The following is a 72089-nucleotide window of genomic DNA, read 5'->3' on the forward strand; positions in this document are numbered from 1 at the left end:
TTTGAAGCTAACCACGATGAACTCGATGACATCCAGAAGGAGTGAAGAAGGACTGCCTGTTCAACTGGTCCTACTACTTATCAACATGGGCATGCTGCTTCTAGGCTGTTATAAGTTCGATTTTGCAAAGATGGAGTATAGTGGGGATTGGCTTTCAGCATTACACCCATGGCAATTTTTTCGTGAACTCCTGTGGCCACTTTCGTTAGCTTAGTTGCTTTGTGTTTTTTGTTATAGATAAGCAAGATTTGATGAATTCAGATCTTAGAGGAAATATTATAAGCATGAAACTTGCCAAAAACGCAGTGTGCTAGCTTAATTAGATTAGAATCAAAGTGATATGAAAAGGAGGTTATATAAATGCTGGCAATATTATTACAAAGTGAAGAAATAAAGCCTGAGATGTGGAAAGAATTTCACCAATTCCTCCCATAAGACTCTGATCAAAGCTTCTTCTTTTTTATATGTTATAACAGCATAGAAGCAGCGTGCCCATGTTGATGAGGAGTAGGATCAGTCAAAGAGGCAGTTGTTTCTTCACTCCTTCTGGGCGTTGTCGAGCTCATCGTTGTTAGCTTTAACAGATGAGAAAGAAAAGCGATAGAGAGAGAGACAAAAACTTAGGGGATCTCACATTCCGAATTTTGGGCCTAGAAGTACTGAAATTAGCCTGAAATGAACAAGCTACCAGACCCTTTTTAGCAAAGGTCCTAGAGATTTCCTGGAAGGATAGTAGGATCCCCAAGGACTAAATCGCAAGGGAAAGTTTTCTAGGACTTAAGAAAGAGAAAGTTAAAGACTCTAGTGAAGTCTCGAGGCCCAGAATGATAAATAGAGATGAATGTAGGGCAATAATTATGTTGAAGGCCTCAATGAGGTGAATTTTGAGGTTAGCCAAACCATGGGAAAATTATAATTTTGCAAAGTTTTGGGCTAGTAAAGGCAAAATGGAAATTATGCCCAAATCCCAGAAAATGAGAAATTGTGGGTTAATGCCTGAACACCTAGGAAAATTTTCAGAAACTAGGAATAAGGTTTAGAGGTTTGTATGAGGCTGTAAATGCCCTTGGAAGGAATTTGTGGAATTCCCACGGTTTTGACTGATTTTGAATATTATTAAAATAAATTATTTAAAGTATAGGGAGGCCTCAGATAATTGGAATAAAATGGAAAAAAATACTTGAGAAATTATGACAAGTTTTAAAAATAATTCCATCCTCAGAAAGCGAAGAGGTTGGCTTTAATAGAATTTAAAGCCTATTTATACACTATTTAGGAAAAGTCAAAGTCAAGGTCTAGAGGTTGACTTTGGACTTAAGAAAAATTAGAGGAATTTCTTGTGATAAATAAATAGTATTGGTACCTGGAGATAAATTCTCAGAGTTGTGGACCAGTAGAAAGAATTCGATCAAGATCACTTCGAAATAAATATTATTAATTATTTTAATGAAAGAACAAGGGAGGGCATCACTCTCTCTTTGGGCATGTTATATAATGCCATGTGGATTTATTTGAGGTGAGAAAATGGTGCCATAACATGTCCCAGTGGTCCCTGTAAGTCAGGGCTTGAAAAGTACCCTATACGGTGCAGAATGGCAAGATAGGTGGAGGAATACCTAAAGGTTGTATTTTGCACGAATTTTATATTAATTTCCTCCCTATTTTAATGCCAAAATGATGAAGGAATATGAAGGAGACAAGTGTGCGATTAGATGGGAAAAGAAGGTATTATGTGTACGGCTGGATGCAAGACACGTGTACGGTCAGATGCAAGACACGTGTACAGTAAAAGCATGTGGATTGATGATGTAAGCATGATGTCATCATCATGAGGTAAGCATGATGTCATAGGATACTTGTCACCATAAGATTAAAAGAGAAAATAGACGGCCCAGATCAAGCCACACATTCTTAAGATCAACAGCTCAGATTCAGTCTTGTTTTCTATAAATACCCCCTCCCCACCCCTCATTTTCGTCCAACCTAGAGGAAACCTTGGGGAAGCTCTAGCAAAATGGTTTCTAGAGAGAAAGAAGAGAGAGAAAGAAAGGCCAAGTGGTCATATGTAAGATCGAGCTCCAAAACAAGGTATGTTTATGATTTTTGATGTAGTTTTCACTACCCTTGTTGTTGTTAAGCTTGGTTATGGATTTTAATGATTTTAGGGAGCTTGAAACTCTAGGGGGACACGCTGCACAAAATTCTTAAGAGTAGAGGAAGGTGAAATTGATGTTAGAATAATGTTCAAAGGCTTGAAAGGAACACAAATCAAGTGGTTTTATGCTGAAATTGGTTGAACTTCATGATTATGTAACTTGGGTAATATTTCGGCCAGGGCTGGTTCTTGGGCTAGGATTGGATTTTGATCATTTTGATGCTTCCAATGTGTTTAAAATGAAAAATTGTGTGGGGTAATGGTGAGAAAACAAGTTTGGAAGCATTAGAATTGAAAGTGGAATGTTGAGCCCTAACACCCTATGTTTGGCCAGATCAAGTTGAGTAGGGAGGAGTTTGATTTTGATTATTTTGAGCTTGGAAATAGATTCTACATGTAAAATTGTGTGGGAATAGTATGTGGAATTAATTTTGGGAAGGTTGGAAATCAAGCTCAAAAGTTAGAAGCTAATATAGCTCAAAGAAAACAAAGTATTGATGTTATTGATTACCATGGCTCTAATGAATGAATGGAAATGATGTGTTAGTGAATTTAGGGCCATGACACATCAAGGAAAAGGAATGGCAAAGGTTGAGGAAGAAACCTTAACGGTTGGAAGCAAAAAGGAGCAAGTTGAAGAGCAAGAGAAAACTTATGATACAAGGTAGCGAACTTACCTTTCTTGTGTGATTGATGTGTATGTGTGTATGTGCTATGAATGCCATGATGTGATTAAGCTATGTTGTTGAATTAGGATTGCTATGTTTATGTTAAGCATGCCTTGGTATTATGTTATGTGAATATGAATGAACTAGCTTACTTTCCATGGCATTTCACCATGCATGAAAGATAAAGTTATGTGCACAAAAGCATGCCATACACTTGCATCCATCTTGCTTGTATAAATGGTAATGTTTGCTATTGAGGTTCTCCTAAATCTCACCCTCCCTTAACCAACCATACTAGGTGCAAGAGAATGGGAGAAGAAATCAAGAAGTGGAGCAAGAAAGAGAGGAAAAGACTTTAAGAAATGTATTACATTACGTTATACACTGTATATAGCAATCTGTGTTGTAAAGGTGCCATTGATGGTATGTGATTATAAATGATGATGTTGGCTTGGGTAATTAGCTATGATAATGTATGGAAATAGTTAGTATATGAATGGAATGGTATTATGTATAGAAAGTCCTAATCATGAACTGTTAGTGCAAGTTAGGAGATAAGCTATCCCTAATTGAGCAACAAATTAGTGATAGTGTAGAAGTATGACAAATGACTAACTCTGCTCATAAAATTTGGCATGATTAAAGTACACACCCTGAGCTTTAGAACAAGTAATAGATCACTTAAAACGGATGTGTGTGCTAAGAGTTATAATTGCTCAAAGTTGGACTGAAAATCTGAAATTTAACCAGTGAATAGTAACATGAGAACCAATTACAAAGTTCAATCTATGGGCTTATTTTGTGAATTGCTTGAACCATAACGCTTCCAAACATGTACCCTGAGGGGTTAAAGGTAGGATGTTTCAGGGGAGGGGAGCGACAGCGCATTGTCAGATCATTCTTTGCCATTGTCTGTTAACAATGTTTGCAACATCAATGGCAGAAGGATTTTGTAAATTTAACAAAATTAACTACAAGGATTCAATAAAAAGAAATAAAACTATAAGAATCTAATTCAAAATTTGATCAAACTATAAGGACCTGAAATATATTTTCCCTAAATCAAGTTATAAAGACACATCATCATTTTTTAAAAAATAAACTATAAGAATTTAAGTTACAATTGGAGAAAATTATAGTAAAGACCTACCGGCTTAATTTTTCTTATAAATAGGAAAAGAAATAAATGGCCACTTGATCCCATAGCTGATGATCGTACCGTTGAGAAATAAGAACAATGCGCAGGAACCTTCACTCCTTTATTTCTCTTATAAAAATATACTGTATATATAGTGAAATATGTAACTGTAGTTTATATATATAAATATCAACTCCCCAGATATTAGGTAGATTATAGGGAATCAGATTTATTTTTGAATTATTCCTAGAATATCTCTGTAATCTCTCTCGATCTCCATTCTGCTTATATATACATTGTACAGCAACACCCAGAAATATACAAGTGAATATTTTCATATATACCATGTCTATATGGTACCAGAGCCAGCGGACAGTCATCCCTCAACGAGTCCGGTGAATTCCTCTTCTTCGTCCTCCACATCGGAGGACATATCAGTTGGATCAAGCCCCAGGCAGCGTCCGACCATGATGGACCCTCCTGGTGGATCCCCTGCGCAAGTTTCTGGTTCGACCAATGCCACCTCCGTGTCGACCATCAATGTCGATAGCTCCTCTATTGCTTTTGTGTCGGAAAAACTCATCGGCAGAAATTACAGGGAGTGGGCTCAAGCTATGCGATTAGCCATTGGTGGTCGTGGCAAGCTTGGTTTGATCACTGGAGAATCGACCGCACCTAGTGACCCAAAGTCTTCAAAGATGCAGCAATGGCTCACGGACAATTCTCTTATGTGCTCCTGGTTGATTAACGCTACGTCGCCTTCCCTTAAACGAAGTTTTATGTATTTACCTACTACTAAAGACATGTGGGATGCTGTTCGAGAATCCTATTTTGATGGTGAGGACCTTGCCCATCTTTATGATCTAAAAACCAGAATCTGGAATATCAAGCAAGGTACTCGCACCGTTACTGACTACTGGTTGGAGCTCATTGGACTATGGCAGGAATTGGATATGATTATTGAGGAGGAGTGGTCATCTTCCATTAATGCTGCATGACACAAAAACAATGTTGAAAAGGAACGTGTTTTTCAGTTCCTCGCTGGTTTAAACCTTGAGTTTGATGACATTCGAAGCCGGATTCTAAGTCATTCGTCGCTGCCTAACACTCGTGAGGCTTTCTCTGAAGTACGTCGTGAAGCCTCACGTCGTGATGTTATGCTGTACCCCACCTCTTCAACCATTTCTGACTCCTCTGCCCTTGTCAGTAGAGGGGGGTCCTCATCTTCCTCCACAAAGTCTAAAGTCACTTGTGATCACTGTAAGAAGCCAGGCCACACTCGTGACTGTTGCTGGGACATTCATGGCAAACCAGCTGATTGGAAATCTCGAAAGGGTAAACCTCGGGGTTATCAGGTATCACCAGAACCCTCCCAATCCTCTGATTCTCTTCTACCCTTGTCAAATGAGCAACTGCAGCAGTTACTTACTACTCTTAAAGGCCTCCCAGCGCAGCAACCTCCCCCTGCTGTGTCTGCCTCCATAGCTCACACAGGTACTCCTCCATTCGCTCTTCACACTTCATTCTCGTCTAACAAATGGATAGTTGACACTGGTGCTACTGACCATATGACCTCGGATGCTCGTATGTTTCTTACCTATTTTCCCTGTGCTGGTAATGACACGATCACCACTGCTAATGGTTCGGCTTCTCCCATTGTCGGTAAAGGCTCGGTTACTCTTTCAAATTCACTGCATCTCAATTCTGTCTTACATGTCCCTCATTTGGCCTGTAACCTTCTTTCTATCAGCAAAATACTAAACATGCAAATTGTGGGGTGCTTATTTTTTTCCCACTTACTGTATTTTTCAAGATCTCTCATCGAGGAAGATGATTGGCATAGCTAGGGAGCATGATGGTCTCTATTGTCTCGATGTCTCTACCGTGACTACCTTGTGTTCGCAAATCTATGGTCCTGTCTCTACTTCTGACAATAATGATATTTTATTATGGCATAAAAGAATGGGTCATCCCAGTTTCTCTTATTTGCAACGTTTGTTTCCTCATTTATCCATTAATAAAAATTCCATTCTTCATTGTGATTCTTGTACACTTGCCAAACACCATCGTGTACCTTTCCCACCATCGCAATACAAACCAACTCGTCTGTTTTCTATAATTCACAGCGATGTTTGGGGTCTGTCTCGTGTTTCCAATCGTACCCACTCAGAATGGTTTGTCACCTTCATTGACGATCACACACGAATGACTTGGGTTTACTTAGAGAAAAATCCATTGTTCCCTCTGTTTTTATGGAATTCTTTCACCTTGTCCAAAATCAATTTAACACTACAATTCAGGTTTTATACACAAATAATGGTACTGAGTTTTTTAATCAATAGCTTGACTCTTTTCTAAAAACCAATGGCATTGTCCACAATAGCTCTTGCCCTCATACCCCACAACAAAATGGTGTTGCCGAATGCAAAAATCGACATCTTTTTGAGGTAGCCCGTGCGCTCCTGTTCACATGTAATGTGCCTAAATTTTTCTGGGGGGATGCTATTCTTACAGCCACTCTTTTAATCAATCGAATGCCGAGCCATGTTCTCTCTTTTGTCTCTCCTTTAGACAAACTTCATGAAACTCACCCAGTCACTCATCTTGATCACCACCTTCCGCTTCGCATCTTTGGTTGTTCTGCCTTTGTTCATCTTCCTCACCCTCAATCTAAACTTGATCCACGTGCCGTTAGGTGTATTTTTTTGGGGTACTCATCTAGTCAGAAAGGATATAAGTGCTATGATCCCACTTCCAAACGCCTCTTTGTTAGTCGTGATATCTCTTTTTCTGAGCATGAGCCGTACTTTCCCACTTCTTCAATTCAGGGGGAGAATTGGAGTGAATTTCAGCGTGTAGAAAGTGTACCTGAGCCTATACCTCCAACTCAGCCTGTTCTATCCATTTCACCTAGTAATTCTACACCTATTCCTCCCGATGTTGTGCAAGTGCCAAAGGCAGGGGGAGATAACACCAACAATAAATATAACAAGGTATACACACGGCGAGATAAAGAAACTATAGAGATCATAATGCCTAGAGCTCTGCCAGAATCTGACCAAATGAAAGATTCTGAAACGGCGATAGAAGTGAATGAGGAGGACTTGCCCATTGCCCTAAGAAAGAAGACTCGCTCTTGTACCATGCATCCTATCCAAAAGTATGTATCGTATGCCACTCTATCTCATGATTATCATGCTTTTACCACTAATATTTGAAATCAGAATACCTAAAAATGTACATGAGGCTCTTGAGCATCCTGAGTGGAAGAAGGCAGTGATGGAAGAAATAGCAGCATTAGAGAAAAATGAGACTTGGGAAGTGGTTAATCTACCAAAAGGGAAGAAAAAAGTTGGATGCAAGTGGGTCTTTACCCCGAAATATAATGCCGATGGAACACTCTACAAGTTCAAGGCACAATTGGTAGCCAAGGGTTTCACTCAGACCTATGGGCTAGATTATAATGAGACATTCGCTCCCATGGCAAATTTAAATACAATAAGGATTCTGTTATCGATTGCAGCCAACTTGGATTGGCCTTTACAACAATTAGACATCAAAAACACATTCCTTAATGGAAAATTAAAAGAGGAAGTCTATATGACACTGGCCCCAGGTTTTGATAGAGGGAGACAAAATCAAGTTTGTAAGCTGAAGAAATCCTTGTATGGCCTAAAACAGTCCCCCAGGGCATGGTTCGATAGATTCTCCAAAGTTCTAAAGGTTGAAGGCTAAAGGCAAAGTCTGTCTGACCATACAATGTTCGTTAAGAAGAATGGAGCACTAAAGGCAATTCTTATTGTCTACGTAGATGACATTATTCTTACAGGTGATGATGTAACCAAGATAAACTGAATAAAGACAGCTTTGAATCGAGAGTTTGAGGTCAAAGATCTAGGAAAACTAAGGTATTTCCTTGGAATGGAAGTTGCACATTCAAAGAAGGGAATCTATGTCTCTCAACGAAGGTATATTCTTGATTTATTAAAAGAAACTGGTATGCTTGGTTGCAAGCCAATTAAAACACCAATGAGTGTTAAGAGGGAAAGCACCAACCGAGGTAAGAAAAAGGCAACTACCAAAGAAGAGGCTGAGAAAGAAAAAAAAAACGACAAAAAGATGAGGAACCCATGGACATTGGCAGATACCAAATGTTAGTAGGAAAGTTAATCTACTTATCACACACTCGACCTGACATAACCTTTGCGGTAAGGGTAGCAAGTCAACATATGCACTCACCCAAAAGAAACACATGGATGCAGCCTACAGAATTTTGAAGTATTTGAAAGTAACACCAGGAAGAGGACTTTTCTTTAAAAATGTGAATCTAGAACGGTGGAAATTTACACAGATGCAGACTGGGCAGGTGCTCCAGAGGATAGCAGATCCACATCTGGCTATTGTACCTTTGTGTGGGGAAATCTAGTGACGTGGCAAAGTAAAAAACAAAATGTTGTATCTAAAAGCAGTGCAGAATTAGAATTGAGGGCCCTAGCTCAAGGTATTATGAAAGGTCTCTGGTTGGAAAGAGTAGCAGAGGAGGCTCAAGTTCAGATCAGCAAACCAATGAAGCTATTCTGTGATAACAAGGCAGCTCTGAATATGGCTTTAAATCCAGTACAACACAGCAGAACCAAACATGTCGAGGTTGATAGACATTGTATTAGAGAAAAAGTAGAGGATGGGATTGTATGTTTGTCCTATGTGACCTCAAAACAGCAAATTGCAGACATTCTCACAAAAGGGCTTCCTGAAGACTTGTTCGAAAAATTCATTAGCAAGTTGGACATGATTAGCATCTATGATCCAACTTGAGGAGGAGTGTAGTTTGTATATATAAATATCAACTCCGAGATATTAGGTAGATTATAGGGAATCAGATTTATTTTTGAATTATTCCTAGAATATCTCTGTAATCTCTCCCGATCTCCTCTGTAATCTCTCTCGATCTCCATTCTACTTATATATACAGTGTACAGCAACACCCAGAAATATACAAGTGAATATTTTCATATATACCGTGTCTATAGTAACCAAGAAATTTTATATGGTTAATAATTACATTTGTCTCATTTGTATTATTTGAACGACCACAGAAGGATGAAGACTTGATTTTTATCACGAAAAGAAAAGAAATGTTGACTTGATCAAATTCATGCACACAAAAAAGGACTTCCAAAAGAAATTGTTTGCAGTGAAAAAGAATAACAATAATAATCACCATCAATCCTCAATAATAACCGTTTCAATAGATTTTTATCAGAAACAACGCAGAAGTTATTGACACCATATACAGTGAAAAAAATTGGAAGAACATTCCGTTAAGCGACACGAGACGGCATTATAAATTGGAACACAAAGTTACCCTAAACTTGCATCACGCAGTAAGTAAACCAATCACATAATGATGAAGCAGACGAGTCATTCTTCTCTGCAAGAGACGGAGCTGATGAACATAGAGACTGCTCATCATCATGAAGAAGATAGGATGAGAGTTCTCTATGAAGCTTCATATAAAGGATGTGTTTCAACCTTGAACTCACTGCTACAGGAAGACCCTGGAATCTTGCAGAAGATTAGCTCACAAGCTGTCTTCATAGAAACTCCCCTGCACATATCAGCTTCACATGGTCACCTTGAGTTCACAAAAACCCTCCTCTCTCACAAACCAGAACTTGCCCTTGAGAGAAACTCTTTACAAGGCACACCTCTCCACTTAGCTTCTGCAGAAGGCCACATGAAAGCAGTTGTTGAAATACGGCGAAGAGGCGTGCTTTGTTCGTGATCAGGAAGGCAGAATTCCCTTGCTCTATGCAGTTATAAGAGGCAGAAGAGAAGTTGTGTTGGAGCTGAGTAGAGCAAAGCCAGAGTCCGTGAGGTTACATGATGACAACGGGGAAAATATTTTCCACTTGTGTGTGATGTACAACCACTTGGAGATCCTTAAAGATTTGATGGCTTTGGATATTCACGACACCAATAAGCTTCTCATTGAGCGAGACTCGGATGGCAAGAACACCATTCTCCATTTGGCTGTCATGCTGAAGCAAGTCAAGGTACTTTTTTACTTGTATAACCAGCTTGAGTTTGAGATCACATTACATATATAACCATTTTCGATCTTTTTCTGGTTCTGTTAGGTATAAGTCACAAGCATAACAAATTAAATTTTCTTGTTGGTTGTTATGTTCAGACTGTGAGTTACCTCATTTCAATTCCAAAAATAAGATCAGAATCACTGAACTTGAAGAACGACATGGGTTGTACGGCCCCAGATATCGCTTATGGGTTTCCCAAGGACTCCAAGAGCCTTGAAATACAAGTCATATTGATGGAGTGTGGAATCAGACGTGGAGGGAGAGAGAAGATTGGCGGTGACAGCAGGGAAGAGAGATGTTGGATGAAGAAGTGGTCGTGGAAAATTGTTTTCAACCAAATAGACCAATGGTTCCAGTATAATGGCGATTGAGTAGAAGACATGAGGGGGAATCTAAGTCTGGTGGCTACTGTCATCTCAACCATAACCTTTCAAGCTGCACTTAACCCTCCGGGAAGCGTCATCCAACAAAATATAAGACCCAGCGATCCCGATTTCAACCTCACTACCGGTTACAACACTTCTATCATTGACGGACCCCTCGGCTGCTTGCCGTACCGAGATAATTTTGGGTTTGACCGCTCTTACGGACCTTGTCCCGGGCAGGCCATGTTTGCTTATCGTGAGCCATATTACTTTGGCGAATTCATAACCTATAAAACCATCTCTTTTGTGGCATCTCTGTGTGTTGCCCTCTTGCTTGTAAGCGGAGTTCCTCTCAAACATAGATTTGTGTTGTGGCTCCTATCCATAGGCATGGGCATAGCTCTCACCTGCCTTCTGAACGCCTATTTTCTTGGCCTCGAACTTCTTTCCCAAGACTCAGTGCAGACCGGAAAAACGGGGTGATGATAGCCACTGGAATTTTTATTGGCTTGTATGCACTGGTTGGTGTATACATTGCGGTGAAGTTTGTTATATGGGTGGTGAAGAAATTGAAGGACAAGATAACGAAAGTGAAGAAATAGAAGGGAAACTTGGCATCAGAAGTCAAGTAAACACTTGATGCGTCTTAGGTGTGTAGAACTTTTCAGGGGTTGATTACCGTTAATGTTCCTTGTGTATGCATATATATATATATATATATATATATATGCACTTCTTAAATATTTAATGAATGGCCTGTGTTGTAGAAGTTTTCAGTACTGTCTTCCTCATCTTCACTCATCTCATCCTCATCACACAATTTGTATCTTAATATGCTTCAAGTTTTGAAGGTCGTCTCACTTGCTTATGTGTATGAGACGCCTTCTTCCCCCCATGAAATTACATCTCGATCTTTATTTCGTTGTTATCGTAAACCATTTTTATAACCTTTTTTTCCTTAAAAAAATAGATTAATTCAATGAAATTTAAGATTTATATGCATGGCTCACTTTCCTTTAAAAAGAAACTTTAATATATATATATATATATATATATATACTGCTAAAGAGATGTATTCTTCTACTGATAGCAATCCTGTTTGAGATACTATCAGTACAAAATGTTGGCAACTTTCTCAATGAAGATTTGAATATTGACTTGCCTTGTTGTGAGGGATTAACCCCTTTTACTAGACTAATCCCGTTAATAAATTTTAAAATAATTAGTGATGTGCCACCATATCTTATCAAAAATGGGCCAAATGAGAATATGGGTTGTCGATGAACTAAATGGGCTGAAAAATATGCCCAAGGGTTTGACAAGCATAGGTTATCAATAACAATCAAAATTCAGAAATATATGTATATATAATGACAGAACAAATGTCAAGCAAATGTAATACTGTTCTCATCACAATATGGATACTATCATACTTTAGAAATAAAAAAATATGCAGAAAGGGAAATGCCAGAAGAAGAGAAGAAGAATTCCAAAGGGAGGGAGGGAGCCACAGAAAGAGGAGAGATTGCAAAATCATTCCGCCCTCCTTCTGGTCTTCTTTGTGTCTGTTTGTGTCTTCGCTTTTGCCTACCCTAAGCCCAAAGTCATCAGTCCAATAATACTCTCTTGGCAATCCAATTCTCTCAGCTTCCAGCCATTCCCGTCTCCTTGATTCTTGGTTTGGGCTCTCTTTTAGATCACCAACTAGGCCCAACTCCGTTAGGATCGTTACATTATCTAAGTAAAGGGGTTACCATGAGAAGGCGCGGATGGATTTTATTTTACCAAGTCACTCTTCTTCTCTGGCCATCGTCGCTGTCGCGTAACTGCTGAACTTCATCTCTTCTGCAACTTCTTATCTGTAACTACTCCTTACTGCTTCTTCTTTCTTCGAGACTCTTTCTTCTTATTTCTAAATATTGGGGTCTTGTGTTTCTCATATATATGTGTGTATATGTTTGTGCTTTGAAGGACATTTTTAACCCTGTGGCTATTGTTTAAATACCAATTTCACTATGATTGAGTTGATTTCCAGCGTTAGTTTCGGAGTAACCATAACATGACGGCGGAGTAGTTGGGATATTTCCTTTACCGTTTCCAATGTTCGGTCGATAACCCCACCTTCTTTACAAACAAGACTTAGTCTCTAAATTTCTAGCCACCCGCTTGAATAACTGGTGGGGGCTGGGGGTTGGGAAACAACTTGCTAATTCCATTCATGTGCTTCCAAGCATAACGTCAAAAAGCTTAAGGCATACTATTACCTCAATTCAGGAATAGTCTAGAGGCATCTCAATGACCCCCTTAATTTGAATATATTATTATTAGCCGCCAATGTGGACTCAAAGCTATTTATGACTTTGCACATCCCCCTCGTTTTCTTATCATCCCAAATATACTCTTTTGTCCTTTAAAATGTTAAACTTACTACTCATATGATACTAGCATTATGTTTGGTATGAAGGAAATGGAAAGAAAGAGAGAGGAGGAAAATTTTTTATGAGTTCAATTTAAAAAATTAAAAAAAGGGATTATAAATTTTAATAAAGAAAAATGTAAAACTAAAGAGTAATAAAAATTAATTAAAAGCTTTTAACCCCACTTGGTCATATCTAGTTAAATCAATATAATGACCTGTGCACAAGCTAGTTTCGTTACTCCACCAACGGATTAGTTACAGAATTAATGAAGCAGCCAATATGGTACAGAATCAATGATAAATTACTCCTCCGGTCCTTAATATAAGACCCATTTAACTAATTTGATCAGATTAAAGAAGTTAGGTAAGTTAGTTAATTATAAGAAATGTGACACGTTTTTCTTAAAATATCATAATCATCTTTCTTAATACTCCATTTTCCTTTTCTACTTGATTATAGTTGAAGGAGGATCTATAGGTGTAATTTAGAGAAAATTAATAAATATGAGAAATGAGTCTTATATTTAGGACCAAAACCAACTCAACTATTAGATTTTATATTAAGAACCAGAGGAGTACTTGTTAGAATCAAAACTTAAGTACAAATAGAGGATTCATAGGAAAAGTTCAAATAAGTTATTTCTATACATTTGCATCTATTACCGTTGAACTTGTTGAGAGATCTATTATATTGTTACATAATTGAGTTTCTGTCTATGATACCATATATCTCCCGTTCTTTTATATAATGTATATATATTCTCTTGAAATCTAGCATAAGCTAGCTTGCATAGTAAAGAACCAGCCTTAGTCAATCAATTTGTGAAAAAGAAAAATCTATTTTTATCTTAATTGTATCATGACCAACCCAATCAAATATGATGCCGACCTTTCTAGCCGCTTGACTTGCCATTTCAAAAATATATTACTCTCTACGAAACAACATTGGCCTTTTACTTTGATCTTCAACATTCCCTGACGTGTCCAAAAAGTCAGATAAGATATGGTTACATCTTAAACCGGCCCCGCTAAGGAAACGCAGCTCCAATATGAGCATTTGGATTCTTTGACTCTAAGTAAAGATGATAGCTCGGCATGCCCTGGAGATGCAGTATCAGCTATTAGATACGCACCTTATTTTCATCCTCCCTACACAAAATACAATAACTTAGCTTTCATTTCATCTCTCACTGTCCTCCTCATACTCGTAAGTGGAGTTCCCCTCAAGCATAAGGCTGTGATGTGGATGCTATGGGCATAACTCTCTCATTCTTGGTACCCACCTGCATTAATGGCCTCTATTTGATGAACCCAGGTGGTGAACTTTTTGACTCTGCTTGGAAATGGTGAGAGTATCACGTAGGATTTGGATTGGCTTCCTAGGTGTGGCTGTTCTGCTTATAACATGGTGCTTATTATTTGGCTAGGCAAGAAAAAGTAGTTGAAAAAAATTCAAGCTTCAGATTCATCCTAGCATCGGCAACGACAGCATATGACAACCGCCAGGCTTCGGAATTATGGATCTCTTCAGAATATGCTGTCAAAGTCTTGGGCCAAACATAAGAATTGTTTTTAGATTATTGTTACTTCAAGTTTGTCTTGTTACTTCTTTTAGCTAGTTCTCTATTATTCGCCTCACACATGGTAATAAATTAATTTGTTTACTGTTCTGTGATTGTGTTTTGCTTGAGTAGGGGTGTTAAACTCTGACATTTCCACAAGTTTTATTTTTCTTCCGATGTCGGTTTTGCAAGTGGAACTTGGTGATTGACTGGAATGCAGCATCAGAACTATTACATCATGAATAATGAAGTTTATTATCGATGCACAGTCTACATATATATATATATATAATGATAACGGCAAATATATATATATATATATATATATAACTAGCATATAAACCCCCGTGCGATGCACGGGAAGAGTTCACTTCAATCAATATAATCAACAATATTAATTTATCACAAAAATATCAACACATTATAACACATTTCTATATATAAATAATGATATTGAAATTACCTCCTCTATTTATAAGCAGTACATACAGTAACAACTATAACTTTGTCGCAAGCCAATTAATTATAAAATACTATTTAGTTTAAAATTTTCCACATTATTATGATTTCTAATTTAAATATATTTTATTTATTAAATATAACTTTTTCCTATGATAATAATTTAAAATTATTATATTTGGTAAATTCATAATTTTTAATCATTTTTCATTACTCAATAAGAGTCATACCTATTCACCCAAATTTGGAATGGCATTTTAAATCACATTTTTATGCAAAAGTTTAACATTTATTTGCTTGTATGTTTTTTTGTATTTTCATGAAAAGCAAATTAGTCTTGCACATAGGATGGTATGCTATGTACAAAGCCAGAGACATTTTCTTATGGAAGAACCTGTAAAAACTTGTTCCTTTTTTGTCTCCCAATCATTATTGTGGTTCCCCAAAAGGATGTCATGAAGGCAACAAAATATAGCCCAATGGTCAAAGACCCTGTACGCAATTCAACCTACCAAATGCCTCCAAACTCACTTGAACAATATTCATGTCTTTAATGTGACGTGATTTTCTTTTGCAAAGCTCTTGAAGGGATTCTTTCAAGACAATACCATGGTTATTGCTGCCAATGGTTCCTTGATATGAATATGAATATACTTTATGAGCCTATGTACAATCAAAGAGACCCAACGGCCTTACTATTTTAACTACTTTCATGCTTCATACTTTTGGATCTCCTTTTTCTTCTCTCTTCCTGATACCTATTTGAAGATCAATAGACTCAATGCTTCAGTCACCTAAACTTGACTCCAATATAAAGGAAACAATGCCTTGGCCTGATCTTGGACGTAAACATTTATTCAAAGAGGCAACTTAGGAAATTTCAGTAGAAGTGTGTCTGTCTATGTAGTCATGTTTGCAAATATAAAGACTCTGGGAAACAACATCAAATATGCCCCTGCAGCACCAGCATTGCAAGAACATCCAAAACTCATTCCTTTTGAAAAGTATAGAGCAGGCTTCTTTAACATAAATGCACTTATTATTTATAACATAAATAATCTGTCCCAAGGGCTTAGATAGATATTCATTATAATACTGAGAACCATGAAAAGATATAATGAGAAATTATATTTTTCCCAAAAAAAACTTGCTGTATCGGTCCATGCATTAAGAATATTGTATCATCATGTTTACTAAAAACTTGGAAATTCTTCCATCTCCACCCCCAACAAATCGATTTCCTCAAGTAGCACTGATCCTGCCAGTTCCAGTCTAACATTTCACAAAGGAGACATTAACTGCAAACTTACATTAGGCCAAAACAACACAAATATGTCCAGAATACAAGAGAACAATAATGCTCACAAAAAGAGCAACAAAATGCCACAAATGAGCTCTGACCTTGGTAACTCTTGGGTCTTTGACATACCACCTCAAACCTTACAGCTCATTAAAAGAGTTTATTAAATGGATAAACCACATACTCCATTGAGTACCAATTCTCATACTTAGATAATGTACACTATTGGATTCAAAATCCATATTCCATACCAAAAACCTTATATGTTGCAAGAGGTGAGTTTCATTTTGATATTTAGAACACCTCAACAAATTCCAACAAAACACCAAATAGTCTAATTCAAGAACCATGCACTATAGCAAGGATGGGAAGCAAATTAATACTAATCCATTTGGAGAGAAATAAAAAACAAACACTATGGTAAGGGTGACATCTCATGTGACAAAAAAAAATACACCACTATTCTTAAATTGAAAGTATGAAGCCCACAAAGGCACTGTTAAAACTGCAGATATTAACAAATTAAATTGTATATACTCTTCATGACAATTAACATCAAGCCTCCACCAAACAAAATAGCATCCATCATACAATACCAAATAAACCTTCTATGATATTAAACAACACTGGATGAATATCAAGAAGGAAAACAACAAATATGAAAATGCTGATATGAGAGCAGAAAAAGAGTTAACCTTGATCTCTCTTCACCAAAGCAAACTAAATCACCATACCAGTTTTTGCAAGTAAATGTAAGGCTGATGTTCAACCTATAGCTTCACAACACAATATCCAAGCAAAGCACACCTTATTCTATTCTTCCTATATGATGGATGAACTTAGATAGTCTCATAAAAAAAATGAAGTAAGACATTGGAAAAAGATAATTGTACCAGAAAAATGCAGAAACCTAATCATACTGGAAGGCAGAATATTAGGGTGAACGCACTATTGAGCCATAATTACCTTTGAACCAAAGACGTTGTTCGTGAAAACATTTGTGTGCCTTCTCGGGGGCCATTAATGAGACCACAAAATGAGAATTAGCCCAGTATTTTTAGGAATAAGTCCTGCATCAGCATATGCCACTAAACCTACCCAGCTACCCCCCTATAACTTAGACGAGAAAAAGAATTAAAACCCAGTATTTAAAAATAAACAATGGAGGATTTGAATTGACTTTGTAGTACATAATATGTAATAGAAGCATAAGCTTTGAGAATAGATGATGAACACCTGACAATGAAATATAAAAACGTTCAGCCTGTTTTGTGAAGAATTTTAAAAACCCTTCGTTTAGCAAGGAAAACCCATTACAGAAAAATAAAATACATTAAAATAAAAAGACAAAATAAAACTGTGAGGAATACTTGAAGAGGATATGTAGAAAGGTGAAAGGATGAAGAAAGCTAGGATTTACCTGCAGGTTCTGCTCCAGAAGCACTCCTTGCTGTTATATGAGAGCGTCCTACCAATATCTATCACCACCCTCACCCAACGGTTGTCAGCATCGGAGACCGCAAACTCAAGCTCCCACAACGGTTTTGCAAGAACGATTCACCTGGGAAATTGAGGAGAAGAGGGGGAAAAAAAGAGGAATGGGAAAAGACAATGGGAAACACGTAAAAGGGAGAGTAAAAAATAAAGAATAGAAAGAAGACGATTTACCATGCAGAAGAAGCAAAGGAGTCCACATCTGGTGACAACCTGTGAGAACTTGCTAAGAGCATAACTAAAGCTAAAATGACGAAAAAATGAAACTCGAAGCAAAAAATGAGGGCAACGGAGAAAAGTATACGACTTATCAAGACTACAGAAAGCGTGTTGCAAGGAGAAAGCGTGTGGCAGTCAATTTTGGGATATGTTATAATTAATTTTTTTTCATTTTTCCAAAAGCCAAAAATTTACACATTTAAAAAAATCTGAAAATTTTACTATATTATAAAGGTAAGCAAAACTATTTATATTACTACGTCAAAAAATATTTATATTATAATATTGTTATATTTTCAAAGATAAAAATTATTATAAACATTAAAATATTTAAAATTGATTTTTACCGTATTAAAATTCAAGTAATTTCTGCATCTATTAATTTTTAATTTAAAACTGTTAATATTATTGCCAACCGTAAATATATATGCAGTAATTTTATATTTACTTCTTATATTTATATTATCATATACATTTCTAATATTAATTTTTATTTGCTTATTATACTTTAAAACTTTGTATATAACGTGGGGAGGAAGTCAAAAAAGCATCATAAAGAAATCCTGCAGATTTTGAAACCAAAGAGTGAGAAAGAGTTGAAATGGAGGGAACTTCAAATTTTGAAACTCCCATCTGGACACTTTAAAAAAAGTACTTGGCAAAAAAAATACAATACACAAAATTAAAAATAGGCGCAGCCCAAAATTGAGCCGCTACTATTCCTAAGCTGGTACTGTTCATAGAACAGTATTTTGAGTGAGGAGCCATTATGAAGGTGAAAATGAGCCGGCTTGTAGTTGATTTTGATTTAATATTATAGATTGATGATAACTCTCCATTTTGAGCATTTTTACATGGTATTTTGAGTGATTTTTGGAGCGTTACTATTAGAATTTTGAGTGATATCTAAGAGTTAATTAAAGAAATTAATTTGGAGCATTAATTGGGGGATTATTTCATTGTAAATGTCTTAGTTTTAAAAGAAATAAAAGTAGTTAAAAGTAATTTTAGGAGTTAAGATTGTGTTAGCTTATCTTCTCTTCTCTTATTTCAGTTTATTTTTTTATTTTATTTTAGTCTATTTTCTTGATTTTTTTCCTTTTATTTTTATTATGTTTTCTTCTTCTGCCTTGGCCGGATGCGCACCGTTTTGAGGAGTTCAGATTTGGGAAACTGAAGCCGTAAGTTCACTGCAGAGGAATTAGAGAGAACGACAGCGCTTTAGCAAACGGGAAGAGCGGCGAGTCATGGAGGGTTAAGAGCAAAAGAACCAGGATCGATTAGGGAGGCGGCTTTTTTACTGTTCCTCGTCTTTCTTCTTTGGGGAACCAGAGACGCAGGCGAGCTAGCGAAAGAGAGGAAGAGATCTAGCTGCACAATGAGGCGACTGTTCATTCTCTTCTTCTCTGGACCAGGGGACGAGTTCACCGGACTGAGCCAGTGGATCGAGACCGACGGCGAGCACGCTGCTGTTCTTCCTAGCTTTCCTTCTCAGAGGAAGCTCGACAGAGTAGCTGAAGAGGAGGGAGATCAGGGGCTGGTTTCCGGCGAGAGAAGGGAGAGACTGCATTGTTTGGAGCTTTGAATATGTGTCACCGTTGAAAATGTAGCAGGCTAAAGTCCTTTTCAGTGGCAACATTAGGTCGTTGCTGAATACTTTTAGCCGCGACATGGTTATCAGACTTGGTTGCTGAAAGTCCTGTAGTGCCATCTTTCGTTATACGCAAGTTATCATTTTTGTGTGCAAATTAGTTTCTTGTATCTAAATAATGTTTCATACAAATCATCTTTCCTATATACAATCTAACTTTTTTTATGAATAATGAAGTTTATTATCATCGCACAGTCTATTTATATATCTAGTTATAGAGCAAATGTGCCATCTTTTTAACAATATTCAATTACATCCAATTATGATGGGAGATGAAAATACTGAGACGCGTTCTTACATCCTTCAAATAAGAGAAATCTTGAGGGCAAAGAGCCTCTCTACTTCTCTTCCTCTCCATTTCCATCCCCTTTCCATCTCAACTATTGAGAGTGAAAGTTTAACGGTCCAGATTTCATGCTTTTGAAAATAATTTTATAAAGTATTTTTTATTATTGTTTTGAATTATACTGACTAAAATTTAGTAGTTTTATTTGATTTTGTTTATTTATTTTTGAAAATTTAACATTTTATTCATAATTTTATAAATATGAAATCTAAACTGTTAAAATCTTAATCTTATGGCTGATATGAGAAGTAGACGAAAATGGATGAAAAAGGAAGTGCAGACACCCCTTGCCCAACTTTTGAAGTGTTTTCTATATCTTATTTGTGGAAAAACTGTTGTTTAGATTATTTATTATTGTTTACCTCATTAAAAATATTTCTTCAAAGAATCAATTATTAAAAATCATTATAGTCAATTATTAAATCAGAGTGATTTGGTAAAGAAATTGACATCTGTTAACATATTTATTGAATCCAACTGGTTTTAACTGTATTTCTTGAATTTTAACAACTAGTAATTCATCTCTTACAAAAAAAAATAAATAGAGAATGTGCAGAAAATTAAGAATGAAGAATTATTCGGAATAGATAGAGACTCAAGAGAAAATAGGCTTTTTATTTTTAAGTTATTTGAATAAAGCTCCATTAAAAAATGCTTGGAGATTATTCTTTGCTATCAGCCATCATCCACGAGCTCAAGAGAGACACACGCACACAAGAATTCAATTATGTAATGAATGGGCTTTTCATTAATGAGAAGCAGTAGGAAGTTACTAGTGGGGCAAAATAAGTTACTACTCGGCTCAGGAAGTATGGGCTGTCATGGATAGAGATATCAGAGAATTTTTGCAGAGTCGTTTCTCCCTCACTAGGGATTAGGTCTAGTGGAAAAAATTAATCCCTCATAAATTAGCAAACTAAAATTTGTATCCCCGTTGGAAGAGGTGTTGACATTAGTACCTGATAGTATCTCGAACATGATTGCTTCTGCTAGTAAGATACATGTGCTTCTTAGGGGGAAAAAAAACTATATTACTAATTTAGAGATATAAAATAATACAAGATCTGGTTAACTAATTTGAAGAGATTAAAAAATTACTAAATTGCTTAATTATAACAGATGTTACATGATCTTTCTGAGATACTTATGTGTATCATTAGATTATATATCAATTTGTAAATAAAAAAAATTAGTTTGAAAAAAATGATAAATATAAATATTTTAAAGTAATTTAATAATTTTCTTACTTTTTTAAATTAGCTAATAAGTAGATCTTATATTGATGACTGAAGGTAATAATAACAATAACAATAATAATGCCTCCCCAGTAAAGTATTAACCTGACCAATATCATTGTTGAGTAGTATAAATTTTGGAGTCCTAGCAATACCGGCTTCAATATATTCTGGAAGCATGTTGTTATTAATAAAGATAAAAAAAGAGCATATTATTAAGCATGTGATGGGTCGTGTTAGTAAACAAGTTAGCTTCGTCAAATCCATTAAGCCCACAGAGTCCAAATCTGTTATACCTTGCAAACTCCAATAGCTTCTAGATTATCTTGACAGCTCTAGAATCAGTTATGCTTATGTATAAAATCACGTGCATTCTGTTTTAATATTTGCTGATGAGGCACTAGGCCACTTAACCCTTATGTCCCTTATGGACATAATCTTTGATTATAAATACAAGTGACTTGCCTTAGTTCAAACCAACTTTTTGATTGAGAGCATTTATTCATGGGAAAATTTCACTGTAGGACCGCAGAAGACAAATAATCTCAAAGAGCCCCCAAAACTTTCTGAAACCTCACTGCAGGACCAAGGGGCCAATCTGATATTAATTCCACAAACGAAATGATGCAACTGCCCCTCATTTTACTTCCGCTGAAATTTGAAAATAAGGCGAAAAAGCAACGGTCAAAAGTCCTCCCGCTCTCTCTCTATGCGAACGTAACCCGTGTGCGAAAACTGTTCCCTCTCCCGCTCTGCGAACGTGCAACCACTCTGGGAAAACTGCTGCGTCTCCCGGTCTGCGAACGTGCTACCACTCTGCGAAAAATCTGCCCTCTCCCGACTGTGAACGTGCTACCTCTGTGGGAAGATTCCTGCCTCTCGCAATCTACGAAAAGTGTTTGACGTGGCCCCCAAAAATTCCATCAGCTTCAATCTGCGGGTTTGTGGTAATCACTAGAAGCGGAAGGAGAATAAGAAGAGGCCGACAAAGGAGGAAACTTGCAAGGCTATCGACAAATAAGGAAGAAGCAGGGTGAGAAGAAGTCACTGATTTCCATTTGGTAAGCTTCGCGGTCCTCGTTAAATGCAGTAGATTTCTTGGATTTTGTTTTCATGGTAGGTTAAGGAGGAATGACCCACTGAAAGGTGGGTGTGTTTGGTAATGACATTTAGGTTCTAACCCAGGAATGATTACCAATGTGTCACATAGTGTTCGGCCATTTCCCTAACTGCCCTTTAGCAAATGCTCCTGATTTAGTGAGCGAAAGCTTGTGAGTGTAGCATGAAGAGTTTGTGTGGGGGCTAAGTAAGAAAGTTATTAATTATTTAGGGAAAAATTAGTGTTGGTAGTTAACTGCATTGCTATAGTGTTTGTAGGCATTTTGCAGGAATAAGGAAAAGAATTGGGAGGGGCAAATGTTGTCGTATGGATTAGGCAAATGAGTTTGTTTTGTTTGGTTTATCCCGTTGATTGTTGGAATGTGAGATTTTGTGGGCTAACAATAGGAGTTAGTCAATTGACGTGAAGAATTAGTTGACTAACCAGTTGCATATGACAACCTCATGTGTGCATATATCTGTCAACTTAGGCAATTTACATGAAGAATCAGTAAATTACCAGCTATGTTTGTTGGAATCTAATCTGTAGTGGCCTCACAAGGAAAATTAGGCAATTAACAAGAGGAATTAGGGGTCTATCCAGTTAGCTTCTGTCGAACGGTTTTCATGTTTCCGGGAATCTGTCAAGTTAGGAAATTTACATGGAGAATCAGTCAATTACCCACTAAGTTTGTGGGAATTTGGTGTGCAGTTGCCTCACAGGGAAAATTAGGCAATTGACACCAACAGTGAGTTGGATTTCTACTTAGCTTATGTGTAACTGTTTGATGCGTGCTGGACTGAGAAAGTTAGGAAATTTACCTCGACAATTAGTTAATTAACCACCTCTGCTGCATAATTGCATGTTTGTGGGAATGTGGTTTGCAGCGGCCTCACAGGGAAAATTAGGTGATTGACACGAGCAATTAGGTGAATTTCCACTTAGCTTCTGTTTAAGTGGTTGATGTGTGGTGGACTTTGGAAGTTAGGGAATTTACATGAACAATCAGTAAAGTAACAACTGGCAATTCAAAATTTCATGTTTGTTGGCATGTGATCCGTAGCGGGCCTCATAGGAGAAATTAGTCAATTGACACGAGGATTTAAGGGATTATCTGCGTAGCTCCTGTCTAACGGTTTCATATTTTTGTTGAATTTGTCAAGTTAGGAAATTTACATGGAGAATCAGTAAATTACCCACTAAGTTTGTGGGAATTTGGTGTGTAGTTGGCTCACAGGGAAAATTAGGCAATTGACACCACCAATGAGCTGGATTTCCACTTAGCTTATGTGTAACTGTTTGATGCGTGCTGAACTCAGAAAGTTAGGAAATTTACCTCGACAATTAGTTAATTAACCACCTCTGCTGCATAATTGCATGTTTGTGGGAATCTGGTTTGCAGCGGCCTCACAGGGAAAATTAGGCAATTGACATGAGCAATTAGCAGAATTTCGACTGTTCGCCGATGTAATTGTTTGATCTGTGTTGGAGTGTGAAAGTTAGGAAATTGACATGAAAAAGTAGTTAATTAACCACCTCTGTTGCATAATTTAATGTTAGTTGGAATCTGATCTTTTGTGGCCTGACAATGAATGTTAGCTAATTTACACGAAGAATGGTGTCATTATCCAGTTAACCTGCATGTAACAATTTGATGTCCCGTCGTATGACAAGTTAAGGATTTAACAATAATAATTAGTGTGTATACAATTTCCGGGTTTATGTTACAAGAAATGTTAGATGGTATGAATGTTGCTGTTTAATGTACTAACTAATGACTTTGTGATTATTGGATACAGGAAGAAGATGGGAAAAAAGGACGCACAAGTTACTGGCTAGAAAGTATTCAAGGGAGAATATTGGGAGCAAAAGAAGCAGGAGATGCATGGAAATATGGGAGCAATCACAGATGCGGCTTCAGCAATTTGGAGGGAGATGAGTGATGCTGACAGGGAGCCGTACAGGAAGAAGGAAGGAACAGCTGATAGAGGAGAAGAAGAAGAAGGAGAAATATGTGTCCCCATTTTCTACTCGGTGCTCCCCCACAAAATTCAAGGAAGTGGCAAAGTTTATAAATGGAAAGAAAATTTAAAGCGCAAGGTAGAAGAAATGGGGTTTGGTCATCTTCTTGGTATTACTTTGAATAAGCTGCCCAGAGATTTATGTCTGGAGTTGATTCATGCATATGACCCCCCAAGTAAACAAATTACCATAAGGGGGAAGACAAAGAAGGTCACTAGTACAGATGTTAGGAGGGTTCTTGGGTTACCAGATAAGGGCTCCAAAGTGAAGTTGGATGGCTTCAAGGATGAAGTAAATGAGCTGAAGAAGGACTATACTCCACTGACATATTCTCAAATTGCGGAGAAGATAAAGAGTGATGAAGAAGATGGAAACTTTGAATTCTATTTTGTTCTTTTCACAGTGGGCACTCTTCTTTGTCCCACGGGAAGTACAAGTGTGAGTGACAAGGTGCTAAAAGTGGCCTGCACAGAAAATAACTGGAAAAAATTTGACTGGGCTTCCTTTGTGCTTGACGAGCTCAGTGAGGAAATTAAACGGTACAATAGGAGCAGTAAGGAAGGACAGACCGAGAGTGCTAGAGTTGTCAGAGGGTGCATCTACTTTTATTGGTACTTGCATATTTCCTTACAAAATATGCCTTGTTGGATATGCTTTGAACATTAAACTGTTGATGTATTATGTAATTTGATTTTTGAGTCATATTTTTTCTTTCTCTGCAGTTGCACTTCCTGCAAAGGTTCCCTCTGCAGGGAGGTGAACCAAAAGACAAAGACGCCGTCAGACATTGGGATGATAAGGCTGTGAAGAGGAGAATTGATGCGGAAAAGGAGAGTCGACATGGCATTTTCTACAGTCCACCCGCTGCTGAAGTGAATGAGTCAACACAACCGGGGAGCAGTAGAAGTTTCCATCATCCGGTGAGTAATACCAATGTGATAATGTCTGTTGGTGAGACTTAATATCTGTTTGATGACATACATTTACAATGTGCAGGACATTAAGGAGTTTTGGCTCAATTTCAACAACATATTGAACAATGAGATGGCCAAGATTCAAAACTTAGTTTGTGATGAATTAGTTAAGCTGGAAAACAAACTTCTTAACCAGGGAGGCAATGAAGAAGAAGGAAAAGAACACCACACTAAGGAGGATGAAAATGAGCGGCCACAACATGATGAAGTTATGACTATAGAGAGTGGAGAAACACATGAAAGTGGTGACAAATCGCATGATGATGAACAGCAAGAAGAAGAAGAAGATGAGGAAGATGAAGACAAGAACGACAATGTGAGAGAAGATGAAGCTACAGAAAAGGATACTGAAGATGAACAGGCAGCTCAAACGAAAGAAGGAAACGAAGAAGGGAAAATGGTAGGCAAAGCAATGCAGCTACCCACAAAGAGGTTAAGTAGATGTAAAGTCCCAACAGTTAAATCTCCTTACATGTCTACTTATGGCAGAAAGGTGAAAATGAGTGACAGGGATGCATTTTATACTGTGTGTACTGAGTGGTGTCAACCAGATGAGGCTCAAGAGTAAGTATAGTCAGTTATTATGGAAAAGACAGCCTGTGAATAATACTACTATACAACACTGACTACTTATTTTCACTTTCATATTTGTTGTAGGGTCATGGTAGATATGTTTGGGTATTTGGCAACACGATCAGACCTACAAGCACTGGGTCCCAGAAGGTGGATAAGCAACAGGGTACGTGCACCTATTCAAGTTACATCAAAGTGGCCATATATGGAATGTGCCACAATTTTAATTTAATTTTCCTGCTCCTTTATTCTACAGATCATGACTCTGATTGCCCACACCTTGAACGCTGACCAACAGGAGAGTGCCTCTGCGGTTAAAAGACACATATTTGATGCAGATTTCACAGTTAGTGCTATCCCCTGTTAATGGATCAATGCTTTAAATTGTGCAATCAAGTTATCGATATAGTTTCTTCACTGACAATTTGCATTGCTGTGCAATTTACTGTTGTGATAGGCAATGATGGTGTAGCAACACACAGCATGGCAAGTGGACAAACACCTGAAAGAACTACTTCCCTAACACCTGGGATACAATTTGGCTGAATGTGAATACATATTTGCACCTGTTGTGTTTGCATTGCATTGGTTTTGCTTTGTGTTTGAACCGAGCACACTAAAGTTTTATGTGTTGGACTCTCTGCGTGGTGGTGAGGATACAATGAAGCACCAAAAGAAGAAGAATAAGTCTGATCCAGCATTAAAGGGGCAGTAAATGATGGCGTAAACTTTTGTAAGTGGTGTAATTATTCTGTTACTTTTGTGGACAACCATAGTATCCCCTGTGTGATAATCATTTGTAATTGTGTAGAGGGCACACTTCATTGAAATACTAAGGAGAGTGAAGCCTGAGCTGGAGGGGTTGGCCAACCTAGATTCAAACAATGACATCTTGTATCCCACGGTTCATGTTCAAGACAATACGTGAGTCTTTTGTTCACTAAAAGTTATTTGTCATAAATTATAATCGACATAGATAAGCCAGCATAGTGATGTGTTCATTTTTTCAGTGATGATTGTGGGGTTCATGTCATCACATATCTAAGAGAGTGGCCCAACCCACAAGAGAAGGATGGAGTTCTATTCACCATGCCTTATTATACAGCGTTAGGTGTTGAATTATATATTAATGACATCATGCATTTGTGTCAACTTACTGAGAACAGTTATTGTTGTCCCATAGGATCAATACACATCTATACGGTGTGAGCTGTTGTGGTGGCTCGTGACGCATCAAAGAAACGTCAAGTCAGATGCTATTACCAAACACCTTGACCACATTAACAGACAACGCAAGAGAAAGCGATGACTGATCAAATTCCTACCTTGTAGTTTTTGCTGATAAGCACTGTAATTGTTGTTGTGAACACTTTATGCGGACTAAAATGTTGTGCATACAAATGATGTTAATGAAGACTGTTTTGATGGATTCATATTATCACTACTTGTTTACTTTCATTTGATGTACGGGTGACAACAGAAATTAGGAATTTGCACCAACAAAACAGGAATTAACACCAAATGTTCATCCATTTCCAACTGAACAACCTACATCAGGGATTAGACCTTTGCACGAACGATTAGACAATTTGCAAGAGAGACAAATAAGTTAACAACAACAATTAGACCATTCACAAGTGTCGTTCATCAGCTGAACAACGTGTCCTCTTAAATATGCAAGTGTCCTCCTTCACCTGAATAAGGTGTCTATTTCCATGAGGAACTAGGGAATTTGCTACTCCAATACATATATTCACAACTGGAATCAGTCCATTTACATGTGCCGTCCTTGACCTGAATAGGGTGCGCATTTGCAAGGGGAACTAGCCAATTTGCACAAGACATACCTATATTCACACGTGGAATCAGTCCGTTCACATATCGATTGGTCCAGCTGAAGCATGTGTCCGTGAGGGAACAAGTGCGGGAGAGCGCATTTGCAAGGGGAACTAGCCTATTTTCAAAATACATACCTATATTCACACGTGGAATCCGTCCGTTCATATGTCGATTGGTCCAGCTGAAGCATGTGTCCGTGAGGGAACAAGTGCGGGAGAGCGCATTTGTAAGGGGAACTAGCCTATTTTCAAAATACATACCTATATTCACACGTGGAATCAGTCCGTTCACATGTCGACTGGTCCAGCTGAAGCATGTGTCCATGAGGGAACAAGTGCGGGAGAGCGCATTTACAAGGGGAACTAGCCTATTTTCAAAATACATACCTATATTCACACGTGGAATCCGTCCATTCACATTGGCAAGGAGGACTAGCTAATTTACATGACACATACTTGGCTTCACATGTGGACTGATTCACCTGATGCATGCGTCTTACTTAAGTGTGGGACAGCCCATTTACAAGTGGGACTAGACAACTCGCACCATACATGCATATTTTCACAACTATAAATAATCCATTTGCATCTGACCTACTCGTACTGAAGGAGATGTCTGTGGGTGAACAAGTGTGCAAGGGCCCATTTGCAAATGAGATTAGACAATTGGCAACATAGGTACATACAGTTACAACTAAAAATAGTCCATTTGCATGTGGACTCATTCACCTGGAGAAGGCGTCCAAGTATGGTTTCATATACCATTTGCAAGTGACATTAGACAATTGACAACATACATATATATATTCACAACTGTAATCAGTCCATTTACATATGACGACCTTCACCTGAAGAAGTTGTCCGTCAGTGGACAGGCAGGGGAATCTCCGTTTGCAAGTGACATTACACAATTTGCAACATACATACAAATATTTACAACTAAAAATAGTCCATTTGCATGTGGACTGATTCACCTGGAGAAGCTGTCTAAGTATGGTTTCGTATACCATTTGCAAGTGACATTAGACAATTGGCAACATACATATATATATTCACAACTGTAATCAGTCCATTTACATATGACGACCTTCACCTGAAGAAGCTGTCCGTCAGTGGACAGGCAGGGGAATCTCCGTTTGCAAGTAACATTACACAATTTGCAACGTACATACAAATATTTACAACTAAAAATAGTCCATTTGCATGTGGACTGATTCACCTGGAGAAGCTGTCTAAGTATGGTTTCGTATACCATTTGCAAGTGACATTAGACAATTGGCAACATACATATATATATTCACAACTGTAATCAGTCCATTTACATATGACGACCTTCACCTGAAGAAGCTATCCGTTAGTGGACAGGCAGGGGTATCTCCGTTTGCAAGTAACATTACACAATTTGCAACGTACATACAAATATTTACAACTAAAAATAGTCCATTCACATGTGGACAGATTACAGCCTAACATATCCTGCGACAGCTATAGTCACCTACTGTCATGAAATTTTTCAACTATTGACACCACTATACAAAATATAATCGAACCCACCACCAAAAAATCAAAATGGGTTGTCATAGCTACTTCCCCAACAACTCAACAACTACATAGTGGGGCTCATTTATGTACAAAAGTAGCTGTGTGTTGAACCAAAAAAATAAAAGACCATTTTGAGCAACAAAGTCACCCAGGGTTCGGGTTAGTGCAAATCTTTCTAGTATGACCAGCTTCACCACATCCTGAGCAATGATATGCTTTCTTCTGCTGGAATTGTGATTCAATCCTCCTAACTCTGGGTCTTCCAGCATGCCGAGTTGTCAATGGTGGTTGTAGGAAGATGGTGGACGAGTAATCTTCATATCGAAGGGAATCTGGCCTAGGGATGTCATGGGTCTCAACTGGAATCATGAGTCTGTCATAAATTTTCTTTTGGACTGAGAGTAAAAAGCAATCCTCGACATATGCATATATATTACCATATACCTTCTTGATTGCAGCACATGCATGTGGGCAAGGTAGTCCTGACATTTGCCAACCTTTGCAGGTGCATTCACGTGACACAAGATTTACCCGCACATCTAGGTTTCCCCATCTGACCCTGAAATTGTTCATTCCATAATTTTGCACATCCATTCTTTCTGATCTAGCCACATGATCCATAAACTTTTCCTCTATATTAGGTCCCACACCATTGCTCCAATTCGTCATGGCTTCTTTGCTGTGGTACATCTTGTTTGCCAATTTTTTCCTGTGCTCATGTATCAAGACAGCTATGTTGTGCTTCCTCTCACCAACAAGCCAAGCATTAAAGGATTCAGCTAGATTTGTTGTGATATTGTCCCACCTCTTGTAAGGAAATTTGCTTTGTACCCAACGCTCAATGTCTCCATTTGTTTGAAGCCATTGTCCCAATTCTGGACAAAATGCCATTAGCTTTTCCATACTGCAATCAAAGTCTCTATCAAGTCTTGCGTATGCAATAGAATCAAGTAATTTTAGTGCAACTTCCTTTGTCTGTCCACTAGTCCTCCTCTTTCCCCTGGTTATCTTCAAAAACTCAGCACTGTAATTCTCCTTCACATGACGGTAGCAAAAAGCATGTCGATCTCCTCCAAACACGGCTTGCACTGCACCTTTTATTGAGTTGTGTCTATCCGATACTATTGTCACTTCTAATGATCCCGTAATATCCTTTATGTTACCAAGAAACCATGCCCAATCATCAAGCGTCTCACCTCCAATAATCGCATATGCAAGTGGGAATAATTCATTATCCGCGTCATACGCTTGTGCTCCCAATAACGTTCCTTTGTACGGACCACTCAAGTGGCATCCATCTACATATAATACAGGTCTGCCACCTTTCAAAAACCCTTCTACACAGCAACCGTATGCAATAAATACAGCTTGAAATCTATTATCTGATGATGCAACCCATTTTGCTACCGTTTCTGGATCACTTTCCTTCAGCCTTTCACATATCCAAGGGATTAGCATATAAGACTCCTACGGACAAGCATGAATTTTTGCCAATGCTTTCTCTTTCGCCCTATATGCTTGTCGGTAGTTGAGCCTCAACCCATACTCTCTTTCCAAATCCCGTCTAATGTCATTTGGAGCTTTGTGCATACAAGAAATCAACTCATCTATTATGACTGCTGAAGCAAGTTTGCACCTCTTTCTCTGAGGGACAACTAAGTTGTCTTGTGCATAATGCAAGTGTTTACAGTTAAATCTTCTTACAACTAGGAATCCATTATTCTCACCTACACCATATGCTAAAATTTCCCAGCGACAACCATCTACACAGCACTTCACAATCATCTTATGCCTATCATTCTTTACGTACCGGTAACCAAACTTGTGTGCAAGGCTATACTTATATAATGCTTCTCTAAAATGTTCAGCACTAACAAAGGTTTGCCCTCTTGACATCAACAAATCTCCCCACTTTGATGAATTCATCACCGCTATTGGGGTTGGCAATGTTTCCATACCTACACTTCCTATCAGTGTTGGTACATCTTGTACGGAAGATATGTTTATGCTGTCTGTGTCTAGATCCAATTCAATTACAGATACTGACATTCCATAAGTACCAACCAAATCATCTAACCTGCATAAAAAAATACAGCTATTCAGTATTACAGTTCAATTTATCAAAATTGGACATATTCTTTCTTATCCTACACACAATCTTAATAAAACCAGTTGAGAACAACTTACTCTTGTACACTGTCCAGCTGTGACACTTGTGTGAAGTCTTTCTCATTCTCACAAACATAAACATAGCCACTACTATTATTTGTAGGGAATTGAAAGACGACGCGCAGCGGAAAAATTTTAAAACTTTCAATCCCTTTCCGGATCTACCGTTCGCGTTTAAGTCAGGTAGTAAGAAGCATTACCTTTAGGCGTTCGATTCCCTGGTGACTTGATGATTCGGCCGTTCAGGATGCTCTCTGCTCGCCTCCTGTGTCGTTCGAAGTCGACAACTCCGGTCGGCTTCCTCTACCGGTATCCACACGAGTAGCCCTCAACCTCGAACGGCGTGCCAGCGCCTCTGTCCGTCTAGGGTTTTAGGAATCCGTCCTCTCTCCTCTCTTTGCCGTCTCTTAGGTGTTGGTTCTCTCTTAGTTAAACCCTAGCTCCTCATATCAAATATATAGGATGCTATATAGGTTTAATTAATAATATTTAATTTCGAAATTAACTCTAAATTAATTCCGAAATTAATACAATATCAAATATTGCCTAATCAGATAAGAGAACAATTAAATAAATATGGTTTTAAATTAAATCCATCTCACAGATTTAATTCTCCTATTTATTTAATAAAGAGATGACGGAATTAATTTGTATATATTTAATTTATCCTTATAAATTAAATCTAATAATTAATATCCTTTATATTATATATATATATACGAATTTATATTATATATATACACACGTCCACCCTATATTATTCATTGAATCTGGACATATCTTAGATTCAATGAATCTGGACATCATAACTCGTGTCGGGCTATTTTGTGTGCGACCCTGTAGGCCCATATGAAGTTGGCAGTGGGCCATTAACTATAATGACCCACAAGTCGTAAGCGGTCTCTAGCAAGACATCACGACTACCCAAATCATATGAGGATCATTGAACGATGCAACCTTTCATACAACCATATCACGTCCCTTTTGTCTCACGACATTTTGGTCATGGATGAGGCATGGAGAACATCATCCTCCTATCCATGACCGTTACTTTCTCGATCCCTGAGTAGTCTGAGTATAGAAATGGAACTACCTTTCCATTATAGTATGGCCATACATTTCTCAGACTCACTCATCGAGGGGCCCAGTAATGTCTCTCTATGAATGTGAGGGACAAATTCCATCTTGACCATTCACATTCCTACGCATGAAAAACCACTAAGCCTGAACATAGTCTTTATGATCACTTGGTCAAAAGTGACTTTTGACTAGGTCAAAGCTAAGCGTTTCTCATGTATGAATCCATGATGATCTCAGGTCAAAGGGCACAGTGACATGGTTTGTATATGAGAGAAGCTTATGACTTAACCCATGCAGCTCTCTCATAGCGGGTCGGTCCAACACCTTGTACTCTTACATGTGCCTATGACTTTAATTTATATCTCCATATAATTTAAAGTCATACTGGTCTTATTTCATCTTTGCTCCCACATAGATGACCGACCAGGGACATTTAGGATAAACCATGAGTTATCCAAGGATAGTTATCACAGTAAACATGCAAATAATATGATAACGTAATTAATAAACTTATAAATTAACAATGTTCAAAACATAATGATTGGCCCCTAGGGCACAATTTCCAACATTATTGTACTCAATTACTTGTCCAACACCAATATCGTCAACAAGATCCAAGAATGTGTCCCGGTCAAAGCTAACTGTGTACTTCATTTTATATTCACAAGTCCCTGGCCACACATCATGAGCTACCATGCATTGTAGTTCTTCATATGTCATCCCTTCTCTAATCAATCTTCCAGTAATGATGCCCCCTTCATAAATGAATTTCCCTTCTAAGGTCTTTACAAAGTGCCCTCTAACATGAAAGATGCAAAATACTTGTTTCCTACTACTGCTAGCCATTTATCCTCTGCTGCTGTACATCATTCAAGTATGACACAACATACGTTTACATCAGCAATTTGACAATTGACAACAAGAATTAGTATTTTCACAACATTATATTGCTTTTTCTCGCACACAACCAGAATTACCAAATTTACCATCATACTATGTATTTTCACCATTCCTCTGTGCATCTACCTGTCATATAACCCATTCCAGCCCACACACCCATTTCCCTTTCTTTTCGCCTACCTATGTTCCTTCAGCAATGCATTATTCTCAATATGCACCCACTTTTCAAAACATCATAAACACCACATCTTTAACGACTTAAAACAACATCAGCATGAATTTCTTAAACCATAAAACCGTAAGATTTGCAACTCACTCCCAACCTACATGCCCATACACTTAAATACTCATTTCTTCCTCATTCACCCATCACAACCCACCTGTGCTAACCGAATCACACCAACAAAACTAAAATTTTAACAACAAAATCTTACCTCCCACGCCAACCTGACGCTACTTCCAGAGAACACGCAACACTGTAGGGCACACTTGTAACTTCTCTCTCTTGCACCAACTCTAGATTGGAGTCTGAAAGACGGCAGAGGGACGGACTGCAAAAGTGAAGCTCCGCCACTATGTTTTCTCAGCTCATGGTTGTTAGCTATCTCCCTTCCGCACCGGCGCGCTACATGGGAGAGGCAGGAAATAACGCCATCTCCACCCCTTTCCGTCTTTCTTCCGTCTTTTACACCCGCTGATAATATCTCTCATTTTCGGAGGAAATAAGTTTTCATTAGGGCCAGTGGCGTCATTTCATTTGTGGAATTAATATCAAATTGGCCCCTTGGTCCTGCAGTGAGGTTTCAGAAAGTTTTGGGGGCTCTTTGAGATTAATTCTCTTCTGCGGTCCTACAGTGAAATTTCCCCTTTATTCATTTCGTCTTTTTCTTCCAACTTGGTATCAGATTAGCCAGTGGGACCTTCACTTTTGTCTTCTTGTCATGGCATGTTCAAGCTGCCCTATTCTTGCCTCCGCTTCAGCTCTGTCTCTACCCGTTGTTACTATTTCTTCTCCCACTGTTCAGACTAAATCGGTTCCCTTACTCAGTAGTCTGAATCAATCTGGATCGGTCAAGCTGGATCGATCCAACTTTCTTCTTCGGTATTCTCTTGTTCTGCCTGCCTTACGAGGACATCGCATGGATGGTTTTGTGTTAGGCACTAAGGTGTGCCCACCAAAGTTCATCTTTGATGATTCTGGATCTCGAGCAAATCCTAATTATGATGATTGGCTCGCAACAGATCAGACCATTTTTAGTTGGTTGTTGAGCACAATGACGCCAAAAATCGCTCTCAACTACCACATTGTAAGGCGTCGGTCCAGATCTGAAAAGCTATCACAGATCTGATGAGTGCCTATTTGAAGTCTTGCATCGCATTGTATTGATGTGATCTACAGAGGACTCGTAAAAGACCAAGTTCAATTGATGAATATCTGTAAAAAATAAAGTCACTGGCAGACAATCTTACAATGGCCGGGAGTCCTATTCCTGAAGAAGATTTGATTACTCAAACTCTCGTAAGTCTCGATGCTGAATATACTCTGATGGGTGTTACTCTCTCTGACAAGGACAATCTCACATGGATTGAGCTTCACTCTTGGCTTCTTACTTTTGAACGACATCTTGAGTACCTGAATAGTGTAAACACAGTAAGTAACTTATTTGCCAACATTACTATCAGTACTAATGATTCTGGTTCCTCACACTTTCAGTGACAGCCAGCTCGCCACCGAATCGTGGCTGTAATCACACACGCCAAAGAGGAGGACATAGTCGTGGATGCATAAACAGGTCTCAGCCAACTTGTCAACTCTGTTACAAGCCAGGACATATGGCTCAATAATGCTTTCATCGATATGATCAATCATTTTTTGGAGGAAACATCGCTCATAACTCTAGAGAACCTTCAACTTATATTGCCACACCTGAAGTTGTGACTAATCCAAATTGGTATATGGACAGCGGTGCCACAAATCACATTACTCATCAAGATGGTCGTGGTATTTCTACCACGGTAACATTTCAGTTGGAAATGGTCATAAACTGAACATTCAATCTTCTGCTCAAGCTTCTCTACTTTGTGGTAATTCTAAACTCTCTATGAGTCGTGTGTTGATAGTGCCAGCTATTAAAAAGAACTTAGACAGTGTTGCTGAGTTGATTGATGATAACAACATTGTTGTTGAATTTGACTCCAATAATTGCTTTGTGAAGGACAAGAGAACTCGACCGGTGCTGCTTAAGGGACACAAGTCTAATGGTCTTTACAAGATGGATCGTGGTCCTAGCTTCAAGAACAATGCTACTATTTTACTTTTTGTTTTAGATCAGTGGCATAGGAAATTGGGTCATACTTCTTCTCACACTGTTAAAAGTATACCGGATACTTGCAATGTAATCATTTCTCCTAAAAATAAATTGAATTTTTGTGATGCTTGCCAATATGGCAAGTCCCATCATTTACCATTCCAAAAATTTGATTCTCGTGTTCTTGCACCTTTGGATTTGATACACACAGATCTTTGAGGACCAACCCCTATTCAATCTACCAATGGCTTTAAGTATTACATTTGCTTCCTTGATGATCATAGTCGTTTTGCATTGGTTTATCCATTACGTAATAAAATACAGGCATTAGGAGCTTTTATACAGTTTAAGAAAATGGTGCAGAATCAATTTGACAGGCATATTAAAGTACTTTAGAGTGATTGGGGAGGTGAATATCAATCATTCACTAAAATCTTGACAGAATTAGGGATTATTTTCTGACATCCTTGTCCCCATACTTCTGCCCAAAATGGCCGTGTTGAGCACAAGCATCGTCATATAGTTGAGATCGGACTTAGTTTGCTGGCTCAAGCAAAGATGCCTTTACGGTTCTGGTGGGAAGCTTTTTCTATAGTTGTATATATAATCAATCGATTGCCTACTCCCATCATTGACACCTCACCTTTTGAGGCTTTGTTCAAAGAAAAATCAGACTACACAATGATGAAGACTTTTGGCTGTGCTTGCTTTCCCTGTCTTCGGCCATATAACAACCACAAGTTCCAGTTTCACTTTGAAAAATGTGTTTATCTTGGTCCAAGTGGCAGTCACAAAGGCTACAAATGCCTCAGCCCCTCAGGTAAAGTTTACATTTCTCGACATGTTATCCTTAATGAATCTGACTTTCCCATCTTTGCTTCTGTTGATCAAATTCCTGTTAATATACCAGCATCCTGTTCCCTTGATGGGATTGGTATTCTCACTCACCGAGCCCAAGAGTCCATCCCTATTGTCTCTTCTTTACCTTCTCAAACTACAAGCCCAACCCATATGTTTCCTAGACCACCCCCTCAACCTCTTGTTTCTTTCTCCTCACCCACTTCGTCATCTTCTACTTCTTCTCTTCCTGACTTTTCTCCAGTTTCTTTCCCACCTACACAGCCTTCCACCAACCATCATCCTATGGTGACTGGATCAAAACAAGGTATTTTCAAACCCAAAACTCCTTTTATTGGTCTTGTTCATGATAGCTCCTCTCTAGAACCTAAATTTGTCACTGCTGCTTTATCTGATTCTAGTTGGTGAAATGCTATGTTGCAAGAATATAATGCTCTTGTTCGAAACAAGACTTGGATGCTTGTTCCGCCTACTTCAAATCAGCATGTGGTTGGCAATAAATGGGTGTTCAAAAGGAAGTATAGGTCTGATAGGACTCTAGATAAACTGAAAGCTCGCCTTGTGCGAAGGGCTATCTTCAAGAACCTGGTATTGATTTTGGTGATACTTTTGGCCCAATGGCAACGATGTCTACTGTTCATATTGTTCTTAGTCTTGCTTCTTGTTACAAATGGCAAGTACGACAAGTAGATATTAATAATGCTTTTCTTAATGGCTTCCTATCTGAAAATGTATTTATGAATCAACCTGAAGGCTTCATTAATAAAACTCGGCCTCACTATGTGTGCAAGTTGACTAAAGTTTTGTATGATTTGAAGCAAGCACCTTGTGCTTGGTATGACCGACTTCGCATCACTCTGCTTTCTTGGAGATTTCAAAACTGCAGGACTGATTCTTCTCTATTTGTTTATCGTGATGCCTCACAAGTGGTTATTCTGTTGATATATGTTGTGATATTCTTGTTACTGGAAGTAATACTGACAGCCTATCACTCTTTACTACTAAACTAGACAAGATATTTGCTTCGAAAGATTTGAGACCTATTCATTACTTTCTTGGATTTGAAATTTATCGAGATGATCGTGGTTTTATTCTTTCTCCAGGGTGCACCCTATCCTACTCTTGTGGTGTTAGGAAGAACTCTTGCTCTCAATGACAGTGCTCCTTTTCATAACCCACAACTTTATCGTAGTATCGTTGGTGGACTACAGTACCATGTCAACACACAGCTAGATATTTGTTTTAGTGTAAGCAAGCTGAGTCAGTTTCTTAGTGCTCCTACTAAACTTCATTGGCAAGCTATCAAACGTCTCTTACGATACTTAAAAGGAACAGTTTCTTGAGGGTTATGTTGCAATCATCTTCACACAAGAATCTCATTGCGTATTCTGATGCAGACTGGGCATCTTGTCCTACTGATCGATAGTTGACAAGTGGCTACTTTGTTTTCTTTAGAGACTCCTTTGTTTCCTGGTCTTCAAAGAAGCAGCCAGTAGTGTCTTGCTCTTCTGCAGAATCTGAGAATCGTGGTCTTGCCAACACCACTGCTAAGATCATGTGGATTCAGTCGTTACTTCAAGAGCTTCAAATTCCGCGGACCTCTCCCCCTATTATTTGGTGTGACAGTATTAGTGCTACTGTGATTGCTTCCAATCCTGTCTCACGCTCACACAAAGCATATTGAAATTGATACACACTTTATTTGGGATCGTGTTCTTGCTAAACAACTCTCCATTCAATATATTCCCTCATCAAAACAACTTACTGACTGTCTCACCAAACCTCCTTCAATCTCTTGCTTTCAGGAGTTGCGTGACAAACTCGGGTTGCCTCTAGCACCCTCTCGTTTGAGGGGGGATGTTAGTAAACAATGTAGCTTGGTCAAATCCATTAAGCCCACATAGTCCAAATCTGTTATACCTTGCAAACTCCAGTAGCTTCTAGGTTATCTTAACAGCTGTAGAATCAGTTATGCTTATGTATAAAATCACGTGCTTTCTATTTTAATATTTTCTGATGTGGCACTGGGCCACTTGACCCTTATGTACATAATCTCTGATTATAAATACAAGTGACTTGCCTCAGTTCAAACCAACTTTTTGACTGAGAGCATTTATTCATTGCGTCCTTTTTCTCCAACTTGGTTTCAGATTAGCCAGCGGGACCCTCACTTTCGTCTTCTTGTCATGGCATTTTCAAGCTCCTCTGTTCTTGCCTGCACTTCAGCTCCATCTCTGCCTACTGTTACTATTTCTTCTCCCACTGTTTAGACTAAATCGATTTCCTTACTCAATAGTCTGAATCAATCTGGATCGGTCAAGTTGGATCGATCCAACTTTCTTTTTTGGCATTATCTTGTTCTACTTGCCTTATGAGGACATCGCATGGATGGTTTTGTGTTAGGCACAAAGGTGTGCCCACCAGAGTTCATCTCTGATGATTCTGGATCTTAAGCAAATCCTGATTATGATGATTGGCTCGCAATAGATCAGACCATTTTTAGTTGGTTGCTAAGCACAATGGTGCCAAAAATCGTGTCTCAACTACTACATTGTAAGACGTCGGCCCAGATCTGGAAAGCTGTCAAAGATATGTTGAGTGCCTATTTGAAGTCTCACATCATGTTGTATCGATGTGATCTCTAGAGGACTCGTAAAGGAGCAAGTTCAATACAAGATCTAGTTAATTAATTTGAAGAAATTAAGAAAGTTACTAAATTACTTAATTATAACCGATGTCACATGGTCTCTCTGAGATACTTATGTGTATCATTAGATTATATATCAATTTGTAAATAAAAAAATTAATTTGAAGAAAAATGATAAATATAAATATTTTAAAGTAATTTAATAATTTTTTTACTTTTTTTAAATTAGCTAATAAGTAGATCTTATATTGATGACTGAAGGTAATAATAACAATGATAATAATAATGCCTTCCCAGTAAAGTATTAACCTGACCAATATCATTGTTGAGTAGTATAAATTTTGTAGTCCTAGCAATACCGGCTTCAATATATTCTGGAAGCATGTTGTTATTAATAAAGATAAAAAAAAAGCATATTATTAAGCATGTGACGGGTCGTCTCCCAATGATTATATTTTATTGCTTTTGTAAATCAATAACACAAGTAACAACTTGTATGTTATTACAGGAATATGCACGTGGGTGCTTGCTGATATTTACTAAAACTATCTTGATTTCATATGGATTATTTAAATAAAGGGTTAAGGTACAATTTTAACAATCAAGTTTTGCGTGAAGAGCATCTGGCACCATTTAGTTTTAGAGGGTGCAAATGTGACAATGATCATTTAAAAAGGGAGCAATTTTCCCACTCCAGTTAACAGAACCAAACGTCTGTTTATTTTTTATATGTGGGTCCCACTGGTTTTCAATTCTCCCCCTGCTCCCTTTCTCTCTCATCTCCCATGCCCACCGTTTCCTTCACTGAGTCCCATCTCATCTCTCGCTTTTACTCTTCATTCCCTAGCCAAGTCTCCCAAACCGATCTCAGTTTTTTTCCTTCTGATCCTTCTATTAAAAATTCCTTAGACCCTTTCTAGCTCCACTTCAAACGATATATTGCTCGGTGGTTTAGAGTCATTGGTCATCTTCTATCTCAGCGGCCATCTCGTCGCCAAGCTAGTTAGAGTGGGTGCTCTCTTGGTATAATCCTACTGGTTGAAGTATGAATCATACCCGCAACAGTCCCATCCTCGACAGTGTTGCTGCCTACCATTCTCGTCCTTCGCGGATCTCGCCGTCCATGTATCGCTCGTGTTAAGTCATGATAGAGTGGCTTCATCCTTCTTGTGTTTATCAATGGCAAAGCTCTAATGCCCAAAAAGCATTTCATGGAATTATTCAGCTTCAGTTAAAAATGGTCTGTCTTATTGAGTAATTTTTTTAATGTTTATGAACGGATTTTTTTTTTGGGTACATGATGATCATGAACACTCTGGTTGGTGATGATTTATATTGTTTATCCTGTATAGCTGGACCATTGTACTTTGGTTGCAGTTATTAGTATTTATAGAAGATTATATGGCTTTTGATTATGAACCTTGTTTTCCCTTGTTTAGCAGCCGCATGCTTGGGAATGAAAGAAGTCGAAGATGATGTTAACAGATGAGAGAGAGAGAGATGGGTGGTAGGGAAGGGGATCTTGGCTAAAGAGAAATAAGAGAAAAATCTATGGGACCTACGGAAGGTAGTTGTAGAATTTCCATTAGATACTATAAATGATGTAGATGTCAAAGTAGGACCCACCAAATTAAAAATAACGAACATTTGGATCAGTTAACGGGAGTAGGGGAATTGCTCTATTTTTAACTGATTATGGTTACTTTTGCACCCTCTAAAACTAAATGTTAGTAGATGCTATTTGCGTAATACTTGATTGTTAAAATTGTACCTTAACCCTTAAATAAAACTGAAATTAAAGGCAGAACATGACACCTATCGTAACTGTTTTAAGTCATGTCTGACAATTATACCTTTAAAATAAATTTCCTTTTTGAATAAACAGTCCAGAGTCCAATCAACTGCATAAATGTTCAATAAACCTGCTTATATAAGAAACTTCACCCTCCCTCCCCCAGACATCGAGAGCTATCGCCTCGAATTCGAACTCTATCTCCAGTCCAATCTCTCGCTCCCCTGTCCTCAGGTCAGTCGTCGGTCTACTCTCTCTCCCCCACCTTCCCTTCTCCCTCCTCACTCCTCAATTCTTACTCAGTCCTAATTTTTGAAATTAGTCCAAACTTGCTTGCCTATACTAACTTGGTCCTCTTTCTCGGATAATCCACATTCCCTCCCCGCGGAATCATTGAGCAGGGGGTCCTCATCCCCCAAACGGCAGTGTTTGGGGATGACCGAGGTACTTCGTTTTTTTTTTTTTTAAGTACAAATTTATCCCTGATCACACAAAACTGGATCTTATAGTGGTGCGGTTTTAGCCATGATTTTTTTTTGTGTACCAAAGATTAAGGGTAAAATCATACCAAGAAAATAAGATCATGGGTAAAATTACATTAAAAAAAAAAAGATTATGGGTAAAATTATATCATTAGGAAGATTGGGGTGCTGACGAAAAATAAGATTGGAGTAAATTTGAACCTTTAATGTTTTGAACTTTTTATTAATTTTTAATTTTTCTTACTTATTTGGATTAAGTTGCATTTAGCACCCTAAATTATTTTCTTAATAGCACCTAATATAATAAAATATTGTTTAGTATTACTTAGTATCTTTAATTAATTAATTTTTGATGTATCCAGCATACTCAATTATTTTCTCAGTAGCACTTAGCATCCTAAATCAATTTTTTATGCAACAAACACCTTAAAATATTTTTCTAATAGCACCCGGTATCCTAAGCTTAAACTGCACCAAGATTAATTTTTAGAATATTGAGTGTTGCTAAAAAAAAAATTTAGAATATTGATGAATACAACTTAACCCACATAAAAGAAATTAATAAAAGGCACACAAGCTTTTTTTCGAAAATAAAAAAGGGTTTCCTGGCTCATCCCAAACGCTACTGTTTAGGGGACAAGCATGCCCAATTTATGAGGAGGGCATGCGGAATCTCTTGTTCTGGGTTTTCTGAAACAAAATCATATCTTATCAACTAAACTCATGCACTAATTTGCAGACTATTGATTAATACTTTTAACAATTTGTATTGGTTTTCTGTTGATAAGGACAAGAAGGTTTTGTTGAGCATTGGTTTGGCAGCTAGTGGTTGGTCTATAAATAGTTAACAAGCAAATGCACACAGCCACGCCAACAACCGAAAATGGAAATAGCAATAGCTGATAACAGTGAAGAAAAGAGAACGAGGGATCTATACGATGCATCACAAAATGGCTCTGATTCAACTTTGAAAACCCTACTTCAGCAAGACTCATTGATCTTGCACATACTATGCTCACGAAGAACCCTGCTTGAAACTCCCTTACAAATATAAGCCTGACTCGGCCACCTTGAATGTTCCAAAACCCTTCTTGCTCACTGTTCCCAGCTTGCCCTTGAGTTGGACTCATTTTGAAGCACACCTCTTCACTTGGCTGCTGCACAAGGTCACATGACACCAATAAGCTGCTCACTGAGGGAGACTCGGATGGCAACAACATGCATTCTCCATTTGGCTATCATGTTGAAGCAAGTTGAGGTACTTTTCACTTACTTTGATTATTAGATTCAGTTTGAGATCCAGAAAGACTAGAGTCAGCTGGATCTCCTTTCCTGCAGGTGAAGATCTTACCTCCTTACCTCAAGCGTTTGTGTTTTGATCTTTTTTTTTTTAATCCCTTGGCTCTGTTATATATATATGTAAGTCACAAGCATAACACATTTTATGTGCTTGTGCGTTTGTTGTCTAGACTGTGAGTTACCTTATTTCAATTCCAAAGATAAGATCAGAAGCATCGAACTTAAAGAACGACATGGTTTATACTGCTTGTACGTTGTTGTTCATCTAATTCCCAGAGACTCCAAGAGCCTTGAAATACAAGTGATATTGATGGGGTTTGGGATCAAATGTGAAGGAGAGAAAGGATTGATGTTGGGAGCGAAGAAGATAGAAGTGGGAAGAAGAAGTTGTCGTGGGGAAATGTTTTGGAAAGTATAGACCAATGGCTAATGTACAATGGCAGTTGGATAGAAGAAGTTGTTGGTTGATGTGATCTTCATCATCAGTATGCTAAATATATATGTTCTCGGGATAATGACGTACGTGTTTTCAACCAAAATTATGTAGTGCTTCATATCTCTTTCATTTGCAATGTTTGACCGTACGAATATGGAGGCAGAACCTGTGGAACAGTGGAAGTGAAATGTCTGTTCTTTCATGGTTCAATGTTCTGATTCAATAAGTACAATCCTTATTCATCAGCTCTATATAGCCAGCTGTCAATCTATATCTCATTTCCACTAACCGACTTAGGGTCTGTTTGGATTAGAGATAAAAGAAAAACAACTTATTTGCAATCTGACTTTTAAAAAAATTAAATTAGGTAAAAGTTAAATTAGATAATATGAATTGTATTTGGATTGGATTTTACAAAAGTTAATTTGTAAAAGTTAGATTGGATAAAAGGTTATTTAGATTATGATTAAATGAAGATAAGTTTAGATTATAAAATTACCAAAATGGACGTGAGTTTCATTAAACTAATGAGAGAATAATGGGAGGAGTGAGAGAAAATTATTGTTTTGACAATTTCCAATGGTCCTAAACCCGATTGCCACTTGAGCTACCTCCCTAGCATATGGTGAATGCGCGTTTGCCCCCTTTGTGGCCCCCAAGTGTAGTCTTGTACAAGCTGGCCCAAACAGGCTTACTTTTTAAATCAAGCTTCTACTGTAAAATAAGCTACTTTTGGCTCATAAATCACTCTCTCAAACACATTTAGTGTCCATTTGAATCAGCGATTAGAAAAGCAGCTTATAGGAAAAGTAGCTCATAGAAAAGTGAAGTTGGTAAAAGTTAAATTGGATAAGCTGAATTGTATTTGGATTAGAGTTTAGAAAAGTTAGTTTGCAAAAGTGAGATAGGTAAAAGCTTGTTTGGATTATAGTTGAGTAAAAGAAAGTTTGGCTTTATATTTTTAATATAAAGTGAAACATGATTAAAAAAAACAAATTGACATAAGACAATGAATTTAAATTAATTTAATATGAATAAGTGAAATTAATTAAGTGAATTAAATTTGAAAACATTAGAGAAATGGGAAAAAAATAAGGCAAATAAAAGCAAAACATAATTTAAATGGATAAAAATGTTTTGAACTCCAATTTGCAGTATTGCGACAAAGTGAAATGAAATAATAATATTAATTAATTGATAAGCTATGGATAATTTGATCTCTGATTGCATCACGGACGCAATTCATATGTGATAAAGACTGTGAATTAACATTTGAAGACGATGGTTGACTAGCTTTAGCCTGATCATATTCGCCAACTGTATTACCATTTTTAGCTTGTTGAAAATAGAAGTCGGAGCTTGAATGTTTCCTTACAAGGTTATGAATGGCCATTGTTGCACAAACTAGGTAAACTTATGCTTGGAAGTCGTAACTACACATATTTCGTAGGAATTGAAATTTATTCTCCTAAACACTGAATGTTCTTTCTATTGGGTACCTTAAATTGGAATGATAATAATTGAAGGCTTCGTTACTATTTCGGAATCCTACTTGTTGTCGGAAGTCTAGAAGGTGGCAGCGCTCAGATCTGTATGGACCTAGGTATCCATTTGGTGTTAGATATCCCGTATCAACCAAGTAATATTTCCCTAACGATTCAAGAAACAATTTGAGATATTGTGAAATGAATAAAAATATGAAGTAATTAAAAAATGTGCGTGATTGGAGATGTCATAAACATATTCCTGGAGGAGGATGAGGAAAATTTAGAGATGAATTTGTAATAGCATTGTCAAATATACGAGTATCATGTGCAGATCCCTCCCATCCTGCTAAGACAAAAGTAAAACACATATCCCATTCACATACAGCCATGACATTTTGTGATGGATTTCCCTTTCTGTCAATAAATTTATCTCGTTTTGTAGCTCGGACAACACACAGTATGTGAGTGCCATCAATTGCTCCAATTGCATCCTTAAAAAATGGATAATAACATAGATCATTCTCAATTTTTCTATGAGTTCCATGAAATATAGGATCTATGGGTCGGATAAGTTCACTTGATAGGCTAAGGCAAGATTGCTGTACATTGTGAAAGTGCCTATTTAAAGTTTTCCCTAAACGTTGAAATCATCCCTGGATCATCCTATTGCATTGTCCATGGGCGATCGTGTTTAAAAACATTGCGACTATTTCTTCAATTCCTACGTACTTAGACTTTTGTAAACCATATTCCTCCAATTTAGTACATAAGAGGTGGAAAACATGTTTATCTACTCTAAACATTTCAGGACATTGATCATCATGCCCATTCATAATGCCTTGTACCAATAAATTTCTTGTTTGCTCACTAGTTCTACAGGGTTGTTTAAATATATACATTTCACAGTAATGATCAACCAATGCACCTACTGCTTCATATTGTGTTAATTCCTCATTAATCATGGATAATCATCTTGAATGGTCATCTTCATTCCATTGTGAATCGTTATTCCAATTCCTCAAAGTATCTTCATTCCATAGTGAATTATCATTCCAATTAGCCATTTCTGGAGCTAACCCTGTGACTATGATGACAACAAAATGTAAACATTATAAGGACTATAGTAAGCAAAGTGTAAATAATTTTCATACTGCAAATAGAAAAACCAAACACATAGATTACAAGTAGAAATTAGTATAAATATATTACATAGTCATTAATAAAGTTCCTATAACAAGTCACATCAGTTCAGGTTCAAACAGTAATCAGTTCAAGTTAACAAGTGTAGTAACAATAGTGAAACAACTAAGTCCTAAACTAAATCCTAATCTATAGGTCCCTTCCATATTTCTGGGTCTGGTGCTGCTGGTATTAACCATGCCAACAACTTGCTTTTATCATGCTTAAACCCCAAATAGGCTTGCCTAGCCCACCTCAACTGCGTAAGCATCTTGGCACATGCATAATATAGTTGATTGTTACCATTAAGCTCCTCAACAGTAGTAAGATATGCCAAAACCTTGTCAACTAGTTGGGGATCTTTAACCAATGCTTCTGCTCACTTGTCAGAAGCAGCTGCTATAACACTAGGGCTATCAAAAATTTTAGTAGATGCAGCAACTTTTTTCTTCTTCTTTGTGTCAGACGTCTTACCCCTCTTTCTCTTTTCATAGCTTCCTGAGCCACTTGGTCCAACACTCGTGGGGTTGTTTAAGTTGCAACCGGTGAAGTCATCTGTGAACCTTGCACTGGCTGTTAGGTTAACACCGAAATTTTTGTCCTCACTGTCCCCCGATCCTTCCTGTTGGGCCAGGTTGACTTTATAAACATCCACCTCCTCTTCCGTGTCAGCCTGTGTCACAAGTGCTAACTGGGGTTGTAAGGCTGATGGTGTGTACATATAGTCTCCCAAAGCCACAACATCTTTGAAAATTTTTTGCAGATTTGATGCAAACGCCAACCCCTGATGTCTAAATTTCTTGAAATTAGGGTCCACCTATATTATATTAACATAATTAAGCGAAGTCTTAACGAATATTCAAAATTAAACCTCAACCAATGTAAATAGTTACCTGTAATTTTTATTGCCACCACTCATCGGAGGCCAACACCTTATTTGTGGCTACATCATAATCAATTCCAGTCTCTCCATATATCAATTTATCCCACAACTTCCAATCTTTTCTCAATATATCAAATCTATTCTTCAATTGCCTCCTCTCATACTTTCTCTTGCTCCCTTCCTAAAATTTCTTTTCAATTTTCCCCTAATTAGGCCTTGTAAACAACGTTCCTTGTTATTCCTTGTGCACTATTTGCTCGGTGCAAACATCAATTAGAATCTATGTCGTGTAAGGATCCCATGTCCCTTTTCCCTTATCATTGTCCATTTCTCTATGCCTTTTAATGGAGAGAACACTAACTGAATCAACCAAAACCTTAAATATGTAATAATAAAAGCCACATTATGTAATCACCAAACAAACATATATATTATTTTCTTAATATTATTGCAAATGTTGTTGTTATCAAAACTCCAGTTATTATTATGAAGTCGTAAAATATTAATTAAGACATTGTCATTGCAAAAGCTGTTTAGTTTTCTTATTCAAAATTTTTTTAAATTATAAGTATTTAATCAGTGGTCATTGGTTGTGAAAATTTTTTCAAAACTGAATTTATCAATTATTTTTCTTATTGTTTGAAAAACAATTGTTCATCTTTCAATTGGAGATGCCATATTTTAATAGAAACTTAATTATTAGGGAAGACAATTTAGTAGTTAATTGCGCTATCAAAAACATAATTAAAGGGACAAAACAATAGTTTTTACAAGGTGTTCACATAAAACCACTGAAGTCCTAAAAATTAATATATTAAGAACAACAAGCCTTTTTAATTTTGACATAAAATTTTTCCTGCCTAATAAATAAGCATTTGCTACCAATGGGAAAGTCTTTCATATGAAATTGCAAATTGAGGTTATTAGATTTACACCAACGAAAACCATTAATTTTTTTGTACATTTTTCTTTCAAAGTTCCAGCAGCATTACAAACGAATGATTAGTGTAACACAATCTCATATACACATATACACAAGCTCATATGCACATATGCAATCAAATATCCAGAATGATTATCACAAGCTCTATGCAGATCCATTGCTCCAACAGATAGTTGTTAATTCATCAGCGAGCAGAAGCAGACGACCATGAAAACCAAAAAAGGGGGAGAAAAAAATTAGACCACTGGCAAGTAGAGGCAGACGACCACAAAAACCAGAAGGGGGAAGAAAAAAAATCAGGCCACCGGCAAGCAAAGCCAAACGACCAGGAATATCAAAAGGAAAAAAATAAAAACAACCACTGGCCAGCAAAAACAGAGGACCATGAAAGCCAGAAAGGAAAAAAAAAAGAACAACCACTGGAACCAGTACCAATTTTCAAGCTTTAATTTTAAGGCTTCCACCGGTGACATCAAAATCAACGACAGCAAATTCAACAACGAGATCAAACCAGGAAAAAAAAATTACCGCCCAACCTATAATATATCAAACCAATCGAAGGCTGCCAAAGGTAGTTCCCATGGTGTATCAGACTGGCAAGGCAAGATCTCCACACACAACTCGAAAGCATAGGCAGACGGTGGTGACCTTAGTTACTGACGGCTGGACCAGCTCGGACTTGCGAGGAAGGAGTAGCCTTCAGCATGCCATGCACACCTCACACCCACCACGCTGAGCTCACGACGATGACAAAGCAGAGCTCACGACGACCAGGGAGGGACCTTCTGCGGGCGACCAGCGAGGGAGTGAGGGTGGGGGTTCTGTGTGAAAAAGAAAGGAAGTGACTGAGCTTGAGGGAAAAGGCGGATGGGAGAGAAAAAAAGAAAGGAATCTCTGACATTATAGAACAGCTAAATTAAGCTCTTCTGAGGGCACGATAAGCTCCTTCCAGGAGCTTATTTCAATTGGGCGGTCTATCGGCTTAAAATGGAATAAGCCCAATCAGCTCTAAGCTCTGCCAAACAACCCCCTCATCTCAACCTAGCTTATTTTAAAATTTAAGCTGCTTTGCTGACCCAAACAGACCCTAAGTTGCAACTCAACTTATCCCGGCAATACAGTTAATTTTCAGGGCTATTGTTGTTATGGTGGTGGATCTGATGACTTACTTTTAAATTATCGTCATTTATTATTATCATTGTTAGTATAAAAAAAACCCCTTTTACAGCATTTTAAAAAGGTTTGTACCACAACTTATGAAACCGATCTAGAAAGTTTAATACTTTCTACAGCAGTTGTGATTCGGGTGAAAAAAACGGTATAGAAAAGTGAAGAGAAAGACGGGGAAACAAAAAACTTCACTTTCTGCAACCTTTGTTTTTAAAAGGTGAGTAGGGAGCACAGACACGAAGACCGAGTTTAGGCAAAAACTGAAAGCGAATGTGAAGTTTGATCAAGCACGAACACAAAGATTGAGAAGGGTTTTGCATTAATTAAGTAACCGGTGTAAAAATTTATTTACCTTTCTCGCATTGGTTATTTAATTTCTACGACTGGCGTAGCAAATAATAAAAATAATTTATTTAAAAATATTAAAAAGTTAAATTTGGCTAAATCATTTTAATTAAAGAAACTTCTACGCTCATTTTTCCAAAGTCTTCCTGGTTGAACTCAAATTAATTAATCCTGGTGTTCTGATGCTTTAACAGATTCTTTTCTCCCTATTGATGAACACGTGAAATAATTTAAAACTTAAAAAGCTAAAACTTTTGCATAGTGGAGAATATATGAACAAAGAAACCATCAATATCGTCAAATAAATTGGAGCACTCGTTATCCTCCATTGGCATGGTCCGTGCAATGAAAATGGAAACTAGTCATCATGAAGATAAGAAAATGAGAGTTCTTTATGAAGCATCGTACAAAGGGTGTGTTTCAATTCCGAACAATTAACTTCACTACAAGCTTCGCTGAAACTCCCTTACACATATCAGCTTTACTCGGCCACCTTGAATTCACAAAATTCCTTCTTACTCACAAACCCAAACTTGCCCTTGAGTTTGACTCCTTTCGAAACACAGCCCTTCACTTAGCTTCTGCAGAAGGGTACGTCCACATGGCGACGGAGTGATTGCAAGCTCGTGACCAATTCCATTGCATTATACAGTTATAAGCGGCAGAACAAATATTGTGTTAGAGCAAATTAGTGCAAAGCCAGAGTCATTGTGGACCCTTGATAAGGGGAAAACTCTTTTCCAATTGTTTGTCATGTACAGTCACTTAGATTTTGTAGGAAGGATAAATTTTATTGGTAAAGTAGATTTTCTTCGATGTGATTCAGAAATTGATTATAAAATTGATTTAAAACAATTGATTATTTGACACTTTTTAATTAACAGCTTATGGCAAAATCAAAATTTCAACTCAAAAATAGATTTTATCGTTAAGAGGGGTGCATAGATCATCTTTAACAAAAACAAAGTTTAGCTAGATATAATTTATTATGAACTCGTTGCCCAAAAAAAATTATAAACTCAATCCAAACAGACATTTAGAAGAGTCAAAATTATGGTTTTATTAAAAAATATACCAACATTCTTATGCATGCAAAATCAATTATGAACTCAAAATTTACATGTCAAAATTAATTATGAATAAAAAAACTATGATTATCTTATTATACATTTATATATGCCAAAAATCAATTATGATGCTTCACCTTTATAAATCGGTGCGTATACCCACGCGCTTCTGGAAGCCAACAAACATTCATTTTGATTGTCTTATGGATAGCCAAGTTATTCTCTTGACACGTTTGTGGAATATATTTTATACTTTACTTTTATAAATTCACATTATTGTGGGGTTTGTCTATAAGAAGACCCACCAAGTAACTATGGCAAAGAGGTTTTTGACCGGAATTACGGCAAAGAGGTTAGGCATAGGAAATTGAGTCAACCATATAAGTAAGCTAAACTTTTCCATTATTTCAAAAGTAAATTATCAGCTTTAGAACATGTGTCACTGCTTTATTAAATCCCACTTCGACAAAAGAAAAAATACACACTATTGATGACAAAAAGTAAAACAACAGCACTATTATAATAAAAGCATTTTATCAAAGAATATTTGGAGGTCCACGGGACTATTTAATGCTACTTCCGATCTTTAACATAAAAATTAGTTAACTAATTAGAGTAAATTAAGAAATTAGTTAAGTTAGTTATTTGTAATAAATAGGTGTTGCTTTTCCTAAAATATCCTTACTAATCAAATATATTTGTTAAGACTACTATTATTACAAGAACTATCTTGAAAAAAAAAAGATAAATATAAGAAACAAAGTGGCCGGGGTTTTATATTTAGAACCAAACTAAAAATTAAAACAAGATATTATATTAAGGACTGAAGGTGGTATATATACTCCACTAGTAATTTTAATTTTAACATAATTTCCAGACTATATATTTATTAGAAAAACCAACAGATTAAAAAATTTTCAAGAAAGAAGAAGATAAATTGGATCCTCTCTTTCCCTTTGTGGATTTTATTTTCACTTCAAGACGTTCCGCATAAATCAATTAATCCTCAAATTATATAATGTAAACGATTTCTCAATTAAATCGCAGTGAGCTTCATGTGCATTAAATTATCAGAATCATTTCTTGGCGGGAATTCCCTTACAATGAATAGAAATATTTTGAAAAAAGATTAAAAACAAAATGAATTGAGATATTATACCTAGGATCAAATTGAACTCACAATGGGTTGTCTCTCCTAGGTGAGAGGTTTCAGTCTCTCCGTACGTGAGTGAGCTTGTGCCTGTGTGCTTAGTGTTCCGGCACCTCTCTCTCCGGCGTGCGCCGGAGAGGAGGCTGTCCGACTTGGGGGTTTCGTTTTGGGGGTTTAGGATTTCAGTTTCTTCTAGTTTGTTTTTGTCTTCTATGATTTAAGGGGTGGGCTTTAAGGAAAGGTTAGTCTGGATGGTGAAGGAGAGAAAAGAGGAAATGTTGTGGATGGCAGGTTATTTGACAGCACTACATGGATGGTTAGATGACCACAAATACAAAAACATTCCTCTTGCTGTTTCTTCTCTCTTAGCTGCCATTGATCAGGTATGGCTTTTTGAATCTTCTTCAATCTGGTATTGCTGGCTTTGGGTTCTGGTTTATCCTCTCAGTCACAGTTGCTTTGTTTCGGGTTGGTGTTGGTGGTGTTGGTCAGAATCTTTGGGGGCTACTGCAGTGCTAATGCTATTGCTGTTGTTTCTCTCCATGCGGCGGTGGTTGTGTGGAGCTTGTGATTCTGCTCTTTCATTAGCAGAAATGAGATCAAAAGGGATGGGACCGATGGGGTGGTTCTTTGAACCCCCATCCCTTATTTTCGGTGAAGTTTACAATGTTCCTTCACATTTTCTAGCGGCAGCAACAGAGGCGGCGGCTCAGTGGCTCTCTAAGTTTGGCTTAGGGTAGGGGTGTTCATGGGACGGGACGGGATCGGGACAGGCCCGTCCCGGTGAACAAGGACGGGACAGGGATTTTGTCCCGTGTCCTGTCCCGTCCCCGTCCTGACAGGACCGGGACGTCCCGCTTCCCCCTTTTTTTTAAAAAAAAAAAAGATACCATAATTTTTTATATGAATTTTTTTATGTTATAATACTTATTTTTTATTGGGCTTTTAAAGATAAAATATTATAAAAAAATATTATGTAGAAAGCTTAATTATATAGCATAAAAAAGGTGTAAAAATAATACTATAAAAAATATCGTAAAAAAAACACTATATAATGACTTTATGAATTATTTTATTGAGGAAGGAGATTTTGTTGAGATAATACTACAACTTAAGAGCTACAAATCACCATAAAAATAAGAGTTATTATTAATAAGTAAATTGAATAATCTAATAATAATTTTTAATAAATAATTTTTAAAAGAAAAAAAAATCTCGCGACGGGACGGGACGGGACGACCCCGTCCCGCATCCTATCCCGTCCCGGTTACTATCCCGTCTGTAACACCCCGAATTTTATGATTTAGGATGAGTAGAAAAGAGAAAAATTTATTAAAATTATTTATTTGCCAAATAAAGGGGGAAAATTATGGAATAATGATTTTTAGGGTTTAGAGACATTTTGGAAAAGGTATTTCCCCAAAAATGGCTTAAATAATTTTAATAGATAATTTTAAGAGAAAAATGGTTTATTTTCTCTGAAAATTATGGAAAAAATACTTAGAGGTTTCTAATTAACTAGAAAATTTTAGGGAAATTATCTTATGATGTAGAGAATTTATTTGAGGCATAAAATCCTTAAAATGGGTTAAGGATTAATTTCTGGATTTAAGGGCTATTTTCTTCCACAATTCAAGAAAAATAGGTAGGAGATTATTTTTGACCCGAACTTTTTATGGACATTATTTCATGGGTCAAAGAAGCTAATGGATAAGGAAAATCCATATAAAACATGGTGGAATAATTTCTATGTTTATTCTCTAAGTTCAGAAAAACATAGAAAGGATGAAAGTGAAAACAAAAGTTTGTTGAAGGGTGTAATGGTCATTTCTGCTCTCCCCATTTCATTAACCTGGCGGCAGCTTCTTCCTTTCTTCATTCTGTAGAAAATCAGAGTGAGAGCGCGAGCGAGAGAGGGAGAACACGGGAGAAGAGGCTGTGCTGAATCTTGGTGATCGGAGGAGCTACACTTGCATGCAAACTTGGATTCTGAATCAGGTGAGCTTCACGAGTTTATTGCTGTCTTCATTTTCTGGTTTTGGTTCCCATTACCGGCGAAGTCGAGGGGAGAGAGAGAGAGAGAGAGAGAGAGAGAGAGAGAGAAGGAGAGGGTGACGGAGGTGGTGATCGAAGGAGTTTTGTTGCATGCAATCTTGGTTTCCGGCATTGGTGAGTTTCCTAACCCTCCTTCTATCCTTTGTTTTGTCATTTGTGAAAGGATTTGGAAGTTTTGGATTGCTGAAAATTGATGGGAAGTGAAGAAATTAATGATCAACCTAAGAACAAGGTAGCTAGCTATAGGTAGATTAAAGCTCGTGTAAGTAAATTATGGGCTTGCATGTATGGTTGTTGCTCTGTTTTTGGGTTTACCGAACAGAGGTTATGGTCGCTGGTTTGAGATAAGAATGGGTTGATGATTATGGAGTATGTCTAATGGTCTGCATGTGGATTCCTTTGCTCTATTTTGTGTTGATCGAAACAGGGGTCAAAGGTTCAGGAAAGTGGCGTCTAGTTTGGGTGTTGGATTCACAGGTTTTAGGAGGAGGATATATACATGTAAATAGATAATCTTGGATGGTGCTTACTTCTTCCATTTGCGATCATCGAAGCTGGTTGAAGAATGTATTTCGAATCTGGAAAAATTTCCAGATTTGTCGTTATGAGAGGTATGAAATTTTAGAGAGGGGATGAGATAAGTGAATCTCATAATGGGTGTATATAAATATGTTTATTGAAAGTTAAAGAAGATAGGATAATATGAAATTGATTTGAGGCCGTTAAAGAATGGAGTTGTAGTTCTGTTTATGCAAAATGAAAAATAAAGTGTTGTGCTATTGAAGTGTTGAGTTTGTGTACGTGAAGGAAAAGTGTACGATGCACATATCTATGTAAATAAGCTGTGGGTGTATGAAACGGGGGAAAGTATTAACTAAAACTTACTGTTGAGTTTTGAAAAGGTAAAATAGAAAGATTAATAACGGACTTGTTAATGGTAATTGCTAGGGAAAGGAAGTATAAAGCCAAAAAAAAAAAAAAAAGTGTGTGTATATATATTTATATATAGAGTTGATGTGGAAATGCTGTGAGAATCAGACTTTAAACATGAAGGGGACTGTCTATAAGCAAGGGAACCTGCGTAGAATATATATATCACTGTAACCAATCACTTAGTTAGGTTTAGGTATATGTTTAGTCAGTTGAGGGTTGGAGTGGGTTGCAATCCTAATGACACATTATTGGGAGGAATTTGAGCTGGAGAATGTGCGATTGGAAGGATTTGGAAATTGATGAATGAAATTCATATATTTTATGCATGCGGTTGTGTGTAAAATTTAGCTATAGGATGGCATGAAATTGATTGGGGATGTTGAACTTGAAATGGTGAATTTGAGAGAGGAGTCCGTGAGATTTTATGGAAAGGGAAATAGTTAAAAGTTCAAGGGTGCATTAAGTGTTCAAGATTAGTGGAAGCAAGGTATGAATAATTTGGAGTATAAAAGCTTAAAGTTAAACCTGAAATTTTGAGTTAGTTAAAGGTTGAAGAGGCCAAAATGAACGAGGATCTTGGAAGAGTGTGAGTGAACTCATGTTTTGATTTCTTGTGTGAATTAGTTGAGTGGTGAGCATTGTCCTTAAAATATAATAAATAGAAATAGTATTTGTGACTAAGATGACCAGTTACTAAGCAAAGTAACTATATGGGTTGAGATAAGAAAGGAAGCCTTCCCAAAAGAATAGTTGAATAAGAAAAACAATCCAGGATGATCAACTGCTACGTAAGGGTAGAGACTAAAGAAGATTTGGGATTTAAAGAGTTATTTAATTTATGAGATACAGTTGGATCAAGTACTGATCTACCCTTACTAATATGATAGGTTTTTATATCTTCTCAAGCCCACCAAGAAGTAGAAAGAAAGGAGAACGGTAAGGTTTGATTTGGAGGGATGCGGACCAGGTAGTAGTTCTTTCCTCCCTTACACTTGTGTATGATTGCTGCATGTCTGTTTGTGCCATATTGCTATTCAAAAAGCATGAGAACATGTAATCTTTAATTCCTTGCATGGATTATTTAGCCGTGATCATGTGCAGCTGATAGACATGGGGCAGTGATTGCCAATTATTTGCGCTTTACTTATTCAGCTTGTCTAACAGACATGGGGCAGTGATTGCCAATTATATACGCGGCAGTGATTGCCTATTATTTGCGCATTATTTATACAGCTTGTCTAACAGACATGGGGCAGTGATTGCCAATTATATGCGCGGCAGTGATTGCCTATTATTTGCGCATTATTTATTCAGCTTGTCTATCTGTCATAGCGCATAAATGCTTAATTGCATTAGCTTGCAAGGTTTTGTTCCATATGGCTTGTTTTGCATGTTTTATGTGATCTGCACATTTGTTTGATGGAAATTACTACTACGGGGATTCTTCGGAATCTCACCCCCCAATTTATGATGAACAGTGAAGGCTAGTAGCTAGAAGGACAAGGAGGTTAGTTAAGAAGAAGGTGGGCTGGTTGAAGATCAGAGATACCTGTTATAATTCTGTAAATTGTATAGCAAATTATATGGGCAAGTAACTTTACTTACTCTATGGAAATATTATTTTGTATCCTCTAGAAGAAGGAAGTGAGCATTGCCAGGTGCACGTATATGCTGTCAACCGAGAGCGTTGCTTTATTTTTAATATAATATTATAAGATTGTATAGTATGAAATTATTTTAGATGATAATAGATTAAGTTGAAAGCAGGGTTGAAATTGGATCACTCATCAGTTATCTGAAGCTTTGAAATATTTGATCAACGGATTCTAATGTTAAGGGAAAAAAAAAATCCCTGTCTTTTCCCAGGACGGAAACCTGGCGTTAGTGATTCACAGACGTTAAAATGGTCCTATTAGTATATAAAAGTGAGGTGTTGCACCGTCCCGTCCCGAAATTTTTTTTGTCCCGTCCCGTCCCGTCCCGAACTCACCGGGACCGGGACGGGACAAATTGAACAACCCTAGCTTAGGGTTTGGGTTTGTGTTGGTGGTGTTTTCTTGGGCTTAGGGTTTTTTGTTGTTTGGGCCTCTGTCCCTTTTGTGTGTTTTGGTTTCTCTGTTGGCCCTTTTTGTTGATGTTCCTTTAATATATATTTCCTCCGGTCAAAAAAAAAATTGAACTCACAATGAGCTTTTATGTTAAGTAATGGGGTAATATTATTGCTGAGTAGTGGCGTGGAGTCCCAATCGTACTGAGTTTACTAGCAACCTTTTCAACCATGTGAATGTGTCTGGCAATAGTTATATTCCATTGCACTTTTTTCATGTCAAATTGTCATTGGTAGAAGTAAAGGTAGGTAGGAAGAGAAATCACAAATAAGGGAGAGATGAGGACAATAAAATGAGACAAAGAAGAAGAAGCAAAAGATACGCGTCCCTCCAATTACACCCTCATCATAATAAGAGTCAGTGTCTTAGGTGGTATCATTTAAGGATCGGAGAATTACAATCAGGCCTTAAGGAAGGGATTTAATTACTTTAAAATCTATCAGCAAGTGAAGAGTATGCAATGACAAGTTTTAAAATAGGAAATAACAATAAGTTTAGGATAGTCCCTTGTCATTAAGATGTTTTTGTAATTAATTTCTTTTTTCTTTCAACCTCTTGGTAGTTTTCCCTGCCAATTATTTTGAGTATGATTGAGGTGATGCCATCGTGTGAGTCATGTAAATGATGTAATACTAACGAGCTAGGATGCTGCTGTCTATTTAGACTTCTGACAAAAGATCACTCAACGATCATTTATTAACACTTATAATTAGTTTGAAACTACCTGGAAGATGAAGTGAACTTGCATTAAACATTACTTATATCCAACAATCATATTGCTTTCGCACAAGAAACAGAGAGGACGACAAAGAAACTTGTTTTGTATTTGTGTGTGATGAGTGGGGAAAAAAGGGTGATTGATATTACGACATTATCAAGGATGGGAAAATTATTTTTTGAGATCATTAACCAAGAAAAGAAACCCCAGTTATTCTCAAGGAAGAAGTAAATAGTAATTAGGTTTATTGGGCAAAAAAAAAAAAAGCTTGTTACATATACATATATATATATCTAATGCGAATTGGTTTCGTTATGTTATCTCATTTAATCATTTGAATTAGAAATTAGAAAAAATCACAAGACAACCGTGAAAATTGCAAAATCGTAAATTGGGACTTGTTAGAACACTTTCATTGGTTTTCATAACAATCGAATCACAAATGACAACACATTTTTAACAAAATATCTGGTTTGCAACTTCACAATTACCATAGTCTTTTCTTCTTCTCTCTTTTTTTTGTGGCAATTTTTCCTAGAAATTACTCCTCTAATTCTATTTATGTCACTTCCAAGATGTTTCATGAAAATCATAAAAATCTTATGTTATTAATCTTGTTTTAAAATTTACCAACTTTCTAATTTCACGATTATTTAACATGTTACACTTTTGTAAAAAAATAACAATCTATACAATAATAAATTTCAGTTAACATATATGAAATTCTAAAGCGAATTAAGATGCCCTTCTAATTGTTGTCATTGTTATTATTCTGAGTTACATTCAAGTACGCAGACTTGCAGGTTTACGCCAATTTGTTTTATTATCAAAATTCTACATTTTTTTGGCATGTATAGGTATTCTTTTATTAGAGATAATCTTATTTGAAATATTATCGAGCATTAAATATGTGTAGCTCTTTTATTGAGAATTTAAAGTTTGATTCTGAAATACTTACTCCTTCTATCATACCAAAACCCATTAGTAAATTTTACGTGCCTTAAAAAAAAAAAAGAAACGAGGTCATGGGAATACAATAGGGGCCTGTATAAGGGTCTTCGGCGGCTTCTGTCGGTGGAGGGACTTGTGACCTATTTGGTGGAGGTCTGACAGCACTCAGGATGAAATCTCTCTGGAATTCTTCAAGAAAGTCCTAACGTGGCCCGTTGATGAGTTGAGAATGAGTGGCCTTACCTGGACTAGAGCCTTGGATATCAGACTATGTTAGCTTGGTCTGGCTCCACCGTGTTTTTGTAGATACTAGAATCCACCCTTATCCTCAGCACTTTGATGCCGATGCTCCTTACCTCACTGTTCCCATCATCAAATGACCCATACCAGAAGAACTTTTATGGTACATCTGGTCTGTTTCTTTTTAGATACTCTGAAGATAAGATGGGACCCGTCAGATTCCCACTTTATGTCGTCATCTACTTTTATTTTATTAAAGTATCTTTGGAAAAGTAGCTTTAGTAAAGTAGCTACTCCCATTCCTCGCAGGAGAATCCCAGGACCCCAACCAAGAAGACCCTGACCCAGAGCTCGAAACTTAATAATAGAGACCTATATTGTGTAGATTTTCAGTCTGTGGTTCATATATCCTTATGAGCATTAATTATCTCGGATTTTCCCTCAGTGATTCATTCCTTGAGAATTATTTATTAAATCCCAACTTTTTCTACGACCAAATCCTTCAACTTTCTTCGACCAAATCTTTCCTGGGACCCGTTTTGGGTGCTCAATACTAGAGGTTGTTTCATAATCACCCAAACTAGGACAAAATTATTGTCAATCATACCTGTGTCATTAATTGCCTCTTTTTATGTATTTTAAGTGATCATAATTTATATCAATTTTAAATCAAGTAAATTATAAAGGCCTACGAAATTAAGCTCAATACGCAGGAACCTCCACTCCATCGTTTCTCTTATCAAAATATATCTACTGTATATATAGTGAAATATATGACCAAGAAATTTTACATGGTTAATAACTGCATGTCTTATTTATATTCTTATCTATAAAAAAATATGAAAAAATGACAAAAAAAAAAGACCTTAAAATTCCTCCTTACTCACAAACCCAAGCTTGCCCTTGAGTTTGACTCCTTTCGAAGCACAGCCCTGCACTTAGCTTCTGGAGAAGGCCGCGTCCACATTGTGAGGGAGTTATTGCAAGGTTGTGACGAATTCCATTGCATTGTGCAGTTATAAGAGGGAGAACGAATACTGCGTTGGAGCGAATTAGTGCAAAGCGTGTGGACCCCTGATCGGCGGAAAACTCTTTTCCACTTATGTGTCATGTACAGTCACTTAGATTTTGCCGGAAGGATAAATTTTATTGGTAAAATAAATTTTCTTCGATATGATTCAGAAAAATGATTATAAAATTGATTTATAACAATTGATTATTTGAAACTTTTTAATTAACAGCTTATGGCAAAATCAAAATTTTAACGTAAAAATAGATTTTATCATTAAGAGGAGTGCATAGCTCATCTTCAACAAAAACAAAGTTTAGCTAGATATAATTTATTATAAACTCATTGGCCAAAAAAAAATTATAAGCTCAATCCAACAGACAGCTATAAGAGTCAAAATTATGGTTTTATTAAAAAAAATATACCAACATTCTTATACATGCAAAATAAATTATGAACTCAAAATTTACATGTCAAAATTAATTATAAATTAAAAAAACTATGATTATCTTATGAACTATATATGCCAAAAATCAATTATGATACCTTACTTTTATAAATCGGTACGCATACCCACGCGCTTCTAGAAGCTAACAAACATTCATTTTGATTATCTTACGGATAGCCAAGTTATTCTTTTGACACGTTTGTGGAATATTTTTTATGCTTTGCTTTTATAAATTCACATTATTGTGGGGTTTGTCTATAAAGAGACCCACCAAGTAATTATGGTAAAGAGGTTAGGCATAGGAAAGCAACGAATTGAGTCAACCATATAAGTAAGCTAAACTTCTCCATTATTTCAAAAAGTAAATTCTCAGTTTTAGAACATGTGTCACTTCTTTATTAAATCCCACTTCGACAAAAACAAGACCCACTATTGATGACCGAAAACAAATCAAGGTAAAACAACAGCACGATGATAATAAATGCATTTTATCGAAGAATATTTGGAGGTCCTGAATTCGGGACTATTTAATACTACATCCAATTCTTAATATAAGAGCTAGTTGACTTATTGAAGTAGATTAAGAAATTAGTTAATTTAGTTATTTATAATAAATAGGTATTATCTTTTCTAATATATCCTTACTAATCAAATATATTGGTTAGGACTACTATTATTACAAGAACTTTTTTAAAAAAAATAGATAAATATAAGAAACAAAATAAACTGAAATTTTATATTTAGAACTAAACTAAAAGTTAAACAATGTCTTGTATTAAGGACTGAATGGGGTATATATACTCCACTGGTAATTTTAAATTTAACATAATTTCCAGACTATATATTTATTAGAAAATACAACAGATTAAAAAATTTTCAAGAAAGAAGAAGATAAATTGAATCCTCTCTTTCTGTTTGTGGATTTTATTTTCGCTTCAAGACGTTCCGCAAAAATCAATCAATCCTCAAATTATATAATGTAAATGATTTCTCAAATCGCAGTGAGTTTCATGTGCATTAAATTATTAGAATTATTTCTTGGTATGAATTCCATTACAATGAATAGAAATATTTTGAAAAAAGATTAAAAACAAAATGAATTGAGATATTATATTTAAGACCAAATTTAACTCACAATTAGCTCTTATGTTAAGCAATAGGGTAATATTATTGTTGAGTAGTGCCGTGGAGTCTCAATCGTACTCAGTTTACTAGCAACCTTTTCAACCATGTGAATGTGTCTGGCAACAGTTATATTCCATTGCACTTTTTTCATGTCAAATTGTCATTGGTAAAAAGGAAAGGTAGGTAGGAAGAGAAATCGCAAATAAAGGAGAGATGAGGACAATAAAATGGGACAAAGAAGAAGAAGAAAAAGATGCACATCCCTCCAATTACACCCTGAGATCATAATAAGAGTCAATATCTTAGTGGTATCATTTAAGAAGAATTATAATCAGGTCTTAAGAAGGGAATTTAATTACTTTAAAATCTATCAACAAGTAAAGAGTATGCAATGACAAATTTTAAAGTAGGAAATGACAATGAGTTTAGGATAGTCCCTTGTCATTAAGATGCATGTTTTGGCAATTAAATTTTTTTTCTTTCAACCTCTTGGTAATTTTTCCCGCCAATTATTTTGAATATGATTGAGGTGATGCCGTCGTGTGAGTCATGTAAATGATGTAATACTAACGAGCTAGGATGCTGCTGTCTATTTAGACTTCCGACAAAAGATCACTCTACGGTCATTGATTAACACTTATAATTAGTTTGAAACTACCTGGAAGATGAAGTGAACTTGCAATAAACATTAGTTATATCCAACAATCATATTTCTTTCATGCAAGAAACAGAGAAGACGACAAAGAAACTTGTTTTGTATGTGTGTGTGATGAGTGGGGGAAAAATGGGTGATTGATATTATGACATTACCAACCCACTTGATTCTTCCCGAGGGCTCTTATCCGATGTGGCCCCCGGGGGCCATGGACATCGCCTTCCAATATGTTGGTGCGCACATAGGGATATTCTTTATCAAGGAAGGGAAAACTATTTTTTGAGATCATTAACCAAGAAAAGAAACCCCAGTTATTGTCAAGGAAGAAGTAAATAGTAGTTAGGTTTATTGGGCAAAAAAAAAATAGCTTGTTATATATATATATATATATATGTATATATATTTATCTAATGCGAATTGGTTTTGTTATGTTATCTCATTTAATCATTTGAATTAGAAATTAGAAAAAATCACAAGACAACCGTGAAAATTGCAAAATCATAAATTGGGACTTGTTAGAACACTTTCATTGGTTTTCATAACAATTAAATCGCAAATGACAACATATTTTTAACAAAATATCTGATTTGCAGCTTCACAATTTCCATAGTCTTTTCTTTTCTTTTTTCTTGCAATTTTTCCTCAAAATTACTCCTCTAATTCTATTTATGTCACTTCCAAGATGTTTCATGAAAATCATAAAAATCTTATCATGTTAATCTTGTTTTAAAATTTACCAACTTTCTAATTTCACCTTTGTTTAACATGTTACACTTTTGTAAAAAAATAACAATCTATACAATAATAAATTTCAGTTAACATACATATGAAACTCTAAAGCGAATTAAGATGCCCTTCTAATTGTTGTCATTGTTATTATTCTTTGAGTTACATTCAAGTAAGCAGACTTACCGATTTACGCCAATTTGTTTTATTATCAAAATTCGACATTTGTTTGGCTTGTATAGGTATTCTTTTATTAGAGATAGTCTTATTTAAAATACTACCAAGTATTAAATATGTGTACCTCTTTTATTATTGAGAATTTAAATTTTGGTTCTGAAATACTTACTCCTTCTATCATACCAAAACCCATTAGTAAATTTTACATGCCTTAAAGAGGGGGGAAAAACAAGGTCATGGGAATACAATAGAGACCTATACAGGCCCTATAAAACTTAATAATAGAGACCTATATTGTGTAGATTTTCAGTCTGTGGTTCATATATCCTTACGAGCATTAATTATCTCGGATTTTCCCTCAGTGATTCATTCCTTGAGAATTATTTATTTATTCCCAACTTTTTCTACGACCAAATCCTTCAACTTTCTTCGACCAAATCTTTGCTGGGACCTGTTTTGGGTGCTCAATACTAGAGGTTGTTTCATAATCACCCAAACTAGGACAAAATTATTGCCAATCATACTTGTGTCATTAATTGCCTCTTTTTATGTATTTTAAGTGATTATAATTTATATCAATTTTAAATCAAGTAAATTATAAAGGCCCACGAGATTAAGCTCAATACGCAGGAACCTCCACTCCATCGTTTCTCTTATCAAAATATATATACTCTATATATAGTGAAATATATGACCAAGAAATTTTATATGGTTAATAACTACATGTCTTATTTATATTCTTATCTATAAAAAATATGAAAAAATGACAAAGAAAGACCGTAAAAATTACACATACAATATTTTAACTGGTTTCGATAACTTATAAGTAACAATACATTATGGTAAATATACTTAGTTTTAAATTTTGTGATTTCCACCTCTCTTTTCTTTGTTATTTTTCCCAAAACTATGGTGATTCCTTCTTTTTTTTTTGTGAATGCTGTCAGTGTGAGTTACTGGGGTGAGTGAAATTAGGAGTATGTTATGTGTAAAACGTTAAGGTCTTCTTTTTTATTAGGGTCGTCTTTTTTAAGTTAAGAAAAAAAATAAAAGAATTAAAAAAAATTTGGTGGATTTAAAAAAGTCAGCCCGCGACATTACAGGACTAATCCGTTTATTTTTCGGCTCTACAAGACTGGTCTTTTTAAACCCAACTTCCGTTTCAAAATAGAATACAAGCCGGGCCTTTGACTTGAATGGACTAAAATGGATTGACCCGACAGGCTCAGCCCGTTTTCTCAACTCTACTCTCAGGTTTTTGTCTCTCTCTCTCTCTATCAGCTTTCTCTCTCATCTATTAAAGCTAACCACAATGAACTCAATGACACCCAGAAGAAGTGAAGAAGGACACGTAGTGTGCTAGCTTAAGTAGATTAGAATCAGAGTGATATGAAAAGGAGGTTATATTTATGCCAGAAATTTTATTACAAAGTGAAGAAATAAAGCCTGAGATGCGGAAAAAAATTTCATCAATTCCTCCCATAAGACTCTAATCAAAACTTCTTCTTTCTAACATGTTATAACAGCATAGAAGCAGCGTGCCCATGTTGATGAGGAGTAGGATCAGTCGAAGAGGCAGTCTTTTCTTCACTCCTTATGGGTGTCGTTGAGCTCATTGTGGTTAGCTTTAACAGATGAGAAAGAAAAGCGATATAGAGAGACACAAACTTGGGGGAGGGAAGAGAGAGCGCACTGCCAGATCATCCTTTGCCATTGTCTGTTAACAACGTTTGCAACGTCAGTGACGGAAGGACTTTGTAAATTTAATAAAATTAACTACAAGGATTCAATAAAAAGAAACAAAACTGTAAGGATCTAATTCAAAATCTGATCAAACTGTAAGGACCTGAAACATATTTTCCCTAAATCAAGTTATAAAGACACATTATCATTTAAAAAAAATAACCTATAAGAATTTAAGTTACAATTGGAGAAAATTGTAGTAAAGACCTACCGGATTAATTTTTCTTATAAATAGTAAAAGAAATAAATGGCCAGTTGATCCCGCAGCTGATGATCGTACCGTTGAGAAATAAGATTAATGCGCAGGGACCTCCACTCCTTTGTTTCTCTAATAAAAATATACTGTATATATAGTGAAATATGTAACCAAGAAATTTTATATGGTTAATAATTACATGTGTCTTATTTATATTATTTGAACGACCACAGAAGAATGAAGACTTGATTTTTATCACGAAAAGAAAAGAAATGTTGACTTGATAAAATTCATCCGCACAAGAAAGGACTTCCAAAAGAAATTGCCTGCAGTGAAAAAGAAGAACAATAAAAAACATCATCAATCCTCAACAATAACCGTTTGAACAGATTTTTATCATAAACAACGCAGAAGTTATTGACACCATATACAGTGAAAAAATTGGAAGAATATTCCGTTAAGGGACACAAGACAGCATTATAAATTGGAACACCAAGTTACCCTAAACTTGCATCCCGCACTACGTAAACGAATCACATAATGATGAAGCAGACGAGTCATTCTTCTCTGCAAGAGACGGAGCTGATGAACATAGAGACTGCTCATCATCATGAAGAAGATAGGATGAGAGTTCTCTATGAAGCTTCATATAAAGGATGTGTTTCAACCTTGAACTCACTGCTACAGGAAGACCCTGGAATCTTGCAGAAAATTAGCTCACAAGCTATCTTCATAGAAACTCCCCTGCACATATCAGCTTCACATGGTCACCTTGAGTTCACAAAAACCCTCCTTTCTCACAAACCAGAACTTGCCCTTGAGAGAAACTCTTTACAAGGCACACCTCTCCACTTAGCTTCTGCAGAAGGCCACATGAACATTGTGAAGCAGTTGTTGAAATACGGTGAAGAGGCGTCCTTTGTTCGTGACCAGGAAGGCAGAATTCCCTTGCACTATGCAGTTATAAGAGGCAGAAGAGAAGTTGTGTTGGAGCTGAGTAGAGCAAAGCCAGAGTCCGCGAGGTTACATGATGACAACGGGGAAAATATTTTCCACTTGTGTGTGATGTACAACCACTTGGAGATCCTTAAAGATTTGATGGCTTTGCATATTCATGACACCAATAAGCTTCTCATTGAGCGAGACTCGGATGGCAAGAACACCATTCTCCATTTGGCTATCATGCTGAAGCAAGTCAAGGTACTTTTTCACTTACTTGTATAACCAGCTTGAGTTTGAGATCACATTACATATATAACCGTTTTCGATCTTTTTCTGGTTCTGTTATGTATAAGTCACAAGCATAACAAATTAAATTTTCTTTTTGGTTGTTATGTTCAGACTGTGAGTTACCTCCTTTCAATTCCAAAAATAAGATCAGAAGCACTGAACTTGAAGAACGACATGGGTTGTACGGCCCCAGGTATCGTTTATGGATTTCCCAAGGACTCCAAGAGCCTTGAAATACAAGTCATATTGATGGAGTGTGGAATCAGACGTGGAGGGAGAGAGAAGAATGGTGGTGATAGCAAGGAAGAGAGATGTTGGATGAAGAATTGGTCGTGGAAAATTTTTTTCACACAAAGACCAATGGTTCCAGTATAATGGCGATTGGGTAGAAGACATGAGGGGGAATCTAAGTCTGGTGGCTACTGTCATCTCAACCATAACCTTTCAAGCTGCACTTAACCCTCCGGGAAGTGTCATCCAACAAGATATAAGACCCAGCGATCACGATTTCAACCTCACTACCAGTTACAACACTTCGATCAGTGACGGACCCCTCGGCTGCTTGCCGTACAAAGATGGTTATGGGGTTAAGCACCCTTACGGACCTTGTCCCGGGCAAGCCATGTTTGCTTATCGTAACCCAGATTCCTTTGGCGAATTCTTAACCTATAACACCATCTCTTTTGTGGCATCTCTGTGTGTTGCCCTCTTGCTTGTAAGTGGAGTTCCTCTCAAACATAGATTTGTGTTATGGCTCCTATCTATAGGCATGGGCATAGCTCTCACCTGCCTTCTGAACGCCTATTTTATTGGCCTCGACCTTATTTCCCAAGACTCTGTGCAGACCGGAAAGGGGGTGATGATAGCCACTACAATTTTTATTGGTTTGTATGCACTGGTTGGTGTATACATTGCGGTGAAGTTTGTTATATGGGCGGTGAAGAAATTGAAGGACAAGATAACAAAAGCGAAGAAATAGAAGGGAAACTTGGCATCAGAATTCAAGTAAACACTTGATGCGTCTTAGGTGTGTAGAACTTTTCAGGGGTTGATTACCGTTAATGTTCCTTGTGTTTGCATATACGTACATTCATGTATACATATATATATATATATGCACTTCTTAAATATTTAATGAATGGCCTATGTTGTAGAAGTTTTCAGTACTGCCTTCCTCATCTTCACTCATCTCATCCTCATCACACAATTTGTATCTTAATATGCTTCAAGTTTTGAAAGTCGTCTCACTTGCTTATGTGTATGAGACGCCTTCTTTCCCCCCATGAAATTACATCTCGATCTTTATTTCGTTGTTATCGTAAACCATTGTTATAACCTTTTTTCCTTAAAAAATAGATTAATTCAATGAAATTTAAGATTTATATGCGTGGCTCAATTTCCTTTAAGAAGAAACTTTAAAATTTTTTTTTTGGGCTAAAGAGAGGTATTCTTCTATTGGAAGCAATCCTGTTTGAGATACTATCAGTATAAAATGTTGGCAACTTTCTCAACAGAGATATGAATATTGACTTGCCTCGTTGTGAAAGATTAACCCCTTCTACTCGACTAACCCTGTTAATAAATTTTAAAATAATTAATGATGTGCCCCCATATCTTATTGAAAATGGGCCAAATGAGAATATGGGTTGTCGATGAAGTAAATGGGCTGAAAAATATGCTCAAGGGTTTAACAAGCATAGGTTATCAATAACAATCAAAACTCAAAAATATATGTATGCATAATGACAGAACAAATGTCAAGCAAATATTATACTATTCTCTTCACAATATGGATACTATCATACTTTAAAAATAGAAAATATGCAGAAAGGAAAATGTCAAAAGAAGAGAAGGATTCCAAAGGGAGGGAGGGAGCCACAGAAAGAGGAGAGATTCCAAAATAATTCTGCCCCCCTTCTGGTCTTCTTTGTGTCTATATGTGTCGTCACTTTTGCCTACCCTAAGCCCAAAGTCATCAGTCCCATAATGCTCTCTTGACAATCCAATTCTCTCAGCTTCCAGCCATATCCGTCTCCTTGATTCTTGGTTTTGGCTCTCTTTTCGATCACCAACTAGACCCAACTCCTTTAGGATCGTTACCTTATCTAAGTAAAGGGGTTACCATGAGAAGGCGCGGATGGATTTTATTTTACCATGTCACTCTTCTTCTCTGGCCATCGTCGCTGTCGTGTAACTGCTAAACTTCATCTCTTCTGCAACTTCTTATCTGTAACTACTCCTTCTTTCTTTCTTCGATACTCTTTCTTCTTATTTCTAAATATTGGGGTCTTGTGTTTCTTATATACAAATATATGTATATATATCTTGTGTTTCTTATATGTATATATGTGTATATATTTGTGCTTTGAAGAACATTTTAACCCTATGGCTATTGTTTAAATACCAATTTCACTATGATTGAGTTGATTTCCAGCGTTAGTTTCAGAGTAAGCATAACATGACGGAGTAGTTGGGATATTTCCTTTACCCTTGCCAATGTTCGGTCGATAACTCCACCTTCTTTACAAACAAGACTTGGTCTCTGAATTTCTAGCCACCCACTTTAATAAAAGAACTGGTAGGAGCTGGAGGCCGGGGAAACAACTTGCTAATTCCATTCATGTGCTTCCAAACTGATCGTCAAAAAGCTTAAGGCATGCTATCTCCTCAATTCAGGAATAGTCTAGAGACGTCTTAATAAACCCCTTAACTTGAATTTACTATTATTAGCCGCCAATGTGGACTCAAATCTATTTATGACTTTGCACGTCCCCCTCGTTTTCTTATCATCCGAAAATATACTCTCGTCCTTTAAAAACGTTAAAAGTACCACTCATATGATACTAGCCTTAAGTTTGGTATGAACTATGAAGGAAATGGAGAGAAAGAGAGAGGAGAAAAAATTTTATGAGCTCAAATTAAAAAGAAAAAGAAAAAAAAAGGGATTATAAATTTTAATAAAGAAAAATGTAAAACAAAAGAGCTATAAAAATTAATAAAAAACTTTTAACCCCACTTTGTCATATCTTGTTAAATCAATATAATGACGTGTGCACAAGCTAGTTTGGCTACTCCACCAATGGATTAGCTATAGAATTAATGAAATAGCCAATATGGTACAGAATCAATGATATAATAGGGTACCCGACAAATTCAGACTGACTTATTCAAGAAGGGGGAAACGTGGCAAAGAAGAGTCAGTTTTGGAGTAGTGATTTACATGCTTTTTATTTTAATATTTTCCTGTTCTTTTTCTGCTGGCATATTTTCAGTTCCGAAATAAGAGGGATAGCCCTCTCCAACATTAGGAATAGTTGCTGATTTATCGTTGATTGTTATCTTTGGATTTTCAACTAATTTTCTCTCTGTAATTTATTATAAAAAGGCTATCTGGCCGCAGGAATAAAGACGAAAATTCTTCAAAGAGTATATTTATATTGGAGATCCTCCATCGGTCCTTTAGAGAGAGTGCTGTGAGATCCTTGCTGCTCTTTTTATTGGAATTCTTTTCCGTGACTTTGCTTTTTTTATTTCCATTAGATCAGGTCCTTACCAAATTGGTATCAGAGCCATGGTTGAGACTAGATCATCCCGCAATACCAACCCACCTGAAAATCCTTTTACTGGAGATACTGACCCACTGATCTCCATTGCTGCGTGCTTAGAAAACATTGAAGCCTTGGCCAATAGAGTGGCTAATCTGGAAGCTACCTCTAAACGCACACGAAGAGGAATACATCCCTCTCACTGGGAGGCCGACAGCGATGACGACGGATGCCCTATACAAAGATTGAGTTCCCCAAATTCAGTGGAGGAGACCCGAGAGGCTGGATACTCAAAGCTAAAAAATACTTCAGATACTACAACACTCCAAAGAAAATGAAAGTGGATGTCGCCTCTATGTATCTGGAGGGAGATGCGTTGGATTTATTCTCTTGGGTCAACAATGAGAGGACGTTGGTGTATTGGGAGGAGCTTGTAAAGGCTCTTCAAGAGAGTTACAGACTACCAGAATACCAGAACCCGGATGAGTACCTCTGTAGCATTAGACAGACTGGGACTGTGGCTGAGTACCATTCTGAGTTCTCCCGTAGATCGTCTTGCGTCAAGAACTGGCCGGAGCATTGCCTCCTTGGTGTCTTTATCAATGGCTTAAGAGAAGAACTAAAAGCAGACGTGCGAATTCACAAGCCTCGGACGGTGTATAGGGCCACCAACTTAGCTCTTGAATTTGAAAACAAGCTGAAACTCACCAGTGGGCCTAAGCCCAATTCCTCTTCTACCCAGAACCATTCCTACTCATCAAATATGCACGGTAGAGTGTTAGATATGATTAGTTTTGATGATGTCAAATAATAGAGCAAAAAGTTTACATAAATTATTTATCTCATATTTTGACTAACTATCATACTTAATATCTTGTGTAGTTTCCTTAAGAAAAGAAAGGAGTTATTATGTTGCACTTTGAGTTATGGAGAATGATCAAGAGGAAGAAGAAGAAGAGAGATTGAGAAAAGAAGAACTTGCAAGATCAAATGAAAATATCAAGATTCAAGTTCATAGATTTGATGTTAAATGTTGCTATACTCAATCAGAAGTTTGAATGACTCAGTCGGAAGCGAAAATATACAATCGGGAAGTTATACCATCATATATTGAGTCACCCTTCATATAAACATGGAAAATAAGCTTTAGAGGTGATTTTCATGGGCAATTATCGATCACTTGATCGATCATCCATTTATTGATCAAGTTATCGATAAAATGCATCCTCTGTTATGCTCTGTTCTTCGTTCAGCTCTGACATAGGTTCAGTATTTCTTCAATATCTCTCAAACCACAAATCCGTTTGAGATGAAACTTGATTTATATGAAACTAGACTCAGAACACGGTTCATGGACACCAAAATCAACTTCAAAGAGTTTCATATGAGGGAGATATGTTGCTCGAAACATTGCAGTAAGGATTAACGCCTTGATTCCGACCTTCAGTCACTGTGATGAATATAACTTTGCAACCACAACGAATTTTGGGTTGATTCTTGTTGCATTATAAAGTATACTCAAAGAGCTTTCTGGGGATAGGTCATTTGCAAAATTTGGAGTTGAATTGGAAGAGTTATGATCACTCAAAGTTGACCTTCGTTCTGCTTGAATCAGAATTCGAATTTATGGAGGCAAAGACCAGAAGTTCTACATTAATTGATTAAGCTCTCGAGCAACATACTACTCAAACATGTTATTGAGTAAAAGCACTAGAAGAAATGAAAAAATGAGAAGCCATTATCAGATGTTACTCGAGCCTGATCAAACAACTACATACTCAATCATTTTATCGAGTTCCTGGTCCTATCACTTCAGTTCTTCTCTTTTATCTTCATATGCATTATTGAGATTTTATAACCTATTGGATAAATGGTTTTCGGATAACGTTATGGATAAATGTATTTATTGATCACTTGATCGATAAACAAGGTTAACGTTATGGATAAATAGGCATTTATCGATAACATGATCGATAAATAGATTATCGATGAGAAGACAGATAAATGGTAATGCGGTCTACTCATTCTATGTCTTGCTTTAGTCTCCATCTATCGATCACCTTATCGATCAGTCATTTATCGATAATATGATCGAACATTGCTTCATAGCTCTGCATGCAGATAATTATTTTAGTAGCTGATCGATCACATGATCGATAATTAGCACATCGCTTTTAAACCATGATTCTTCGATCACTGGATCGATAATCTTATTATCGATAATATGATCGATCACCGCACTTCATGTTTACCTTGTTTTCACGTAACGTGATCGATAAATCAGCTTTTTGGTTTTACAAGAATAGATCTTTTTATCGATAATATTATCAATCAACCTTTTATCGATCACCTGTTCGATTAATCCACATAGTCTTTGTTTTTCGCTGAATATATTCTTACTCATTGTTTATCGATAACCTTATCCATTATCCATTTATCGATAATTTGTTCGATCATCAATGACTGAAGTTTCATTTCTGTAACACTTGGATTATCGATAATCTGTTCGATCAACAAGTGTTCGATCACTTGTTCGATCATGGAACGTTTTCCGTTTAAACATCAGTCGACTATGATGATTCTTAAAATCAATGATCTATTTTCTTTCAAGCTTTTCTCAGCCTTCTTTTTACACATAACTCTCTATTAAAAGGATACGAAGGCAAACATAACTTGAAAAGGTTTATTCTTGCATAAATCATTTTTGGGTCACTGTATTCATGCTTCATCATTTATCGATCATTTGTTCGATCATCATATGATCCATAATCTATTCGATAATTGCATCTATCTGCTATATCTTTTCTTCATGTAATTAATCGATAATATAATCGATCAAAGCTTTATCGATCAAGTAAGTTCATCTTACTTTCTGAA

At 36.8% G+C, this 72089-nt stretch overlaps 4 protein-coding genes and 2 long non-coding RNA genes across 6 annotated transcripts; 5 read left to right on the plus strand and 1 right to left on the minus strand.

The window, feature by feature from the left end:
* The first annotated feature begins 4314 nt into the window (after nucleotides 1–4314).
* On the plus strand, nucleotides 4315–4959 carry LOC114711801 (uncharacterized). The gene has a single exon (XM_028896230.1). It carries the CDS (start codon nucleotides 4315–4317, stop codon nucleotides 4957–4959), a length of 645 nt encoding a protein of 214 aa, XP_028752063.1.
* A 4409-nt stretch (nucleotides 4960–9368) lies between these two features.
* LOC114711802 (caskin-2-like) lies at nucleotides 9369–10430 on the plus strand. Its single transcript, XM_028896231.1, has 3 exons — nucleotides 9369–9663; nucleotides 9779–10017; nucleotides 10155–10430. Exons 1-3 carry the CDS (start codon nucleotides 9369–9371, stop codon nucleotides 10428–10430), a joined length of 810 nt encoding a protein of 269 aa, XP_028752064.1.
* Nucleotides 10431–15373: 4943 nt separating this feature from the next.
* On the minus strand, nucleotides 15374–17911 carry LOC114711824 (uncharacterized). The gene is made up of 3 exons (XR_003737173.1): nucleotides 17585–17911; nucleotides 17131–17234; nucleotides 15374–15622 (listed from the first exon to the last, which is right to left on the minus strand). It is a non-coding gene; the product is annotated as an uncharacterized LOC114711824 (long non-coding RNA).
* On the plus strand, nucleotides 16002–35886 carry LOC114711825 (uncharacterized). The gene is made up of 3 exons (XR_003737174.1): nucleotides 16002–16496; nucleotides 20746–20752; nucleotides 35871–35886. It is a non-coding gene; the product is annotated as an uncharacterized LOC114711825 (long non-coding RNA).
* Nucleotides 35887–36296: 410 nt separating this feature from the next.
* LOC114711803 (uncharacterized) lies at nucleotides 36297–38743 on the plus strand. Its single transcript, XM_028896232.1, has 6 exons — nucleotides 36297–36780; nucleotides 36898–37061; nucleotides 37292–37444; nucleotides 37577–37807; nucleotides 37900–38130; nucleotides 38624–38743. Exons 1-6 carry the CDS (start codon nucleotides 36297–36299, stop codon nucleotides 38741–38743), a joined length of 1383 nt encoding a protein of 460 aa, XP_028752065.1.
* Nucleotides 38744–64980: 26237 nt separating this feature from the next.
* On the plus strand, nucleotides 64981–66646 carry LOC114711804 (serine/threonine-protein phosphatase 6 regulatory ankyrin repeat subunit B-like). The gene is made up of 3 exons (XM_028896233.1): nucleotides 64981–65637; nucleotides 65779–65907; nucleotides 66038–66646. Exons 1-3 carry the CDS (start codon nucleotides 64981–64983, stop codon nucleotides 66644–66646), a joined length of 1395 nt encoding a protein of 464 aa, XP_028752066.1.
* Nucleotides 66647–72089: the final 5443 nt, after the last annotated feature.

The sequence above is a fragment of the Neltuma alba genome, unplaced genomic scaffold (genome assembly GCF_004799145.2).
Source record: "Neltuma alba isolate B1F8T4 unplaced genomic scaffold, ASM479914v2 tig00011320_pilon, whole genome shotgun sequence".
Lineage (NCBI taxonomy): Eukaryota > Viridiplantae > Streptophyta > Magnoliopsida > Fabales > Fabaceae > Neltuma > Neltuma alba.

Coding starts and splice junctions, on each gene's coding strand:
- LOC114711801 (XM_028896230.1), top strand. CDS start 4,315: ATGGTACCAGAGCCAGCGGACAGTCATCCCTCAACGAGTCCGGTGAAT.
- LOC114711802 (XM_028896231.1), top strand. CDS start 9,369: ATGAAGCAGACGAGTCATTCTTCTCTGCAAGAGACGGAGCTGATGAAC. Junction 9,664..9,778: donor TGAGAGAAACTCTTTACAAG/GCACACCTCTCC, acceptor TGCTCTATGCAG/TTATAAGAGGCAGAAGAGAA. Junction 10,018..10,154: donor TCATGCTGAAGCAAGTCAAG/GTACTTTTTTAC, acceptor TGTTATGTTCAG/ACTGTGAGTTACCTCATTTC.
- LOC114711803 (XM_028896232.1), top strand. CDS start 36,297: ATGATGAAGACTTTTGGCTGTGCTTGCTTTCCCTGTCTTCGGCCATAT. Junction 36,781..36,897: donor GGTGACTGGATCAAAACAAG/GTATTTTCAAAC, acceptor CTATGTTGCAAG/AATATAATGCTCTTGTTCGA. Junction 38,131..38,623: donor CTGTGATTGCTTCCAATCCT/GTCTCACGCTCA, acceptor ACTTGGTTTCAG/ATTAGCCAGCGGGACCCTCA.
- LOC114711804 (XM_028896233.1), top strand. CDS start 64,981: ATGAAGCAGACGAGTCATTCTTCTCTGCAAGAGACGGAGCTGATGAAC. Junction 65,638..65,778: donor TCATGCTGAAGCAAGTCAAG/GTACTTTTTCAC, acceptor TGTTATGTTCAG/ACTGTGAGTTACCTCCTTTC. Junction 65,908..66,037: donor CCAAGAGCCTTGAAATACAA/GTCATATTGATG, acceptor CAATGGTTCCAG/TATAATGGCGATTGGGTAGA.